Here is a 72089-nt window from a genome sequence, read left to right on the forward strand (position 1 = left end):
AGTTACACTTTTTGCCCTTTGACATATAAAAAAAGTCCAAATCGGAAGCTTCTGTGGCATCCAAATCCAAAAGACTCAAGAGGAGCCTCCTTCCTCTGGTGATCATCCTCCCTACGCAAATCATGCTCCATCATGCCTGTACCTGGACCTACCATCAAGCAATCACGAAAGCCTTACTGGATCAAAGCATAAGATAAAAATTTCAAGAACTACAGCCTTCAAAAGGATAATAATCGCTATGGCAAATAATAATTGCACTACAATATCTGCCTAGTACTTCGCAAGATAATTATCCCGCTAACAATAGGTCAAAGTCATGTATGGAAGATTGAAAACAAGAAAGAAAAGTGCTAATTGGACGCTCGGGTGAAAGCAAAATTTGGAAGATTGGTCTAGGACTAGTCATGCCTTGCTTTCAATAGACGATAAGTAAAGCCTAAAAATTTTGTTCAAATTCGATGGTGAATTGCCTTACTACGAGGCGACAAACATCCAGCTTGTAAACTTTTGCACCTCAAGGCTCGATACAAGCTTGAGGTTGGTTTTGTAATATTATGATGTGTTTAATACAATACACTCACGAATTGTGAGTTTATATATATATATATATATATATATATAAAATATAAACTCTTAATGTTTTACTTTTCTTTGACTGGGTCTTGAAAGAGAAAGTTATCACATTATCCCTTTAAAAAAAAGAGCAACACTCACTATAATTAGTTGGATAATATAAATCATAAATTTTTTTACAGTATGCTCTTTCTTTTTTTTGGTAGCAGTTCGGGCATTCCCGTCCGATCATATACAAGAGCACCTTCGGGCATTACTCGACCACAATCAAACCATGACCCACAATAAGCTCTTTCTTAAGTTATCGCATTATCCTAGTTGGATTACAAATAAAATCATACCATAGTATCCATGCCTCAACATTATATCACATGGAAATGGGATCAAGGGTTGAGGCAAAATTCATGGTGCCGGTAGATTTTTAGTCATCCGAGTAGGCAGCCTGTATTTACAAAATTGCTCCAAATTTACAAACAGGTCTGCATTTCCAACCTAACACACACAAATGCCATATACTTCAATAATCGAATGCGGGCATAGTAGTTAGAGCGTATGGCTTGCTAGGGGAAGGTTGTGGGTTCAACATCACGGGGCACAAGATGAGACTCAAGTTTACGAGCCTATTTGAGTTTACTTCTTGTGCAAAATTTACAAAGATTACCGAATTTGCAAATATGCATTGAACAGCCCACATGCTCCCAACCGTAGATCCCATGTGAAACATGTCGGTGTAAGATAGTGTGGAGTGCACCTTAATGTGTGGTAAGTGCAAAAGAGGAGAGGAGCTTGTTGCAACAACTACCGGTAAAAGCAAGAATGGGACATTTTTGAGAAAGGGACGAGGTTGCATTACTAGAACAAAACAGGCTTGACCATCTTGGTTCACCAATATTTTCAATGGCAAGTCATTATCCCATAATCTTTTGCTGGTCTTTCTTTTTTGAAAATTTATAAAAGTAGGAGGATTGCAATCAATCGAGAGCGACATTTTAAGGTGGGTGCCGGCAATATAATCTAATTTAAAAAAATCTAAGTTCAATATAATCTACTCACCTTTTGCCAAAAGAGAAAAAATAATTTTGCCAAATTTTTAAAAAAATTGCTAAATAAAAAGTAATTAGGAAAGTAGTAATTTCTACGAGCTATAAATGCTATTTTTTTCTAATGTCTATTTTATTGCTCAAAGTGAAGACCTTTGACGTGTAGGAACAGGTTGATATCCTTTTAAGCCTTTTTTTGGTTGGATCCAAGATTCAACAGAACGTGAGCAAGCTTCTAAAGATAAAAATATGGTAGTTCTAGCCTGAAAGAGATGTCTATACTCAATAAAAAATATATCTCTCTCTCTCTCTCTCTCTCTCTCTCTCACACACACACACACACACACACACACTTTTAATTACCTCTCTTAGAGGGCTCACCCATAGGCCCTCTGAAGGTGCCTTTAGGAGGCCCTTCAAAGTTAATGGACAAGCTCCATACTCTGTGAGAATTTTGGGAGACCCCCTTGTAGGAAAAGATATGGTAATTGGTGCTATTACACTAGGGGGTGCCTCAATTACCCCCATGTCAATTTAGCACCATTATAGTCTGTAGTTGCCACGCCTATATGAAAGTTGTCCGGTTGGCCTGTGAAGATGATGCCAATTGAGCGAGAGAAAGCCATTGAGCATACACATAGAGTGCATACGAGAGAATGAGATGGTCACATGTTGTAATTGGACCCGTTAAAGTTAACTAGCTCTTCAAACATAAATGGGCTATGCGGGAGCCCTAACTCCCATGTTCATTATGACGTGTGTGTGTGTGTGTGTGTGTGTGTGTGTGTGTGAGAGAGAGAGAGAGAGAGAGAGAGAGAGAGAGAGTTATTAATTCTACTCACTAGTAGATGTTTAGCTAATAAAATTCATTGTTGACCTAAGGGAGGAGTATCATTCTTTTCACACCTCTTTTCCCCTTTAAATAAAGTAAAAGATCCCATTGACATTTTAAAACCATAAGCCGGAAAGGAAGTCATATGAGGCCCTTACTTGAAAGGGCTCCATTTATAAATTAACAAGGTGATAAGATTAAATAAATGCATACAATCATATGTCATTTTTGTCGTGTTTTAACATAATGAGAAACTAGTATGTGATCGGTGCATTGATGTGGCCAAGGAAACATCACCTCTATTCTCATAGGGTTATTTTTTTCCAAGTGGAACGGTATCAATATTCTCTTTTTGCATGTATAGTCTATTGCATTTCTAAAAGTGATCCATGACACAACTTCTTGATAGATGATGCAAAGCATTCTTTGATACCAAGCTTGGGAGCTTCTCATAGGCATTATTTTTAATAAGATGCTAGACAAACTTAGGAGTGCTCTACTTCTATTGGGATGTGTGTGTGTGTGTGTGTGTGTGTATGAGAGAGAGAGAGAGAGAGAGAGAGGAGCTCCTTTTTTTCTATCTTGGTCTAGCAATGCTATTAAACTTGATTATACATATTAGATAAGTTAACATGGTGTGAAGTGATGAATGCTAAAGTCAATGTAATCATAAAACTTTGTTTGAAACTGGAGTGGGTTCTAGAATGGATTTTAACAATGGGAACATAATCGAATTCAATGTTTCTTCTTCACTTTCTTACTTGCTTCTATCCTTGTGTCTTTCTTGGAGTAGGAAGGACGTCTTTCCATTGGTTTACCTAGGGTTGAAAAAAGTGCTACCAAGTCCAGAAGTACAAATTGGGTAAGTCAGAAAGTTTTCAAAGATAAAGGCCTACAACTTCTACATTGTGCAATGATAAAACTTTTCATGTCTAAGAGTGAAGTAATGAAAAAAATAGGAATCATAGAGAAGAGATTATGGTCAACCATTTACATGCTTGAGCTTATTCCCTTGGGCACAATCCATACCATTTCAACCATTGGGCTTAGCTCCTACTCCCTTAAATGTGAGACCGGACATTGAGGCAATGTAGGAGAGCCTCTTTTACATACACATTATGTCCCTTGAAAGTTTGAGGGTATGGGCATCACACCCTCCTTGAGTGCTCAGCTTTTGATCACATCAAACTTGCTTTTCTTACATTTTAGCCCAAACCATGGACTACATTTCTTTCTCTTTTGGAAACCTCATGGAGTCAATTTGCTAGTTGTCAACATTATATCCATTGTCTACAATCATGCTACATGTTGTATTTGGCCCCATAGGTCAATCGAATCTTTAAGGATGATGAATCTCTCTCTCACTCTCTCTCAACTTTGAGGTCATTATGATTGTTTCCATGATATCAAAATTCCCATCCCGCTCTCCCTCCTTGAGAAAGTGTGCAAGCATGTAAACACTTGCGTTCAAGAATCAAAACTCATCGGCTACATTTTTTAGGTCTCTTGTGTACTTCTTCTTCCTATTCTCTCTCTCTCTCTCTCTCTCTCTCTCCACTAAGAACTCATCGGATAGTATTTGTCACTCAATTATTTATTTTGGTGATGTTAAACATTCTCTCTCATTCTCCCATGTGTGTGTGTCTTATTTAAGCTATGCAGCAGGATGAGTCCTTGCCCCAACAGTGTTTGGAGAAGGTTTGCCTAAGCTTAGCAGTTGAGAGCCTAGATTAGCTAGTTTCAAACCGGATTAGCAAGAAGTAAAGCGGGTGAAAACAATAAAAAATGCTCTAGAATTATAAATTTTATTAGTACTTTTGGTGCGCATCTCAATGGGGAGGAAATGTGCATTGGAGATACATCAACAAAGTAAAGGCCGTTTCGGCTACAAAGGGCAGGTGTGAGAAGGGTTTTGAGGGCTTGGGCTGGAGAGAGAGAGAGAGAGAGAGAGAGAGAGAGAGAGAGAGAGGCATATCACCAAGTCAAGTGAGACACACGCCGGACCATCACTCTTTATTGTGGTACGTTTGTTGGGTTGTGAGCATCCTCTCTCATTGGCACCATGCAAGGGTAGAATGAGAGGGTTGTTTGTGAATAGTTCAAAAGTTTAATGTCAAAAAAGAAGCTATATAATATTCTAACATCATAAAAAAAGATTTCCAAATCATTTCAAATTTTTGAAGTATCCGATAAAATGGAAATGATACATAGATGACATGCATACGTTGATCTCTCTCTCTCTCTCTCTCTCTCTCTCTCTCTCTCTCTCTCTCTCTCTCTCTCTCTCTCTCTCGCGCGCGCTTGCAGACTACTGTATGTACTTACCAATCCACACAAAATGGTAGCTAGCATTCCCTATATGCTAACTAGCAAGTGTACGTTAGGTTGATTTTCTTACCGGTTTTTGGTGTGATTGGATGTCCTTGCGTTGCAAGGTTGTACAACCATTCCGTAGGTATACTTCTCTTGCAGGTGGGAAAGAAAGGATGTAGCAGCAAAGCAGATAAGGTGATAGTTATGCTCTTAGGGTAGCTTGACCATTGTAACAATTTGTTATACTTGTATTGTACCTCTTTATCCTTCATAAAACTTGAAAGCGCTAAATTAATGAGGGCAATATGAATGAGCCCTGTAGCTTGGATTCCATGTGCATCAAAATTCAAATTGAATTTCAGAGGCCTACACTTTGGATTTTGCAATGTTTGCCTCAACCTACAAAACAAAGACAAAAAGAGCATGGTAAGTGCATGAGCTATGTGAGCACATGTACCAAACATAAAGAGAAGATATGAAAATCATTGACCCTTACCAATTGACAGGTTCTGTCAATGTCACTATTAATGGGCTTGTCTTCACTATGAGAAACCCCAAAGCCTCTATGGTGTCTTTCATCATGTCTATTGTGACTTCAAGCTCCATTTTTCCCCATGCATCCACATCATTACTCTGCAATAGAGTCTACAACTCCATCTCAGCTTCTTTCAACCTCTGTCTCATGCTCATGGCAATCGAGGTGTCCTTCGCATTTTTAGCATTCAAAGCCCTTACACTCCTGCTAAAGCCTCTTTCACATTTTTGAGATTTTGTTTATCATATTGCACTTACGTTTTCAAATGAAGAACAACTGCCTTCATGCATTTCCATTCCTCCGACCCACAAAATGAAGCAGTTTCCATCTCTTGTGAACTATTTTGATAAGGCCGATGTGTGGCCTTGGTAGATTTATTGGTACTCATACCTACAAAGGCCATGTTTTCCTCCCAGATATTATCAGAATCATTCTCAATTTTTGGAGCTAGAAGTTGGAGATTGTGTATTCTCCACTTATTAACATGGCCCTCATACTATCCCTTCTTTCGAATATCCTACAAGTACTGCACTACAAACTCGGCCCAAGTGAACCCAATGGCTACCAAGCTTGCAATCACAGTAGGACTGAAATCTTTCATGAAACCCTTTGCAAATGCAGAGGAAATTTCCATGTTGGTTGGACCCTTCTCATATACATTGTAGTGTAGTTTCATCATTCTGTTTCAATTGCTCTTTGACGGCGTCTACTCATATCCTCAGGAAATGTTCGGCTCGATAAGTAAGTAACCAGATAGTTACTCCAATTAGGAATAGGTGACATTTGAAACAATGTTACATGAAGAATGGGTTGTTGTTCCTGACATTGAGGGCAATCTCTTACAAAATATCGAACATCTCTCCTCATGGTCGGCCAAAATACTCCAAGTCTTAAGATTCCTTGCATAGTTTGGTCTTCCGCAAAGTGAAGTCCTACTATGGTAACAGGTGCTTGACTTAAGTATTGATCTCTTTCTTCAAGATTAATGCATAAAAGCAATATTCCGTCCCGATTTCTTTTATATAGCCTCCCAGCTAGTAATTGATACATAGCCGATTGCTCGATTAATTCAACTATGATAGGAAGTGGTGAATCCACTTGAGCTATTGTCATTAACGACATGATTTTTTCTGACGTATACATGTTAGTGCGGATGGTGATACATTTGATGCGTTACTGACTGGATTCCTTTGTTTGTTTGAACACACTGAACCATTCAATGTCAGTGACCTACTCCCACTTTACCATTTTGGGATCTAGACCATCCATGGAAAGACCATAAGCAACATTAAACTCTCTCAAAGTTGTATAGAGTTTATCCTACACGAGGATCATGACCTTCGGAGCTTTCCATCGGCCTGCACACATCAAAGGGAATTTTTCTCAATTATATTGTATCTAACAAAGGATTGAAAATACTCAAAAAAAAAGCTTTGGGCACATTCCTTGAAATGTAATAGTTGGCATAGATGATTTGCTAGCATACGAAGTATGATACTAAACCTATTAACATATTAAGTATGCTCCTAAATCTTGTGTGCTTATTAACATACTAAGTATGCACTAATGGGTTTATTAATTTTAGTATGCTACTAAACCTTATGTGATTATTAATATACTTAGTATGAACTTTCCCCCTTAGTAATGCACATAACAATGGGTATCTACTTTTACCCAAAAAGACACAAAGAAATGGGCTCTTTTTTCCACAAGGAAAATTGCATGAATCTTCTTGTGATACTAAAGCAGAAAAGTAGAAATGAAAACACACAGAATATACACAAGAAGGGGAGGAGGGAGGGAGAGAGAGAGAGAGAGAGAGAGAGAGAGAGAGAGAGATGTTAGGTTATGGTGGATGGGTTAGAGTGTCATTCATGGCATAAGCGTGATTAGAGTAGGGTTAGCTTAGAATTTGATATTGGGCACACAATACAATAGAGTATAGTTGCAAAATGATAGACTTACTTTTATTCATCATAATGTGCCTCTATATAGGTATATACAAAGAGACAATCTTTTGACACATGATGCACATATGTGGTTGTCTATGCACAAATACAAGTGGCTAGTCTTTACACATGGGTTGTAAGAGGTTCTTCACATGGGTTATTGACACATGACTTTTCTAGGTGGAAGGGATTGTTCACACAAGAGATGCAACAAAAACCCGCATCCCAACAATTGTCCCCTATGTGGGTTTTGGTTGCATATCCTTCACACAAGATTATCTTCCCTTCAAAACACACTAGGGTAGGATTGTTGGGATGTGGGTTTTTGTTGCATCTCTTGTAAATCTCTTCCACCTAGGAAAGTCATGTGTCAATAACCCATGTGAAGAACCTCTTACAACCCATGTGTAAAGACTAGCCACTTGTATTTGTACATAAACATCCACATGTGTGTATCATGTGTCAAGAGGCTGTCTCTTCGTATATGCCTATATAGAGACACGTTACGCTCAATAAAAGTAAATCTATCATTTTGCAACTATACTCTATTGTACTGTGTGCCCAATATCAAATCCTAAGCTAACTCTATTCTAATAATTCTTATGCCATGGATGGCATGCTAACCCATCCACCATCCATTAGCGTGCAATGAGCACCCGAGTCAGAGCTTCTTGCCAGCTAGCTTCTTAAGCTCGCCATCGATGCTGGCTTCAGTCAAAGGCTATTAATCTTAAATATCTTTTGCGATTGGTTTTTAAGAAAAGGCTCATCACATCGAGAGCCCGCATCACACTCTCAAAAAGCCTCGCTCACTCATCATTGCCCCACCTACGACTCACCTCCTCACAGCCTATCAATTTGTTGAGGTCTGCACGTGAACATATAGTAGACGGAGCTTATTGCAACATACAATTTTGCAAGCAATGGACTGATGTAGACGCTCTGATACTAGTTGTTAGGTTATGGTGGATGGGTTAGCGTGTCATTCATGGTATAAGCATGATTAGAATAGGGTTAGCTTAGGATTTGATATTGGGCACATAGTACAATAGAGTATAGTTGAAAAATGATAGACTTACTTTTATTCAGCATAATGTGCCTCTATATAGGCATATACAAAGAGAACCTTTTGACACATGATACACATATGTGGCTATTTATGCATAAATACAAGTGACAAGTCTTTACACATAGGTTGTAAGAGGTTCTTCACATGGGTTATTGACACATGACTTTTCTAGGTGGAAGAGATTGTTCACACAAGAGATGCAACAAAAACCCGCATCCAACAAGGGAGAGAGAGAGAGAGAGAGAGAGAGAGAGAGAGAGAGAGAGTACTGAGTCATGTTTCTCTTTGGTTGCATGCCTGAAATGGGACATTAAAGATCCCTGAGATGAAGAAAACTTTGCACTTTTGTAGGAAGAGGAAGAAGCAGTAGGTGATTTGGCCCTGGTGCCTTTTCTGCTTGGAGGATGGTCAGGTAGCTCCTTAGAGCTCCTTTGTTTGTAGTCCAAGCCGGTATCATGCCTACATTCTCTTGCTAGCTGCTGAGGAGAACACAAATGCCTTCCATGCGCCATCTTGCATGTGGGCTCCACACTCCCCTTGCCTTTTTTCTTCATCACCCACCTCTCTGTGGAGACCTATGCAACTCGAATTCCCATGCCAAATAGCTTCAAAAAACAATGAACCTTGTTATTCAATATGACGCTAAATTAGTGATGGTGTCTTTTATTGTACTTTTCACTTTAGGATAATATAAATCTAATTGCTACACTAGTGTTTGAGAAGCCAAAAATTATGCTAACAAGATATGTGGCACATGTGAACTAGCATAAAAAGCGTACCACGTTAATATACTTCTATCCTAATGCATCAAAGAGTACATGAATATGTAGAAACTACGGCGAGAACCTGGGATTATTCTGTTGGAATTAGGGTTGCAGAGAAACACACACAGCTTGGAGAAGACGAAGGAAGCTCAAGGCACACAATAGAGAGTGTGTTACTTAGTGTGCAATGGAAAGATGGATAGCCCTAGAGTGATGGGCGTATATACAATGCACGGGGGAAAAAACCTCCTAAAGAGGGAAAAAATGCCCCGGCGGTCCTAATGTGTTCACACACATCACTACCACATGTATATGGTAACAAATCCCCCTTGGAGTGATGCGGTGAACGAGAGCTGGCACATGAGTAAAGGGAAGTGCCATGCCCTGAGGACAGGATCAGTCCACAAAGGGGAGTAAGCCCAAAGCTTTGCGGAAAGCTTCAAGCTTCTCACGAGACAATGCCTTTGTGAAAAGATCTGCAAGGTTGTCCTGTGTTGGCACATAAGCCAAGCTGATCTCTCCTGTTGAGAGCCTCTCCCTGACATAGTGGTAATGCACCTCAATGTGCTTTGTGCGAGCATGAAAAATTGGGTTCATCGCAACTGCCAATGCGCTCTGACTGTCAGTGTAGATAGTGTTGGCAATGTCCTGTCCAACACCCAAATCAGCCATAAGGCGTCTGAGCCATACACACTCAACTGTAGCTGTGAAGACTGCCCTGTACTCAGCCTCACAACTCCAAGTGGCCATAGTAGGTTGCTTCTTGCTCAACCATGATATACATGAACTGCCAAGCATAAAACAAAAACCACTTGTGGACACTCGCGTGTCAAAACAACCAGCCCAATCTGAGTCCGAAAAAGCATGTAAGTCTGGCGGCAATGATCCCCCCTTGGGATAAAACAAGCCAAGATGTAAAGTGCCACTAAGGTAGCGGAAAATCCTCTTGACAGCCTGCCAATGCTTAGACCCTGGGCTATGCATAAATCTGCTGACCTGTGAGACGGCAAACTGAATATCCGGCCTCGTGTTGCATACATAAATGAGGCAGCCAACAGAAGTTTGGTAAAGAGTGACATCTGCAGGATCGCCAGCATCATGTAGACTCAATTTCAAACCTATTTCCATGGGAGTGGCAATAGGTTTGCAATCCTCAAGTCCAAACTTACATAGCAATGTCTCTATGTAACTTTTCTGACACAAGGCAATACCACCATCACATTGCTTAAACTGTATACCCAAATAATGATGCAACAGCCCCAAATCTTTCATCTTGAAAGTAGCATTCAAATCAGCCTTAAATTCAGCAATATGTCTCTCATTTGGTCCAGTGATCAGCAAATCATCAACATAAAGAACCACAATGAGAAGTACATCACCCTCACGCTTTACATACAATGTGCTTTCTGTTGGACTGTTACGAAAGCCTTGTTTGACCAAATGAGTGTCAGCTTTCTCATACCAAGCACGAGGAGATTGCTTCAACCCATACAAAGCCTTGTTACATTTTCACACTTTGTCCTCTTGTCCTTTTATGACAAAACCGCGAGGCTGCGTTACATAAACTTCCCCAAATATGTCACCATTCAAGAAAGCAGTAACAATGTCGGATTGATGTACATCCCAACCAAAATGAGCTGCCAATGCACATAGAAAACGCACAGTAGCATACGACAAGTAGGAGCAAAAGTCTCTTCATAATCTATGTTTTTTTGTTGTGCATAACCCTTTGCAACAAGTCGAGACTTATGGCGATCGATCTCACCATCCGGTTTGCGTTTCAACTTGTAAACCCACTTCGTACCAATGGCCTTTTTGCCAGGAGGGAAATCACATAAAGTCCATGTGTCATTTTCTATAAGTGCATCATATTCTGATTGCATGGCAGCCATCCAATTTTCTGAATTCTGTGCTTCATCAAAAGACAGAGGCTCCTCAACATCATGTAAACTAGACACAGCCAAAGCATAACAATCCGATGCATAAGATGCATGGCGAGAGCCTGAACGAGTACGACTAGACAAAGGTGCATCCAATTTACTGTCACGCAAAGTGTGCACCAGCCATTTTGGCATACCTCTAGCCTGCTCATTTTCAGCCCTTTCCTCATCAAGTACATCATGTACATCTGCATCAGTAATAGACTGATCTAATACATTTTCAGAAACCCCCATAGGCTGTACATTTGCCTCATTGGAACTTACATTCGTATTTCCACCACTGAAAAGAGGCAACAAAGTGTCATAAATGTCCTGTGAGCTTACATTACTGTCTCTAGTACATGACGGCAAGGGCTGAACAGAATCTTCCACAAACACTACATCCCGTGAAACCAGAATACGTTTTGTTTGCGGATGATACAACCTGTATCCTTTGCTTCAGCACTATAACCAACAAAAATACATTTGACAGCCTTATCATCCAATTTTCTGCGCTGCACTTGTGGCACCAAAGCATATGCCAAACAGCCAAAAACACGCATGTGCTCAATAGAAGGCTTTCTATCATGCCATGCTTCATATGGAGTTATAGACTGCAAAGCTTTCGTAGGACACATGTTAAGTACATAAGTGGCACACATGATGGCCTCAAGCCAAAAAGAATGCGGTAAAGCTTGACTTTTGACCATACATCGTGCCATTTCCGTCAGTGACCTGTTTTTCCTCTCAGCAACACCATTTCCGTCAGTGACCTGTTTTTCCTCTCAGCAACACCATTTCCGTCAGTGACCTGTTTTTCCTCTCAGCACTGTACATTGGTGTTTTATCCCACGACTAGCCAGAAATGCATTAAATTCATGAGACATATACTCCCCCCCTCGATTGGAACGGAGGGTGCCCATAGTACATTTCGAGACATTTCAGCCATAGCCAGAAATTGTTTGAAGCACATAAAAACTTCGGACTTCGCTTTAAGCGGAAATACCCATGCATGCCTGGAGTAATCATCAATAAAAGTCACGAAGTACAAGTAATTGCCCAAGAACGGAGTTTGCATGGGCCCACAAACATCATTATGCACAAGCTGCAACCTGCATGTGGCCCAAGTTGAACCATCCTTTGGAAACTTAGAACGCTGCATCTTACCCAAAATACAACCTTCACAAACATGTTTGACAGGTGCTTCAAGAGGCGGCAAAGAAGCAACCATATCAGATTTCTGCAAACGCAGCAAACTGGCAAAATTCAGATGACGAAAACGTGCATGCCAAAGTTTTGCATCTGAAATAGCCCTTGAATCTGCAACAGCATTTGCAAAATTTTGTCCACACTTGTCATACAAAGTGAGCTTATACAGCCCACGGCACAAAAGGCCAGATGCAACAATTTCATCACCAAAACTGAGATCATGAACTGTACATCTGTCATCCACAAATTTGACTACAAGTCCAAGTCTAGCAAGTGCGGATACAGACAAGAGATTCTTCTTGATCCCAGGTACATAAAGTGCATCAACAAGTGTGAAAGAACTGCCATTAGCAGCAGTAAGCACAATCTTTCCAACTCCCTGAACTGGATAAGAGGCGTTGTTGGCACAAGTTACTGAATTCCCATGAGGGACAGACTCGAGAGAGGTAAACAATTCACGATGTGAGGTAATGTGCTTTGTAGCACCACTGTCGAAATACCACACATGTGAATCTGCAGCAACTGACAAGCATGCATCATGGACAGCAGGATTGTAAGTGCACTCTGCGCTAAAAGCCCATTCTGCATCAACATGAGCAACACAGTCTCCTTTCACAGAAGACTCAACAATGGCTGCATTTGTAGTGGAACCAGCATTTGCAGTGGAACCACCCTCTTTCTTCTTAGCCTCTTTGGCCTTCAACTTAGGACACGACTTGATCAAGTGATCATTGGCTTTACAATAATGGCAACGCATCTTCTTTTTGCCCTTATCACCAAAATTGCCAGACGAAGTACTGCCAGCAGAAGCATTAGGAACATAATTTTTTCCACTTGCAGCAGAACCATAAGAAGTGGCTGCATTACTGTTACCACCCTTTCTTTGAGAAGCAATAAAAGCCTGTTCAACTGCACGCTGCCTAGTCCTATTTTTTCTAGAAAGTGACTCTTCCAACAGCAATGTGCATAATGCATCAAACTTGACAACTTCAGTATTTCCTTGGGTCATCAGTCTCCAAGTACTAGCAAATGTCTGGTAGGAATCTGGTAAGGTGTCAAGAACCGTCTGCACAAGGGAACTGTCTGAAATGACTTCACCTGCAGAAATAAGTTGCTCATTGATATCCTTGATACTAGCAAGGAAAGTGTCCATATCATCTTCCTCATGCATAATCTTCGACTCCAGCTCTTTCCGCAACAAAGCAATTTTAGCCTCATTGCGGCTTGCATAAAGACCTGCTAAAATATCCCAAGCCTGTTTTGCAGATTTTGCTGAACGGATGTGAGGAACAATGGTGCGCTTCACAGACAACGCAATCAATGCATGAGCCTGCGCATCCTTAACATCCCAACGAGCTTGTTCTACCGTAGGCAAAACAACTCTAACAGCTGCAATCCTTGCAGCAAGACCTGCAACATTCTCAACATCGCCTACATCCTCAGAACCAGGACGTACATCAATGCCCTGCACAATGTTCCAGACACCCTTTGACACAAGAACATGTTGCATCATATAAGCCCACATAGGGTAGTTGTCCCCATCCAACCTATCCTCAGCAGCAAACATCTTGAACACATCTGTGTTGTTGTTGTCAGCCATGGTAAATGCTACACCTGATGTGAAAACTACCCGAAAATAGGAGAAACGGAGCGGGAACAAACTGTGCTATATAGCACAAACCGTAGAAGACTGTAAGGCACCTGTTATGCAGAAAACGGCACTGACAAAAATTCTGCACAAAAGGACAAAATAGCCTGTGCAGTAATGCCTGTAGTGGAAACGGAGGCCGAAATAAGCCCAAATCAAAATTCTGAGCAGACCAAGCTCTTCGAGTATTCCCAAAAATTTTGTCGACCTGCGAACGCTCGCCAAAGCTCACTGAAATCGGAGAAAGTGAGCAGGCATGTGCTAGAGTAGCTTGCGACTAAGCCCAGGAGGACGTGACCTGTTCTGATACCAATTGTTGGAATTAGGGTTGCAGAGAAACACACACAACTTGGAGAAGACGAAGGAAGCTCAAGGCACACAATAGAGAGTGTGTTACTTAGTGTGCAATGGAAAAATGGATAGCCCTAGAGTGATGGGCGTATATACAATGCACGCGGGAAAAAACCTCCTAAAGAGGGAAAAAATGTCCCGACGGTCCTAATGTGTTCACACACATCACTACCACATGTATATGGTAACATATTCAACAAAGGTTTTCCTCTAGTTTGAGAAAAATATCAAAAAATCTCACCAAAATTGGTACACATAAAATATATGAAGCCAACTAGGCTATGCACATAAACAGAGATCAAATCTCTCATCCACCATCTGTCATATATCAAGTCAAATCGACTAAAAGCTCTTCAAACATGATGGAGAAAAGCAAGAAAAATTAGTGGGTTGAGCAAAGTGTATAGATTTACCAGAGACAAAATTGTCTCAAATCACAAATCCAGATGAGGCATACATCAACTGCCAATAGCATAGCAACAAAGCTCACTTTATCACAAGTAGCTCTCAGACAACTCTACCTATTCATAACCTTTATATCTATAAATCTATATAATATGTGATCTGTAATTAGATCAATCTGTATTCTCATATACATACAAGAACCAAGAAGCACTAAACCAAGTGTTTCAACTTCTTTAAAACCCCACACAGTCTCAATGCCCACAAAATCGCATCTGGATGTATATCAATCCAAAAATCCACATCCCAAATCAACACTTGTATACATAAAAGCAAGGTAAATTATCTCTCAACTAGCACCACATTGCGACATCCAAAGATGCAAGATACATAATGCTCTGCAATGTAGGAGTCCAATTGTCAAGCGTCTATACGTAGGAATTACTGCAGGTTATTGCAAAAAGTCAAAATTTCAAAATTTTGATAGCACCAGTGCATCCAAAACGTCAAGAAACCTTGGGGTAGACTCTTAGATCATGTAGATACAAGTTCGAGTGTGAGAAGTACGCCAAAAAAAAAAAACGACTTGAAAATGCAAAACAAACTTGCTCAAAAAATATAGAACAAACCTAGTATTGCACTTTCTGTAATTCTAAATAGAATTTTAAAAAATAAGCATCACCATCGGTTTTAAATTTGTCTAAACCTCAACCTAAACTTTTGGATTATATCCATCCGGCTTCATATGCCAGAGATATGCAAAAAATGGTGTTTCGGAGCTCAAAAATAGCAAGAACAAGCTATGGAAAATTTTGTTCTTGCTTTTGTCTGCTCTCCATGACACAATGTCAAAGTTGCCGTTGTCATTCACCTTGTGCTCTAATATCATTTGAAGAGCACATCAATGTGGAAGCTATGTGGTGCAGGTGGAGTACTCACTACTAGAGGTGTGAGACGCCTTATTATTTTATGTAGAAAGAATAAGGTTAGTGGTTAGTAAAGTCAGTGGGCAATCGGACATTGGACGTTGTCAGAACGCACTGTCCTTTGGGGTCGACCAGGAAAGCTCCATGCTTCTGGTTGTGAGAGAGTTGAGAGAGAGAAGCAACAACAAAAAACAGTGAGAATATTGCAAAACAAAATCAACCCAACTCCAAATTTTATTAAATTTCTCAAATCATGTCCAAAGTCCGGTCAAAAGAGACCCTCAATAATCACCAAAAACTGTAAAAACCCTAGATAATGGTAACATCATGAGCATTGTCACCAAAACCTAATGAATATCCACTACCTGGCCCTCTTGTAATGCCAAGGGCAAACCCAAGGGGGGTCACGGACCCAAGCCAAGGGCCGGCTACTAGTTGTGGACAAGGGAATCTAAGTATGGATGGCCAAGGGCATATATTATGGGTGGTAGATCCTTTACCTCAAGCTCACATTGGTATCAGAGAGCTCAGGGAAGGAGAGTTATGGTGGAGGGAGCAAAGGCCTTGCATCTTTTTTTGCATGGACGTTGCACTCTCTCTCTCTCTCTCTCTCTCTCTCTCTCTCTCTCTGGCCGTGGACAAGCCATCTTGCAAAGTCACGGAGCATGGCCACGGGCAACTGCCCCTACAGAGCCGAGAGGATGGAAGGGTAGACCCGCGTGCAGTGACCCTAGCATCGAGGAGGGAGGAGAAGTCAACCGATATCAAATTGGGCAAGGTTGGGATTGTGCTGAACTACTAAGGCAACTTTGTCTCTGCATGACGGCGAGATCCGGTGCCAAATTCTCTCTCTCTCTCTCTCTCTCTCTCTCTCTCTCTCAATGCTCTTCCTGGTAGCTCATTTGAGCTTTGGGTTTTACACAAGGGTGGCGCTTGATTTGATTAAGGCCAGGCCAAGAGGTATTTTCCACCCGCCTGCAGTAGTATGCAACCCCCTATCTACCCTATTGCACTCGCCATGGGCAAGCGGGCATTACTTCTTTGATGGCAAGGATGACAAAAGCGGGCCTAAGGGCAAGATCAAAATTGAATTTCTATAATTTTTCAAAAATTGCAGAGATTTCGAGGGATACAATTGGAGAAGCAAGGAAAACCTGCAGGATTTGACAAGCTTGCAATTTTTTATCCGAAATATTTCAAAGTAGCCAGCAGGAGGCATGGCATACATGGCAATTGTTTCGGACTCTAGGCCATGGTAAGATTGACAGAAGCACTCAAAGCTCGATAGCAAGAATTGAGATTCGGTAAGACGAATGGGCATGGCTAACGAGCCAAATTGGATTAAACAAGAAGTGCAAGGCATTTTGGCAAAAACTCAAAGGACAAGAAGTGCAAGGCATCACATTCAGGCAAGGGTTGTGGCATGTAAGGCAAAGATATTCGGTATGATCAACCAGTTGTTTTTTGTTTACAAAGCTACGACAAGGCATTTAACAAAAGCATGCAAGGCGTGCTAAAATTGAACCAAGCCAATACGACAAGGCAAGTCGAGGCGAGTACTTCAGAAGGTAAGCAGTAGCTTTCTTTTTGTTTGATATTTTTTAAAAAACAAGCTGCATAGCCCTATCATGCAACAAAGGTGAGTGCACTTTAAGCACTCCAAGCACAAGCACGGCTTGTGATGTTTATCATACGCATTGAAAGCATGTATCATTGGCAAGGACCAATGATTAGTTTGCAAACCCAAATCAAGCACGGATTGAGTATAAACTGCCTCTCTAGCATCTCAAGGAGATTGGCATGGGCTATTGCTAGACTTGGTATTACCACAAGAGGCAGCTCCTTCGAAGGCAAGGCGCAGTATGGATTTTTTTAAATTTTTCAACTGTGCAAAGCAAAGTGCTTTGCCAGACTTCATGCGAAGCAAGGATTCTTTTATGTGCCAAGGTATTATCAATTGACTTCAGATCAACAATAATGGCACACTTCTTTGGCACTACGTGGATATAAGCTCACAGTTTATGCAACGATGCATTGTGATGTATCCATGCCATTGTAATCGTTCAATGCACGTATACCAGGGGCTCACATGGTTGAGACTATCATTGAAGCCAAGACCTTATTATTCTATTTTTTTATATGTATTTGGACGAGATCAGTTATTGATGTCTTCAAACATTTTTTTATTTATGTTTATTCATACGCAAAGTGTCATACTTACGCCACCTTGATACAATCACAATCACATACAAGGTAGGCGGGTCAAGATGTGACTTATGGTACCTCTCTCTACGAGAGCATTGTATAAACACAATGTTGTACACTTATTGGATAAGCTATCACACAGTCATTATCTACACATAGGCATACAGAGGGTGCATACAATATAGTATAGTAAAGGATTTTCATCAGCCCAACATTCTCTCTCTCTCCTTCCTAATTCTTTGCGGGAAAGGTGAAATTAGACATGATTTTACTAACATCTTTCTATGTCAACATGATAATAGGAAGGACTAAGATCCATCTATTTTTGAAAGGCTTTAAGAGCCACCTATTTTGGAATAGCTAAGAGCCATCTGTTGTAATCCATCAGTGATTTCTTTCAAGATCGATCAATTCTATCTAGTTGAGTACCCAACAAGAGTCTTGTCATTCTTGATTTTTGGGGTGTTATTTTAGCACTACACACTTTCAGTGTGAAGATCAAGTTGAGTTTTTGAACGTCAAACTGGTAAGGCTTATCTCTACCACGGTGTATAGCTGAAGCCCGCATTTCAGACAACACGGTCGTTCACAAAAAAACCAAAGATTATGGATTTTTGGGTCTAGAAAAGTGGTTTGATCAATATGTATGCCAAATTTGGTGTCCTCACAATAGCAACAAGAGTTCTTGAAGGACATCCTCTTTGGGATGTTGTCTCTTGCAACGGGTTAAGTGCAAGAGATGGCCCAGTATTGTTGATGCAAGGAATCTCTAAGCTGCTTTAATTGGATACAAAGTAAACGAAGTCTCTTTGAGTGCTCTTATAAGAGGATATGCCTGGCAAGGGTAGGCCGAGGAAGCTCTAAATTGTTTTTGTTGGGATGCAAGACGATGACAACTCCGCTATTGCAATGTTCTTTCTCAGTGTGCTCATTGCATGGATTGTTGTTCAAAGGCTTCTGGAAACATGTTGTGTTTGCCAATTCTTTGGCTCATATATATGCCAAATATGATGCCCTTTTATAAAAGCACAAAAAGCATGTGTTCATGATAGATTCTTATGCATCTCGAAGCATCACAAACATTTGAATGCACGAGGATTAAGAATGGTGCTCAGAAGCAACCAGGACATAACTGCTAGAGTGATGGAAGTGGAAGGGCTCAATGATTCGTTGATGAGGATATCAAGTATCTACAAGGAAAACATATCTAGTTGCAAAATATCATATGCACCTACCGCGCTCATGCATGTCCCCTACCACTGCAGATCCTCTCCACTCTTCCATACCAAAGCTTTGGCGACGTAACTTCAACCTTCACCCTGGCCACCCCACCTCTAGTATGTACCTACCACACTCAAAATGGTGTAAAAGAGCCCTCTCGGTTCTTCCATAACAAAGCTTGGTAATGCAAGCTTGAACCTTTACAATGTCCACTCAGTGTCCACTATTATATTTGTTTTGACCAATGCAACCATACAGAAGGTTGAATGCAACCTGTGTGCATTAACAATAGGTGTGGTGAGTAAACATTACCATTTTTTAATTTTCGACACTGAGAACGTAGTTAACAAACACATTGAAAATTGCATTTTGCCGTGAGGATGGCACGTACCCTCATATTATGATTAATTGGGAAGGTCTATGTCCACTCTGCACTAGGAAACTTGCATGTTTTTTTTTTTTGAAACATAAAAATGGAACAAACAATTAATAACACTTTGTGGAACGTTGAGCTTGACAAAGCTCTACCCTCCTGGTTTTTTGCAAGGTCCACCTCTGAAACATGAGGGTCATTATCCCAAACACTCTCGACTTAAAAAATCTCTCTCCCCCATTTCTTACTAATGAGTTTTCCAAAACTAAGTTTCTTAAAATAGAGCCAATTTCTAGTACTTTCGTCAAAATGTAGGCACTGGGCACGGTTACCCCTGTTCTGCTTACCCTCAACCGACATTTTCTAATTACAAAGTGGCACAATTGGAAGCTAAGACACTTCCAGGGAATGCAAAGACCAACATATTAAGTCATAAACACAAGACCACCCTATTTTTGTTTGCAACTACTTATCTATTCTACTGTTTGTGTAATAATGTGTCTTCGCATAGTGCAGCGAGAGTTCGTGGATGAGTCACTATACCAAAACGTTCAGCAAACGCGAACGGCCAGCCAAGTTTGATAGCTCGGTTTGGCCTATGAGAAGTGTACAACAGCATCTATCAACCCACAAAAGCATTGGATAGCATGGGGCTGTATACAATGGAAATGTGCTCAACCATGCGACAATACAATATGGAGTAGTACAAAAAACCTAACCAGTTGTCATCGAGTTGCCAAAAAACTTCATTGATAAAAGCCATTGGGAGTTGGAATATGGTCATGCAAAGGATAGCTATCAATAAGATGTTACTCATGCACCGATGCCAAAATCAACTATGCAAGGCCCTTTGTAACTATGCCGATTTTGGTATAGATGCAACAGAAGCGTCTTACTGATAACTATGCTTAGCATGACCACAACATAAGATAAATAACTGGTCCAAGTGTATCCATGCATGAGGCTCAGTTATTTCAAAAAGTAAATCACCATAAGTTTTGGGCAGATTCTCACAATAATTGCCACATTGTGACTTACCTCAACATCATGAGCTTTTGTGAGAGAGGCACTGCATACCTAGCTAGGTACGATTGGGGGCAAGGGATCGCCGGCCCCGTTGGATTCTCACAATAATTGCCACATTGTGACTTACCTCAACATCATGAGCTTTTGTGAGGGAGGCGCTACATACCTAGCTAGGTATGCAGTGCCTCTCGAGCAAAAGCTTATGATGTTATGCATTGTATGAAAAACACAAAAAAAGACTCTAATTTCTTATATGAGAAAATTTTTGAATCTTCTTGTGAATAATAACTATGCATAGCCTGACCACAACCTTATCAACCATTAATCCCCGACATCGACACCCGAAAAAAAAAAAGGCACTACAAAGCTTAGTCCAACATATGGATCCATCTCAACAATTGATTGAAATCAAAACCAATTTATTTGCTTCTGTACATCAATAAGTCACAAAGATGACAACCTTTACAGCATGAGCACCTGTTATGTGGCTCTACCAAAGGCATCCACATAATGAAATGATGTGCATGATTGTAGCCATAAATCAAAGTCTTCAGGCATGGAAAGGACCCTTCAACCTCATGGGGTGATGATAAGAAACAGTGATCGAAATATACTCGTGCGGCGACATGCGCCTAAATATAGTGAGGAGAGGGTGCGGCGACATGCACCTAAATATAGTGAGGAGAGGACAAGGTTGATGCCGACATCGAGGAGACGACGGACATCTCCAACCAATGCCGCATAGAACAGAACAGAAAATGCCTACAGAACCAAACCAAAATATTTTTGCATGCATGTATGTACCTAGAATAGTCCTTCAATCTATGCTTCCTTCTTGATGATGGTCTCTATTCGCTTGAGAGGGAGAAGCGGCACATACCCCACGAGTGGAACATGGCGCTCTTTCAAACAGCAAAGCACTTTGTTCACCTTGTCTCCTGCGTAGAGAGCCGGAGGTGTAGCAACATGGACGATGGTGAGCGAGTAGGGTAGCTTCAAAAATTGCTTCCACACAAGGTGTATGTACTCCTCTGCGACGGGCTCAACTTTGTTGAAGTAACTCTTGGCTGTGTCGATGACGCCAACTCGATGGACCTCAGCCGAAACATCGACAAGGAAATCGGGCACTTTCTTCGCCACATCCACCGTCTTGTCTAGCAAGCTTTTGAAAACATGCGGAGCATGTTTGCGGACGGTGCATATGCACACATCGAGCTGCAAGGTGGCACGCACATCAGACCAGACTTTTTGAAGAGAGAACGAAGCAGAAAACAAACACATATTTGACATGCAAAGAAGCTATTTCTTGCCTTCTGATCAAAGAAGAGGAGGATGTGGTGTTCATTCCCCTTGATGAGATTGTAAAGGGGCGCTAGCGCGTCTTTGATTTTGCACTCGATGTCGTCGATGCGTTGCCGCCATGTTGGTCCGGACCAGTCTTTGCCGACCTCGTATACTCGAACCACGCAGACTTTGGCAAGGAGTCCAGTGGCTTCAACAAATCCCAAGTACTTGAGCTCTTCATACTTGACATGTTCCTGCACGAACAGGACGATTGTGAGAAGCAAGCAGGAGCTGATAGGGCGTAGTAATTCCACCCACCATGGGGATTTCAGTCGGTCGGACTGTCGCAGCCGATGATTAAGGGTTCAATTAAGACTAATTCATGATTAAGACGCAATTAACAGGCCATGTATGCAGATTAAGTACCTTGTCAGCCATCGCCCTTTGAAAAGACTAGTAGAGGGTAGTAAAACTGAGTGTGCAGGCGGTAATTTATGTCAACAAGAAGGCGGTAAAGAGAGAGAGAAAGGGTACGGGGGCGGAGAGAGAGAGAGAGAGAGAGAGAGAGAGACGGGACGGGACGGGAGCTCTTTTAGAGAGAGAGAGTGTGACCGCGTGGAATCAGTTGTTAGGTGGGGGTTTGGGGGCTAGAGAGAGAATGACGGGCAAGCAGACTCGAAGGATGCTAGAGAGAGAATGTGTGGGCAATGCTCATTGCTCGTAGTCACATGAGGACGATTCTCTCACTGGTCCCACCGCCTGCCACGTGTCTACTTGCATTCTATTTCCTCCTCCCCAAATATTCACAGAAACGGCTCCAGCTAAGAACCCTTTCTCACCAGTAAAAGCTATGTGCTCGGGCATGAGAAGATCAAGCATGTCTCACACTGTTAGTGTTCCCTCTAGCTAAGCATTATGGAGTATTTGCACCTGAAGTAAAGCATCAAATAGTTTGCACAACAGAAATAATTGAAGGGATGTAAGGCCAGGTGGATTGAAATCCTTCAAGAGTATAACTGTAAGTTAAGGTGTCGCTAAGCTCAGTACAATGTTGTAGATGATGCTTTGAGTTGCATTCCTGAGATAAATGCTCTTGCATTTACAGAATCTTTTGGTGACAATAGGCTTCTTCTTGCTCATCCAAACTATAAATGATTTTTTGAGAGCTTGAGCGAGAAACAAAAACCACTTGTTGGCACGAAAGAGTCATAAAAAAACATTTGCAATTTTTTTCAAATAATCATGTAAATCCAGGGTGATAATTCCCACTTGATATAGAGTGCCACTCAAGTAGCAAAAGATTCCCTTGACTGGCCACCAATGCTTACTACTTTGGCTATGCACCTTAATGCATACATAAATAACACAACAAATAGCTTAAATATGCACCTTAATACATAAATATGCACCTTAATGCATACATAAATGACACAACAAATAGCTTGAAAAAAGAGAGGGACATGGATGATCAATATCATTGATGCTAACTTTCAAACCCACATTGATATATATGTCTTTTTAATAAGTGCACCATATTCTAATTGCATGGCAGCCATCCAATTTTCAGAATTTTGTGCTTCATCAAAAGAAAGAGGTTCCTCAACATCACATAAGCTAGAAACAGCCAAAGCATATCAATCTGATGGAAAAGATGCATGGCAAGAACCTGAATGAGTATGACTAGATAAAGGTGCATCCAATTTACTGTCATGCAAAGTGTGCACCAACCATTTTGGCAAACCTCTAACCTACTCATTCTCGGCCCTTTCCACATCAAGTACATCAAGTACATCTACATCAGTATAATAGGCTGATATGTAACATTTTAGAAACCCCCATAGGATGTACATTTGCCTCATTGAAATCTACATTCAAGTTTCCACCACTAAAAAGAGGCAACAAATTGTCTCATAAATGTCATGTGAGCTTACATTATTGTCTCTACTACATGACAGCAAGGGTACAGCATCTCGTGAAACCAAGATACACTTCGTTTGCGGATGGTAAAACCTGTAACCTTTGATTTCAGTCCTGTAACCAACAAAAATGCATTTGACAACCTTGTCATCCAATTTGTTGCGTTGCGTTTGTAGGACACATGTTAAGTACGTAAGTGCATACATGATAGCCTCAAGCCAAAACAAATGTGACAAATCTTGACTTTTGACCATATATCATGCCATTTCCATAAGCGACCTGTTTTTTCTCTCATCAATACGATTTTTCCGAGGTGTATATGGCATTGTACATTGGTGTCTTATCGGACGACTAGCCTGAAATGCATTAAATTCATGAGACGTATACTCCCTCCCTCGATTTGAACGGAGGGTACCCATAGTACACTTAGAGACATTTTCAGCCATAGCCAAAAATTGCTTGAAGCACATAAACACTTTGAACTTAGCTTTAAGCAGATACACCCATGCATTCCTGGAGTAATCATCAATAAAAGTCACGAAGTAAAGGTAATTTCCCAAGGACGGAGTTTGCATGGGCCCACAAACATCACTATGTGCAAGTTGCAACCTGCATGTAGCCCTTATTGAACCATCCTTTTTAAACTTCTAACGCTGCATCTTACCCAAAATACAACCTTCACAAACGTGCTTTACAGGTGCTTCAAGAGGCGGCAAAGAAGCAACCATATCAATTTTTTGCAAACGTAGCAAACTGACAAAATTCAGATGCCCAAAACGTGCATGCCAAAGTTTTTCATCTGAAACAGTCTTTGAATCCACAATTGCATTCGCAAAATTCTGCTCACGCTTGTCATACAAAGTGAGATTATACAACCCACATCACAAAATACAAGATGCAACAATTTCATCACCAAAACTGAGATCATGAATTGTACATATGTCATCCACAAATTTCACAACAAGACCAAATCTAGCAAGTGCAAATATATACAAAAGGGTCTTTTTGATCCCATGTATAGATTGAGAAATATGAAGTGAAAAAGCAACAACGTTTGGCTGATTGGATGTGATTCAAGTACAATCGTTCCACTAGAAATATTCCCTTTCTAAAGCATCTTCAAAAACTGCCATACTTTCCTACTAGTCACTGGCTAGATGCAACAACTTTGGATGCAAAGCGAAATGGAGCATTGATCACTAAAGAAGAAGAGGAGATGTCGGATGCAATTGGCATCTATGTTTTGTACCAACTTTTTATTTTTAACCACATGAAAATATTTTTATAGTGAGTTTGATATTGTTTTATGCGCCACTAGTATCACAAATACGAAGCGAGTCTGGTCACATTGGCGACACTTTAGAGTGTAACGGATAGATGAACGAAGGGTTACCTTCGACACTGGTGTCATGGAAAGCTTTGTTCAAGAAAGTCAGAGTAGTGTCAAGGATGACAATACACAGATTGGCCAGCTTGAATACTTTGGCTTTATCCAAGATATCTTGAAAATTAGCTTTAGAAAGTTTGATATCTTTATTTTTTATGTGAATTAGTTCAAGGTTATTACTAGTGGTCCAATGCAATTGTGCGCAAAGATATGAGTGGACTGGTTCAAATGAACTCTAGGCGAGTGTGGATGGATAATAGAGATACATTTGTACTTTCGTAGCATTGTGAACAGGTTATGTTTATCATAGATCCAATATGGAAGGAAAAAGATGAAGAAGATTTGACTAAACCACGCTCGTGGATCTTTGTCATCCAAGTTTCTCCACAGACTAAACAAGTCTGCGAATGATTGGAGGTTGAGAATGCAGAGACACATGAGGAGTGTGTACAGATTGCAAATGATTGAGATGAGGATATCAAGCTTGAAGTCGGTGCTTTTGGTGAGCAGATGCCTGAACCTGAAGAGGAGCGATCTGATACTGAGATAGATGCAGAGGTGGATGGATCCGTGGAGTTTGATGACGAAGATACAAAAGTTCAAATAGAGATAAATGTGTTTGGTGCATCAGCTCTCATAGAAGATGAGAGATTGACTAGTGATTTTTGTTAAGAACTCTCTTGCAATGTCTACTTTTTTATTAATGGATTTAATTACTATCCAACAATGAATAAAAAATGATTTTTGTTGCTTAAGCTGATTATTTATGATTAAGTGAAATAACGTATTGTATATATGTTTTTAAATTAGTTTTTGCAGCCATGGTAGATGATGACAAGGAGACATACTCTCCAAGCTTTAGTTTTCCAGTTACTCCAGTCGACATGTCACTTGAGCAGATGCGTACTTTTTCCTCATACGCATAACAGTTTTAGAGAGCTAGTCCTTCCAGATTAGATACAGCTACTTCAACTCCTTAAACGAGTGTTCTAGTCACTCTAGCTGGTGGTGCCACACCTTTGACGAGCATCTCAGTTACACCAATGGGTCGAGCTATACCAGAGATTGCGCTCTCTTGTTCTTCTTCGAGACGACACAGGTCTCGTTGTTTAGGTGGTGTCGGTGGTTGTTGTTGGTAGTGGCACTACTGATGTATCCACACCAGTGGGAGAGCATCCATCTCTCTCTTTAGTAGATAGTAAACCGCCTAGCACACCATGTACACCTTGGGGGTCACATGAGTTTGATCCTAGCAAGGTTTACAAAACCAAGGATTGGGCATTGGTTATGGATAGGGTTGGAAAGGCCATGCAACAGAGGGTTTGCCAGCTTTGTATGATACAATTGTGATGGAGGATTGGGATGTTAAGGATTAGGAGAGAAAGAATTACATCATTGATGACATTCACAGAGAGTACAAGGCCAACAGATGGATACAATCCAGTCTCTAATGACTGGATCTTGGGTGTGGCTATTGTGAGGATATCACATCGTCGATTAGATGTACGAGACAGATACAAGAATAATGAGTCAAACTTGGCATTTTTGGACGTAGAGGAGTGGATAAGGATCGCGTGAGAGGTGTAGGATCAACTAGACAGGATTTAGCAATAGCGAGATGTAGCCATAGCATGTTTGGAGTCTGTAAGATCTTCTGATCTTGGGAGTGGAGGCTACGAGACTCTTCGACATGAGTTTGTAAGTGTCATACATTACTTAAATAGTGTATGTATATATGTTTTTCTAATGTTTATCTTATGGTGGTTAAGTGTTTATATTAAAAGAGCTTGCCATGAAGCGTCCTCCGATACATAGAGAAGAGAAATATGGATTCAAGCATGGATTATCAACTCTACTTTGCCAGCTTAAGGATGAGGGAGAGGCCGTCACTGGGAGGCATTGCCTTGATGAGTATGGTTTATGTATATGTTTTCATCGACTATAGTTGATGTATAGCTAGTTATGTTTATGCTTTTGGTTCATGTATACGTTGATGTTGGCTATAGTTCTAGATATATTCATGCATGTTTAGTTTTGATTTTGGTTATGATTATGAATATTGTTATGGTTATGGTTTTAATCGTGTTATGGTTTTGATTAAGGTTTTGAAATTGATTATGGTTATGGTTTTGAAATCATGGTATAGTTATGGTTTGAGAATTTGGTTATGGTTATGGTTTTGGAATCGGCTTAAGGTTATAATTATGATTTGAGAATTTGGTTATGGTTATGGTTTTGGAATTGCTTAAGGTTATGGTTATGGTTTAAGAATTTGGTTATGGTTATGGTTTTGGAATCTACTTAAGGTTATGGTTATGGTTTGAGAATTTGGTTGTGGTTATGGTTTTTGAATCCGCTTAAGGTGATGGTTATGGTTTTGGAATCAGCTTAAGGTTATGGTTATGGTTTTGAAATCCGCTTATGGTTATGGTTATGGTTATGGTTATGGTTATGGTTATGGTTTGTGAGTCTTGTTAAGGTTATGCCTTGTGATTTTTATGATGGTTATGGTTTGTGAGTTTTGTTATGGTTTGCACGTCTTGTTATGGTTATGATTTGTGAATCTCGACATGGTTATAGTTCCAAAAACCTATTATGGTAATGGTTGCATTGTCATTATGTACTGTCATAAAATCTAATATCTAACCAACCCAAATGATTTTCTTATATTAAACTGATCATTTACTGTGGGAGAATAGACAGGAACAAGGGCTAGAATATAGACATGTGCTTACGGGTCTATCTCAGCGTCAGGCCAATGGTAAAGGGGTCCAAATGAGAGATGATATGTCAAAGAGCAAGGCTAGCCAATGGAGCTTAAAGACCTTAGGGTTAGCTTTATTGAAGACCTCCAAAGGCTAGTGTTAAAAGTCCTTTGACCTTAGGTAAGCTAGGGCCGAGCTTGAGGTGGGAAACCTGCCCAAGCTTGAGGTGCTTGTTGTGCTTGACAACTGAGGTGCTTGTCGTGCTTGCTGACTAGGGAGCTTGAGGTGCTTGTGGGAACACTACCCAAGCCTAAGGTGCTTTATTGTGCTTGCTAACTAAGGTGTTTGTGTTCCAAAAGTCAACATACTCCCTATTCATGAGGGGCGAGCCCTAAATCTAGGGGGATGAGAGAGAACACACACGCGCGCGCGCACACACACACACACACACAATGTAAGCCCAAGCCTCAAGAGGAAGCAAGGAAACATGTCAAGCCCCTACCCATGTTGTCTTCATGGTGTGCTTAAAGCCTATTGATTGGCCTTCGAAGGGGTCCCATGATAAATTAGTTATTTAATTAAATGATTTTGCATTTATCAAGTCCTCTCTCTCTGTCAAAGGGGAAAGGGGGACACTTGTCCCAAGGCTACCCTTGTTGCTTGATATGCCTCTTGCATGTGATTGGCTAGGCCTGGAGGGGTCCAATGAGCTTCAAGCATGAGCTACTACAAGGGGGGGTTGACCAAAGCAAGAAGGGTGCTAGCTTGGGGGGTATACTCTCCCACACACACTCTCATTGGGTGAAGTGCAAAGTGCAAGAGCTCCATCTCCTTCTCCAAGCTAGTAGAGAAGTTGAGAGCCTACACCAACACTCTTGGCTATGGAATGCAAATCCAACCAAGAGCCATGCTTCAACGCTTAAGTTTTCCATCTTCTTCATCTTCATTACTATGCTATTATGTATGCTAGCAAGAAGAGTGATGAGAAGTGAGTAACTAGTTCTTTCTCCTATGGAATGTTTCTTCTTCCTCTTCCCTACCCCCATTCCCCGCTAGCTCTCTCCACCTTTGAAGGTTTTTGAGGCCTTGGGACTGAGACTTGTGATAGTTAATTCTTTTTGCAAAAGTTTATGTTATGCTCATGATGCCTGAAGCTTTCCATCTTCATTGCATCACTTAGGTCACAAGGAACAAAAAGATTGTATTGTACCAAGTCTCTCTTGATGGGAGAATCTATAATACAAATGTCTATCGGAGGGGGGACTGCCTCCACATAAATCTGGTCCTCAAATATTTTCATGTTCTCTAAACTCTCTCTCTTGCAAAAGTATTGTTCATGCCAAGTTAATTAAGTACTATGTTTATGTTGCTACCATCAATTAAGTTCATGCTCTATGTTCTCAAAGTAATCTCCCAAAAATGCTCTCTTTAATTCTCACTCCGTTATTCTCAAAGTTCATAGGCCATTTCCATTACATTGGTATTAGAGCATTTGGATTCTCTTTTCTTGCTTAAGAAGAGAGGTCCTTAAGTAGCCTATTAATGGTTGATTTTGTTAATTATATTAGGGTAAGTGGGACTGGGATCTATTATTGGTTTTGTTGAGCCCATTATGTGGAATATGGTGCACACCTCGGGAGCTTTGGTCTTAATAATAGGGTCGTTTTAGACTTGCCTACGTCTTTAACATTATTGAGCCATAAGAAGTCCGAAAGGAGCTATCCCTTGGAAACTCTACAATATTAGACCCACTCCACTACTTTCTATAATTAACCAATTCGAGCCATGGGTGTAGATACTTAAGTGTTGATTTTCAAAGGCTAAGAGGAGTAGCAACTAAGGTTTTGAATTGCCAAAGAATACGCAAAGTAAACACATAAGTTTTATTAATATGGCTGACAATAACCAAGAAAGTAGAATGAACATTGATAACTTTGATTTTGCATATGAAGGTGCTAATGATGATGCCCCCATGTTTGTCAATTATCTTGTTACTAGGTTGCAACAAGCTATAGGCAACCCTGCTTTGCAAGCCGAAGTTACTCAACAACTTCACGCTTATTGGATTTTCCTTCCTCTCCAAGAGGAGAAAGAGCTTAGGAGGCCTCTTGAAGAGACCCCCCAAAAGAAGACTTTCTTTCATACAAGAGAAGGAATCCAAAGAACAAGAAGAAGTAATGTATCCCTAATTTCCTCTAAAGATGTGGCTCCACGAAGATGGCGGTCTAGACGATCGCCAACTCCTCCCAAAAGGAAACGGTCAACCCATGGTCGTTCTCCTTGTCACTCCAAAAAGGAAGAGAGGAAAGGAAGGAAGAAAAGGGCAAGAAAGAGGTCACCCTCTTTTTCTTCTTCTTCCTCCTCTTCCTCCTCTTCCGACAAAAGCTATGGCTATTCTCCTAGAGAATACAAGAGAGGAGGACATCGCAAATCATACCCTGCATGACGAAGGTCTCAAAAGCTCAAGAAGTTCAAAGAGGGAGGAAAGAGTATCTCTTTTCTCACCTATGATGGCACCTTTGGTGCCACTGACAAAGTATTGACCTTCATCAAGCAATTTGATGCAGCTTTTGAGACGAGGGCTTCACGGAGTCCTCCAAGCTATGCCATGTAGCTATGCACTTCCAGAAATTGGCTCGTCAATGGTGGGCTAGCCTTTGTGGAAATGGCAAATCCCCAAGACATGGAAACTTTACGAGTTTCCATCATGAAGCAATTCTTTGCAAGCGATGGAAAGGACAAAGTGCTTACCAAATGGCATAGTTTGAAGCTTCTCTCCCATGAGTCTATTCACAAATATGTGGACAAGTTTTGGGATCTACATCTCAAGGCACTGTCTTCCAAAAGATAGATCTTGCCAAGCAAAAGCAACAATTTTGTGTGGGATTACTTGAAGAGATAGTCGAGTACGTCAATTCCCAACGGCCTGGTTCTATCACCGAAGTAATCCACCACACCATGGTTGCTTCGCGCATCAATTTCCAACAAGGAACGAGACGGAATGTCAAGCCCGTGGAAAACAAAGACAAGAGTGACGCAAAGGGAAAAACCAATGCCCAAAGTTTTACCAAGGCAATTCCAACAACAACAACAATCAGTCCAAGGAGAAGGGAGTTTACAAAGGTTAAAACAAACTCTCTCCCGAAGAGCTTGAAGATTTTCACAAGGACCATAAATGTTTTAAGTGTGGGGAGCAAGGACATTGCTATCGTTCTTGCCCCAAGAGAAATACCTCCAATGAGACTCCTAGAGCTTCCACCATCGAAGCTCTAAAAGAGGATGCTCATTGCAAAGGATCACCTCTCTCATATGCTTGGAGAAAGGTAAAGGAGCATGATTCCTTCATCTTGTTTGACCATGGCTCTACTCACAAATTCATATCAACGTACTTGGCCACCAAGTTTGGCATTCAAGCTTTTGAGATGGGAGATATTGTAACGCCTTGTTAACCACTGGCGTCCACTTCTAGTAGTCATGGGTTGGGCTTGTCGGTCCAATAGGAAAAGGGTAAGAGTGATTGTCAATGAGAGGTGCACTCCAACACGAACATTCAAGGGTTAGTTGGCTAAGTATGGGCGCCCAAGTGTGAATGGGGCGATCTCTCACCTAAACCTAAAAATCATTCGTTCTCTCATTTGTGCAATTGAAGAGTGCTCTTGCTCCATCTCCATCTTCTTCTTCTTCATCTCCTCGTGTGTGTGTGTGATGTGTGTATGCATGAGAGATAGAGAAAGAGAGAGAGAGAGAGAGAGAGAGAGAGAGAGAGAGAGAGAGAGAGAGAGAGAGAGTGCGATCGAGCATTGCGACAACGGCACGGCGGCGGCGAAGCGGTTGAGTGTGGTGCAGTGGCGGCTCCTTCTTCTTCGCGGCGAGGAATCCTCCACAACAGCAAGCGTAGAGCGGTGAGTGACACACCATCGCCATCTTTGAGCTTACTAGTTTAAGCTAGTTGCATGCTTGGAGCCATTTGTGGCTCGCACACAGTGTATTGGAAAGTTCCCTTGCATTGATACGTGCGATAGACGCGCACATTTTTGGCGCCGCTATCGCCTTGCACTAAGCTCAAGAGACACTATGTGCTTCTTCTGTGAGTCTTTGAGTTAAGAAGGAAGAGAAAGAAGAAGAAGTTATTTTCTGCAAGTTTTTACTTCCTGCATAATCTCTGTTTTCTGTCAATGCCTGCTTGCACAGTTAGTAGTTAGTGTGTTAGTAGTGAATGAGTGTTTTTTGTCAATGGCTGCTTGCACAATTTTTTACACAGTTAATAGATAGCTTGTTTTCTGCCAATGTCTGTTTACACAGTTTTTTATTTGTTTGCATAGTTAGTGTGTTAGCTAGTGAATGAGTAAACAATTACCAGAGTAGGTAGATTCATTGTTCACTGTCAGTTAGTAATTAGCAGAGTAGTTAAGCTTAGTTAGCAGAGTAGTTAGCTGTAGAAGAGATAAGGTTAGGTTAGTGAGGAGAAGACGCAAAAAGTCGCGTGTGTGTGGCCCAAAAAGGCCACCGAAACCGAGCGTGCGGTGATCCAAAAATAAATAAAAAATGGATCGGGATCATGTCCCCAAGCCCCCAAGCCCAGGCCCCAGTCCTCAGTCTTATGATATATACTAAACTCACTCTTATATATATACCCTACCTCCACAAGATGGAATGAGGGCATGTGGGATAAGTTCCTCAAGTCCTCCACCATCCCCTTCACACTCACCTTTTGGACTTACTAATTCTAGCCCTCTCCTCACCTCGGAAAAGACTAGTTTTAGGATTTTGAGGGCTGTACATAACCGAACCAAGCGCTGTAAAGCACGGCACGTTCCTCTAGCCAAGACACTTGTTTTGAGCTATCGCACGCCATATTTTGTGGCTTGGTTAAAAAAGGAGCCAAAAATACAAAAAAAAATTGGGTTGTAAACACCTAAAAAAATTAGGTGAGCGGCCTCCAGAGGCACTCACCAACACCTCTAGAGTGTCGAGGTCACATGCACATGCGCTCTGGGTGTGTGCTAGAGGACGAGCACATTGAGAGTGTTTTCGTTTACGCGGGCACTTATTATTCCTCTACCTTAGGCTATAGGCCCTCGGTAGAACCCAAGGTAGTACCACTCAGGACCCACATATAGCGTCTAGTGACTCTTCCTCTGACTACGACGTCATGGAGGGTTACCCAATGCCTAATCCTGATAGCTCAAGCCAAGACATGTATGCCATGGGCCCACAGTCCACGTGCTTACCCGCTTGAAGGAAACCTTTAGTAGAGCCACTCGCTCCGAACATGGAACTAACGACGTAAATGAGGGGGGTGGGGAAGTAAATTCGTCATTCATGACCAACGTAGACCCTATGCCCTTAGAGAATGTGCACGTAAATACTCCATTCACTGCACCCCTCGACTCTTCACAACTATTCCCCTCTAAGGTTATATTACCTGATGGTAGAAGCCTTGCCGAAGTGCAAGAGGTTGAGAGATATATCATTGCGGCTAGGGAAAAGGAAATCAAGAGCTTACGCAAGGCGGAGCAACAAAGAGAGTTAAAAGAAAAATCTCCTATGTCAATATCTTTGCTAGGAGAGCAATTGAGTGCTCTTGAATTAGCGACCACTAAGGGTCAACCCATAGAGAGCCACATTGCATCTAGTTCAAAGGACGCCCCTAGCACCTCAAGCTTAGATGGAGCGTTCCTAAATGAGAACTGGGAGTACAAACTACAAACGAAAACTCTAACTGACCTATACACAGGTCACACCTATCACGTGGATTGGTTAGATGTCCTACAATCCACACGGGTGCTACTAGTGTGGAGGATCAACAACAAAGATTTTGTGAGGTCATCCATAGGGTATTGAGCTAGAGAGACAGAACAAGGGGATCCACATGCCTTCAACGGGTCTCATGAGATTCTTGGATACAGGGAAGGCTAAACAACCGACCTTATCGCAAATGGAGACTCCCTCGGTAAGCCCGATGGATCCTCCATATGTTGTTTCGCCAGGGTCTCAGTGCAATCTGAGCCCACAAGTGATAGCTTTACTTTTCCAAGTCTAGCTCATCTTTCTCTTGATGACACCATGGCTACCATGCCTACTCCAATGATGGGCATGCCAAGAAACACGCCATGGACCGCATTTGTTAGTAAAGCACCGCTATATGGTAGCTCAATGCCAACAACAGCCCCTACAATGTGTATCAATCGTATGCACCTATGGGTCCTCGCACTCATGTAGCCCCTACCCCTCCCATTGTTTCAACAACCTATGCTCCAAAACCACAACACCTAAGTATTTCCATGGGACCATATCGGCTAGCATTAGCATGTCACATCCGACGTCTGCTATGCCTAGGGACACACATATGAACTTTGGGCCGCCATATGGCACCACACTGTATCAAACGTGGAACCCAATGGCTTCCTATGCGACAAAACCAATGCCAATACCTACTCCACATGTAGTCTCTGGAGCACCTTCACCCACGGTGCCTGCTCACTTAGGTGACTTGGCAACATTTGCTCAAGCTATCGGTCGATCTATTGCTGAGAATATGCGTAACACACCTGATAGAGAGCCTAGAAGTAAGGGAGTATAAATAGCCAATCTCACACAAAAATTTAGTGGAGATGGTGTCGTGCAGCTTCGCTCCCATGCTAAGAAAGATGCCACAAAAATGCACATCAAGTTTGTTTGAAGCTTACATGATTAATGAACAGTGTTTAGGGCCTGGTAACATGCCAAGTTTAATGTTGAATGTATGTCAAATGCGGCTTGCTGGAGAAAAATGAGCTGCTAGGCAATGCTTGGCCGATGTGTATACACAAGTGTAATGCTTGTTGTCAATTGGAGCACATTAATACAAGCTTACATAGAGCATGGATATTCCTTCGAGGCAGTCGGTATGTATGCAAAAAGGGGTGTACCGAAGTTGTACTGGTTGGCAATTCCTTGAACAATATGTATGCCAAATGTGGTGCCCTTCACTCCGGCCTCCCATGGCCAAGGGCCCATAGGCTATGGCCGCCCACTAAGACCGGCCGCCCACCAAGTTAATGGCCACCCTATTTGTAATGGGTGTGTGAAGCCAATAAAGGAAAAGCCATGGCGTGAAGGCAAGGAGGGTGCAGGCAGCGTGGAGGAAGGAGGAAAGAGATGCACATGTGTTAACCCTCACGGCTCACGGACACCCATCACCTACGATGGACGCGTATTATGTATTTGGTAGAGTCAGGTACCGGGCTTGTCGGACCAATAGGGAAAGGTAGAGTGATCGCCGATGAGAGGCGCACTTTAACTTGGACATTCAAGGGATTAGTTGGCTAAGCATGGGCGCCCAAGTGTGAATGGGGTGAGCTCCTATAAAAGCCAACTAAACCTAATTTTTACTCATTCTCTCATTTGTGCAATTGAAGAGTGCTCTTGCTCCATCTCCATCTTCTTCTTCTTCACCTCCTTGTGTGTGTGTGTGTGTGAGAGAGAGAGAGAGGGAGAGTGTGTGTGCGATCGAGCATTACGAAGGCACGACGGCGGCGAGGCGGTTGAGCGCGGCACGACTGCAGCTTCTTCTTCATCGCGGCGAGGAATCCACCACGAAGGCGAGCGTAGAGCGGTGAGTGACACACCCTTTGTTCTCTTGAGCTTGCTAGTTTAGGCTTGTTGTGTGCTTGGAGCCGTTTGTGGCTCGCACACGGTGTATCGGCAAGTCCCTTGCTTCGACAGTGCGGCAAGGAGCGCACATTTTTGGCGCCGTTACGCTTTACGCTTTCTTGTGGTGCAATTTCTATCATAGGAAAGGCAGGGAAGGAGTGTGTGGAGATTTCTGTTTTTTGCGTTTTCTGCATTTGCTGTCAAGTTTCAATTTCTGCTATTGTCTGCGTTTTTTCAATTTCTGCAATTTCTGCATTTTCAAGTTCGGCATTTTCAATTTCTGCAATTTTCTGCATTTCTGCGTTTTTTTAACTTTCTGCAATTTCTGCATTTTCTGCATTTCTGCGTTTTTTTTGCAATTTCTGCAATTTCTGCAATTTTTTGCATTTCTGCGTTTTTCAATTTTCTGCAATTTCTGCATTTCTGCGTTTTTCAATTTTCTGCATTTCTGCATTTTCAATTTCTGCGTTTTCAATTTCTGTATTTTCTGCATTAAAAAAAAGAGTTTTTTTTAAGGAAAAAAACAGATTTAAAAATAAATTAATTAATTAATTAATTAATTTAAAAAAAAGTCGGGAAATAAAAACGCGAGTGAGCGGGCGGCGAAATTTTTCGAAAATAAAAAACGTGACTCTTAAAACGGACGGGTTGGTTTGTATAAAAGATAGATCGGGATCATTTCCCCAAGCCCAAGCCCAAGCCCAAGCCCAGGCCCAGGCCTCAGACCTCAATCTTATGATATATACTAAACTCACTCTTATATATATACCCTACTCCCTCAAGAGAGAATGAGAGCATGTGGGACAAGTCCTCCACTCTCCTCCTTTCTCTTCCCACTTGCACCCTTAGACTTTCTAGTTTGGGCCTAGTTCCCTACTGGAAATTGACAGTTTTAGGGATTCCGAGGGCATAGAGTGACCAAACGGAGGGCTGTAAAGCACGACACGACCCTCTGACCGATACGCTCGTTTCGAGCTATCACACGGCCCATTCCACGACATGCTCTAAAAAATCTAGCAAAAAAACAAACAAAAAACACGCTAAAAACTAGTCACAAGGCCTCCTAGAGCAGCTTTTTGACACCTTAGGGTATCAAAAGCACATGCACTTACGCTCTGGGCGGGTGCTAGAACACGAGCATATTGAGGGTGCCTGTGTTCATACGGACACCCATTACCCATCCACGATAAGCTCTAGACCCTCAGCGGGGACACAAGGTAGCACCACCCAAGACCCTAAAATAGCCGCTAGTGATTCCTCCTCCGACTCAGAAATCATGGAAGCATACCCTACCCAAAACACTGAGAGAGAAGGCCATGCACCTCCCGAAGCTCCACAGCCTAGTACTAGTATGTTTAGCCGTTTCATGGAAACATTAGGTAGAGCTACTCGCTCGGAACCTGATGCAAATGAAGCACACGAAGGGGGTGGGGAAGCGGACTCTCCTTTCACATCGCACGTGGACCCCACACCCCCAAAGAGTGTCCATGTGGATATCCTACCAACTTCTTACCAAGAAGGCCCTGTTGAGCTGCCTCCTTCAGAAGTTCCCTCTAGAGTACCGTTGGTGACAAGTAAAACCACGGGGAGCAACATTGCTTCTACCTCACAAGAAACCATTAACACGTCGACTCTAGAAGGATTGTTCATTAATGATCATTGGACATACGACCTCCACACTGAGGTGTTGACGGATCTACACTCTGGCCAAGCCTACCATGTAGGATGGATAGAGATTGTACAATCCACCTCTAGTGCCACGAGCATCGAAGATCAACAGAAAATGATCTGTAATGTTATCCATGGCATTATTCAATCAGAAAGGCAAAACCGAGGGGTAAATATACTCTCAACTGGCCCCATGAGATTTCTGGATACGAGCAAGGCTCAACAGCCTACTCTATCACAAATGGAGACTCCTCTAATGAGTCCCATGGACCCATCTTACGTCATTTCACCTGGGGTCTCTATGCAATCTGAGCCTCCGAGCGAAAACTTTAGCTTCCCTAACTTGGCTCAACCCTCTATTAAGGAAAGCACAGTGCTCACTCCAAGGATAAGCCTGACAGAGAATGTACCGATGACATCTACGATTAGCGCAGTGCCACTACCTAGTGTCGTAGTACCTAATATGGGGCCTCGACCATATGTGCCTCTAGCCCCTTATGCACACATGGCCCCCACACCTCCAATTGTACCACTTGCTTATGCTCCTCGAGTGCCGCTCCCTAGCTCTTATCCGAGTGGACCTATGCCCGGTTATGTTCCATATCCTGCATCATCTACACATATGCCAAGACCGGTACCCGTTCCTCTCCCACATATGATTCCAAGAGTACCTCCACCGGCCCTACCTCCTCACATAGGTGACTTGGCAGCGTTTGCTCAAACCATAGGTCGATCTATCGCGGAAAATATGCGTCATGCATCTGATAGAGAGCCTAGAAGTAAGGCAGTACAAATTGCCAAACTCACGCAAAAATTCAATGGGGATGAAGATGCTAGGAAACACATTGAAGTGTTTGAACAAGTATGTGATTCCTTAGGGGAACGCAACGAACTACATAAGTGCAATGCCTTAAGCTTGACATTAAGTGGGAAGGCTGGAGATTGGTATAGGACCCTAAGGGTGGACGAGAAAACAATCTACCCTACCCTTCGAAGGTTGTTTCTAAAGGAGTACATACGAGAAGGTGTGCTTTGGGGTGTAGCATCTCAGCTACAGAAGGCCGAACGTAAGGAAGGAGAGTCAGTAAGGGACTTCATTAGTCGTCTAAAGCACTTAAACTCTCGCTGCCCTGTAAATGAGCGCTTCAACAATAACCAACTGCTTGATCGATTCATTCGAGGGTTGAGGAATGAAGGAATCTATAATGGACTAGTGATTAGAGGTATCACAACCTGGGAAGATGTCACTGCCAATGCAATCCAATTAGAGGACAACTTGATGATAGCAGGCATGAGGGTGTCTACTGACACGAGATCCACTAGCTCACAAGCCATTGAGTATGAACCCATGACTGCAAAGCCCATTGCCAATGAGCCAAAGGTATTTGAGACATTCTTGACAGACCTCACCAAGGCAATCCAAGAGTCTCTTAAGGATAATCGACCCCCTCAAAATAGTCACATGTATCCAAGAAGGGAGCAACAATGGTGTTCCATTTGCTTAGGTCCACATAGCACTAGTGAGTGCCCTACGTTTAGAGTAAAATTTAATGGAACTTGCAACGCATGTGGTAGGTATGGTCACCAAGCTAAGGATTGTTTAATGATCAAACGTATGATGGCAAATAGACCACCTGTAGCCTGGACGGATGCGCCTCGAGCTCCTGTATTGATGCCTACTCCACCTGTTGAGCAACTACCGCAACACATGGTCCCTAGATCTCAAAATGTTGTACAAGCTACACCGCTACCACCTCCTGTGCTAGGACCGCAGCCCCCGCATCCAAGAGTTGCCCCTATGAACCAAGTAGGTTGCGAGCCATCAAATGCTTATGCAGATGGCTGTGAGGAGGAAATAGACACTAGTATTGCCTACGGACTTGATACATTGGAAGAATGTCCTATATACTACATGGAAGATTGTTGGGGACAAGTCAAGCCGGTTTATCAAGCTGCTGCTGTCGCATCCAGAGGTCAAAATATCAACACCCAGGCTAGGAGGCTACCTCTTCAATGCTACGAGTGTGGTGGACCGCATCGAGCAGCGGAGTGCCCTATTAGGCTGCAAAAGAATGCTGCACAGATGCAAATAAATCAAGGGAGCACGTCTGCAATGCCAATACTCACATGTAATCGTTGTGGCATAGATCACTTGATTGCCCAATGCCCCTATAACCCAAATGCGCCTAAAATCACACCCCTGAATTTGGTCGAAATTGCTAGTGTGACATCACCAATACCACCCGTCGCACCCGCTTATGCGATTACACGGTCCATGCTTCAAGGGCCAGGACATATCCTCGAAGAGAGAGATACCGCGTCAATTATCCAAGCAAAGAAAAAGAAGACACGAAGGAAGAAGTCGCAGAATACGGAAAATTCAAAGCCAAGTTCCAAAACAAACATAGGAATAGGAGATGACCCCGTGTATATGAATGACCTCGAGGATGATTCAGATTCAGTCGAGACAATGGAGACTAGAACCAATACCACAAAGGGAAAGACCGACAAAGAAAACCGTAACATGGAACCAAATGAAAACCAAATAAGAGAAAACCATAAGGAGCCTCTAAAAACACCACAAGTGTTTCCAAATCCAATCCAAGACCCCCAAGATAAACCGCAGGGGCAAAAAGGGAAGAATCGTAAAAAGAAGATTGGGACGTACCCAAACCCTGTAGACGAGATTAAGCAGGTGAAACATCTAAGAGGTTTAGTGGAGGAGACTCAAAGGAAACTAGAACCAGAACCCATGCATATCAAAATTCATGACACAGTGTTTCCCACGCAAGTTCATCCACCCCACATGAACCATAGACCGTTAGCCATATCTAGTATCATCCAAGAAGGGAGTGAGGACGGGACATCAGAAAGTGAGCATACACCTTTCTTGTTGGAAAGGATGTTTAACGAAGGAATACCTGATCCCATTGAGGAATATGAGATTCCATCCTCACCAGTTCCTAGTCAAGGACCTACACCCTGCAAAACGCCAATGAATGTTGCCAAACTAGTGGACTTCATGTCTTCTGAGGTCCGAACCACGATCATAGCAAAGCTGTATGGAGATCCTGAGTTATTCCTTGCACTTCGAGCATTCCTTAACGGAGAGCTACGAACGGGATTACCGCAGTTTGCGCAACCAAATAGGCCTGACTCGATTATGATTGATGAGGAAAATCATGTGCAATCACTTGACTTAGATGGACACGAGTCTGTGATCGAGGTACCCATTAACGAATTAGGGCAGTATTTTGAAGGCGACGAGTCTAATGCGACCCTACCCATCACTACCAAGGGATTAACTATAAAGGGAATTCTTGATGGTGGTGCGGGAGTTAGCATCGTTACAAAAGATTGTTGGGAATCCATGGGAAAACCCCGCCTCAGTGTTACTAACATTGTGGTAAAGATGGCAAATGGTACCATAGCCAAACCTATGGGGATGCTCAAGGATCTTAAGATCAAAGTTCTAGGACACAAGGTACGACATACGTTCATTGTAATGGATTTCTCTAAACACCTTATGTCATATGAAATGATTTTAGGACGACCATTCATGAGGGAAGCACAAATGGTTCATGATTGGTCTAAAAATCATGTCTATTTGCAATTCCAAGACTCTGTCCTTAGAGTGGATTTGGTGACTGGTAAGGTACACCCCTTAGGGAGTAAAACCATTATTGATCATCGCTCTGACACCACAGTTCACTCGGCCACACTACAATATTGTTACACTTGTAAGAAGGATACAGACATTGGCCAAGATTCTCCTTATATGGATATCCTACCTGGGATGACTGCGTCGGACAATGTGGATTGGGTCCACCTAGCATCAACCATAGACACTTGGGGAAATAGGGGGATGACCTGGGTAACACCTGAGGGGGATGAAATTCCTGTACCCTTAAATATGCTACAAGCAATGCATATCGCTTCCGACAAGACTCATCCTAATGTCACGAAGAAAACATACAAGTGGGTCCCTAAAGCTTCTTTAGTGACCATATCTAGTGCTAAAAAACAGAAGCCTTGTAAGAAACGTACCACTCGCTCCAAGAAAAGTAAGAAAATGTTGCGATGGATCCCTAAACGACTATTGGAAGCCCAAGGCTACTATCAAGGAAATGATCAAATCTGGGTGCCAAAACGTAGATTGTGCTCTTACCTATCACCTGACCCAAGTGAGCCCAATCCCGTAGCTCCAAAACGAATCAATGATCGTGAAAAGAAAAAAATCACAGAATGCTACACACCCGCTCCCGAGCTAGTTTGGGTACCAAAGAAAGAACGATTTGTTCCACCTAGCTCAGGAAGGGGGGAGTCCCATAGAGATTCTAGCTCATCATGTAATACATCCATAGAGGTAAAAGCTTCTACACAGCCTCCATCTATAGTAGTGGACCTCCATGAAGCTACAAAAGAATCCACACCTCCCAGTGTTCAAGAATCACCTAATGAACCACTTCAAGTTCGATCCTGGGAGAGTACCTTACCACCGTTGCAACTTGACGAGGCACCTAGGGTAATAGAAAACTACTGGCAAAAATCCTCACCTATTACCAACTGGAACAATTGGTTTCAAAGGGTGACAAGCTCATTTCAAATGGTATGATCTACCCAAGGAAGGGGGGAGTGTTTGCTGACAGTCATCATTCATTTGTTTCCCTCTCAACCTTTTTCCCTGACCTCTCAATTCCAATCTTAGGGAATGTACATATAAAGCTTTATACTCACAAAAAAAAAAAAAGAGCAAGAGCAATTAGCAAACGAGTATGCACATTAAAGTCAAAACATTGACTCAGACCTACACATGTCACATTTGGTACAGTGAAACAGAAACCTATGCCATAAAACACCTTTGATCCTCATCACTTGAGTGATGGAGGGTAGGTAAAATTAGTACGATAGAGTGTTTCTGTTTTAGAGTTGCGTGATTAGCGAAGTTCTCTTTTCCCACTAATGTGCCTCCTGGAGGTATTCCTTTTGTTTCCTAGTGTGTACAGGAGCGTGTTGCTATTGATAGGATTTGGACCTTCATGGAATCTTTATCTCGACTCACTCTTCAAATCAAGCGCGACCATCGACACAAACAGGTGTTTCTTGTCCATTAGCATTGCCCTTATCTTTTTTGCATCCATGTTTGTCTGCTTTGATTGTGATTGGTAGCATAATACTCAGTGCATTTGCTTAGTATCAAACATTTAATTCAATGTAATGTTTTGTCATAATCACTTGTTTAGGGGTAAAAATCAAGCAGTCCGACTAAGCTAGTTTGACCAAGCTAGGTATTAGAGATCTTCTCTTAATACCATGGGGAATGCCTTCCTAATAAGCAATGGTTACTTAGGTTCTTAATCCGATTTAGGCAGCATTGTATGAAATGTACTAGGGCTTTCTACTGGGCTTAACCCTATTGACCTTTAGCTTAAGTATTATAAAGGGAGTTTACTAATGTGATGAGCCTGGGGAGTGTATCAGTGTTATATGACCCCCCAAAGTTACAAAATTAAAATGCTGAAAATGAACAAACAAAAAATCAAAGTGCCACAATGTAAAATTTTAAGCTGGAAGAGAAATCCTGGCTTGAATTGGTACTTCACTCACATGTATCGCCTATGGTACTAGAGCCCTAGAGGTTCCCAGTGTGGGCGCTTTTCCTTGAAAAGCAAAAAACCCAAGGCATACAAAATAAGCACACACATCATAATTGAATCACTGTGAAAAGACTTTGGGGGGTCAAAGAAAAAGTAATCAGTCAGGCGATGATTTCATGAGAAATTCCTTTTATGGTAGCTTAACTACAAGGTTTTCTAGATATAGCCTCTAGTCAGCCCTCGAACATGAATACTTGGCTCTCGCGATTAAACAACTTAATTGACCACTGAAAATTCAGAAGCTTACCCATGGTATTAATATTCGATCTCTAGTGCTTTTCGATCGTCAAATTAGTGACCCTAGACTTGTTTAATTTTTTACCTTTACATCTGTTTATGCATTTGATTACATTGCAATTTAATGTTCATTGCTATCAAATTGTTTGAAATTCTTTGACCAATCAATGTGTCTACCTAAAACTGCATATGCTTTTTAAGAGAATGCAATTACTGTGCCAATGTTGTTTGATTTTGCAGTGACTGAAGAAGGCTAAGGACATTCATCTCAAATGCTCTTCCACCTCGACGAACCAGCTTCAACTCAATAGCTTCCGAGGACAGAATCTACATCAGGAAGGGGGGCATGTTAACCCTCACGGCTCACGGACACCCATCACCTACGATGGACGCGTATTATGTATTTGGTAGAGTCAGGTACCGGGCTTGTCGGACCAATAGGGAAAGGTAGAGTGATCGCCGATGAGAGGCGCACTTTAACTTGGACATTCAAGGGATTAGTTGGCTAAGCATGGGCGCCCAAGTGTGAATGGGGTGAGCTCCTATAAAAGCCAACTAAACCTAATTTTTACTCATTCTCTCATTTGTGCAATTGAAGAGTGCTCTTGCTCCATCTCCATCTTCTTCTTCTTCACCTCCTTGTGTGTGTGTGTGTGAGAGAGAGAGAGAGAGAGGGAGAGTGTGTGTGCGATCGAGCATTACGAAGGCACGACGGCGGCGAGGCGGTTGAGCGCGGCACGACTGCAGCTTCTTCTTCATCGCGGCGAGGAATCCACCACGAAGGCGAGCGTAGAGCGGTGAGTGACACACCCTTTGTTCTCTTGAGCTTGCTAGTTTAGGCTTGTTGTGTGCTTGGAGCTGTTTGTGGCTCGCACACAGTGTATTGGCAAGTCCCTTGCTTCGATAGTGCGGCAAGGAGCGCACAACAGGCTGCGCTGATGCTCCATTGAGCGCGAGCAAGAGACAAAAAGGGGAGAGCTCGCCAGGGCGCATACTTTTGGTGCTGGTCCGGTCGAATTCCGTGCAGGTCCGAAATCTGCTGCCACGTCACCAAGGGGCGCTACCCATTAGCGATGTCGCTAATGGGTTGGCCGTAATTAGAAAAAGTGAGTTACTCATGCAAAAGGACAGGCTTCCAAAGCCGGCTTGTATAAAAAGGATAAGGAGGTTTCTCATTGGTTCTTCCTCTCACTGGAAAAAGTTGGAAGCCTTGAGCTCTCTAATCTTAAGCTACACCACACAGCTTCTTCTCTCCCGGGCTAAGCCATAAACTTCCTAAGTCGTTAATCCAAACCTTCCTTCACCCATCATAATCCTAATCCTAAGCTTCTTTGATAATCCTAATCTTCCTTCATAACCCCAAGCTTCCATAGTCCGCTCTAATCTTATCTAATCCTAAGCTAAGCCTCTTAAGCACATTCGAATCCTTTCTTCTTCTTCTCACTCGTCTAAACCATAATCCTAAGCCAATAATCTTAAGCCATAATCCTAAACCATCTCTAATTGAAACTCCTAAGGCCATTTGAAGCCGAAGCTCCCATAGCCATAGTCGAAGAGAAAATAAACTCTCTCTCGACCTTGAAACAGCAGAAGGAAAACGAAGAAGATCAAGGCAAATTCGGCATACCGATTAAGGCAAGGATCTTATTTGGTACTATTATCATCGGACCAGACATTACCATCATTACTGAAGTTTGATTTCTTAATTAGCAGTTGGATTCAGGCATATTAAATCTTGTAAGGAGCATAAACTCCTCCATTAACATTTGATTAAGCAGGGATACTATTAATTATTTAATTTGAGTTAACAAGCTTCACAATCTGGATCAAGCTGTCTATTTTAAGCTCTATCTCCATTAATTGTGTCTGTTGCAACTCTCTTCCTCACACCTCTCACAGCCAGAGGCCCCGTGCCTTCCTGGCTCACCTTTCGAACACAAATCCCCCGACAACGTGGATGTGAGAAAGCATATCGAAGTGTTTGAAAAAATATGAAATTCTTTAAGCCTAACCTTAAGTGGGAAGGCTGGGGATTGGTATAGAACCCTAAGCGTAGAAGAAAAAACGATTTACCCTACTCTTGGGAGACTGTTCTTAAAAGAATACATACAAGAGGGAGTGCTTTGGGATGTATCCTCTCAGCTCCAGAATGCCCAACGAGAGGAAGGAGAGTCGGTGAGAGACTTTATTAGTCGCTTGAAGCATTTGAATTCTCGTTGTAATCCAAATGAGCGCTTCAATAATAATCAATTGCTTGATAGATTCATTATGGGATTATGACATGAGGATATCTACAATGGCCTAGTCATTAGAGGTATCACCACTTGGGAAGCGGTTACCACCAATGCGATCCAATTGGAGGGTAATTTAATGATTCAAGGAGAAAGAGTGTCTGTGGAGCCTAAATCTATTAGCTCGCAAGCATCGCGGCATCAGCCAATGACCCTAAAGCCTATTATCTGAGATGACTTTAGCAGATCTCACCAAGACCATTCAAGAGAGTCTTGGAGACAATCATGCTCCGCAAAACAATCATATGTATCCAAGAAGGGAGCAACAATGGTGCTCAGTATGCTATGGACCGCATAGTACCAGTGAATGCCCTACTTTTAAGGTAAAAATTAATGGGAACTGCAATGCCTGTGGGAGGTATGGTCATCAAGCTAAGGATTGCATAGTATTTAAGCATGCAATGGCCTATAGACCAACCTTAGCATGGACAGACACACCTCGAGTGTCTGCATTGATGCCGGCCCCACCTCTTGAACAAACATCACAACACATGGTCCCTAGGGCCCAAAATGTTGTCAAACAACACCCTTACCACCTCCAGTGCTAGGACCGCAACCACCACATCCGAGAATCACATCTGTGAATCAAGTGGGTTGTGAGTCATCTAATGCTTGTTTGGAAGGCTGTGAGGAAGATATAGACCCTAATATTTCCTATGGGATGGATGCGCTTAAAGAAAGTCCAGAATACTACATGGAGGACTATTGGGGACAAGCCAAACATGTCTATCAAGTAGGTGCTCTTGCTATAAGAGGCCAATATATCAATTACACTGCTAAGAGACCACCTCTTCAATGCTCTGAGTGTGGAGGTCCACATCGTGTGGCCGAGTGTCCTATTAGGCTACAAAACAACGCCACACTAATGCAAACCAATCAAGCGAGCACGTCTACAATGCCGATACTCATGTGTAATCGATGTGGCATAGATCATTTGATTTCCCAATGTTCAAATAATCCAAATGCACCGAATATCACGCCATTAAACTTGATTGAGGTTACCGAGGAGCCATCACAAAGTACACATGTGGTACCGGTAAACATACTCACACGATCGATGCTCCAAAAACAAAATTATATTCTTGAGGAAAGAGACAGAGCATCAATTGCCCAATCTCAGAAAAAGAAGAAAACATGAAGGAAGAGAACGCAAAAAACAGTGAAGTCAAACCCCAGTTCAAAAAAGCAGCGAAGTCAGACCCCAGTTCAAAGACCAACATAGGGACTGGTGAGGTCCCCGTATAACGAAGCTGAAGAGGATTCTGATTCAGGAGAAACCATGGAGACCAAAACGACCACTAAGATAGAAACCAACAAGGAAGATCTTCATGAGCCACAATGGCCAGGATCCAAGAAGAATATAGGAACTTATCCAAACCCTACATAGGAGATTAAGCGAGTCAATCAATTAAGGAGTTTGGTAGAAGATACCCAAAGGGATCTAGAACCAGCACCTAAGCAGATCCAGATTACATACACAATGTTCCCTATGCAACAACAAGCTCACCAAGTCCATAGACCCTTAGCCATACCTAGTGTCATCCAAGAAGAAAGTGACTTAAAGTCATGGGAAAGTGGGCGTACTCACTTCTTGATGGAAATAATTTTTACAGAGGGACTACCTGATCCTATAGAAGAAATGGAGATCCCATCTTCCCCACGTCAAGGGACTGAAGCCCAAAAGGTGCCGTTAAACATTGCCAAATTGATGGATTTCATGTCTTCAGAAGTTAGAACCACCATCATGTCCAAACTATATAAAGACCCTCAGCTAGTCTCAACTCTTCGAGCCTTCCTCAATGGAGAACTGAAGTTTGGGCTACCACAATTTTCACAGATGGATGGAGTTGGGGAGATGTCAATAGAGGAGGAACACTTAGATCCACAACCCAACCTAGATGAGAACCTTGTTATAGAAATACCTATTAACAAGTTGGGACAATACTTTGAGGGTGATGAATCCAATGAGACCATACCAATCACTACTAAGGGATTAACTGTGAAGGGAATCCTTGATGGTGGTGTTGGGGTTAGCATTGTGACTAAAAATTGATGGGAAACTATGGGAAGACCTCACGTTGCGACCACAACCATAGTAGTGAAGATGGCCAATGGGTCTATTGTTAAACCTAATAAGATGCTAGAAGATCTCAAGATCAAGGTCTTTGGACATAAAATAAGAATTACCTTCATTATTATAGATTTCTCCAAGCACACTATGGCATCGGAGATGATCTTAGGACGTCCTTTTATGAGGGAAACAAAAATGGTGCATGATTGGTCTAAAAACCATGTCTACCTGCAGTTCCAAGATTCTGGCATTCGAGTGGATCTTGTAACTGGTCGAGCACATCCCTTAGGAAACATGTTCATAATTGATCATAGATCTGACACCACAGTTCACTCAGCCCCATTGCAGTATTGTCACACGTGTAAAGCGAACACTAAAGTTGGGGAAGATTCTCCTTATATGGATGTACTACCTGGGATGACTGAGTCGGACAATGTGGATTGGGTCCACCTAGCAGCAACCATAGACCCTTGGGGAAATAGGGGGAAGACCTGGGTAACACATGAGGGGGATGAAACACCACCACTCATGCCCTTAAGTATGCTAGAAGCAATGCATATAGCTTCTGATGACCTACAGGATGAAGGTTTGACTGGCATTAGCACTAGTAGCGCCTCACAAGACTATAGCCCACACGATTTGGGGTCAGAATCATCAATTGAAATTGACTCTGAGGACGAAGAATCTGAGTTAAATCTTCGTGCAAATGTGGGGACAAACCATTCAGGGCCCAGTGGTACCCTAGATCACAATCTATCCAAGGGAGCAGAAGACACAAGAAGCGATTCATCTAGTGACTCTTCACTAGAGATCGGTTGTAATCGAAAATTAGACAAGAAGAGTAAGAGCTATAAGAGGCGACGATATCGAGAAAATGTGCATGCTAGAATAAATGAAAAGAAATGTACCGCAGAATGGCTTAATTATATAGGGGCATTTGATGCTCATCGGAAGTTGGTAGATAACTGGGGTGAATACCTTCAAAGCGTTATGTGGTGTAGTCCACAACCCATTGACATCGCACAACTAGAGTCTACAGGGAAGCCAAAGTTGAGCCGTACCGTAAAGGAGACGACAAAATGGAGAGTTAGCTCAACAACAAAAGAAATCAGAAGTGAAATCACAGTCCACAGAACAACAGGACCCCACAAACTTACACCCTGCACCTGAACATTTCAAATACTATACCACAGAGGAACGTAAGGTTTTGTATACAAAGGCTCAAAGAAAACCTATCGATGGGAGCAATGGAGTTTATGAAGGTCCAGCGATAGTTAAGCAAATAGACCTAGCAGACCCAGGAGAAGAGTCCAAACCTGTTTTCGTTGCCCAAGATCTGACAGAGACTGAGGAGTGTGTACTTAAAGAAATTCTCAAGAAATTCAGGGATATATTTGCCTGTATATATCATGATATGAAAGGTGTTCCACCTTCCGTGGTGCAACACACAATCCCCATGAATAGCATGGCTAACCAATTAAGCAACGACCCTACCCAATGAATCCTAAATATGCAAAATTGTTCAAGAAGAGATTGAAAAGCTTGTGAAATGCGGATACATATACCCTATTGAGCACTCAGAATGGGTGTCTCCAATAGTGATCGTGCTAAAAAAGAATGGGAAACTCAGAGTGTGCGTGGATCTCAAGAAGGTCAATGCCGCCACTAGGAAGGACCATTACCCCTTGCCATATTCAGAACATGTGCTTGAAAGAGTTGCAAGGAAGGAAGCTTATAGCTTTTTAGATGGGTAATCTGGCTACAATCAAACCACAATTACGCTGGAGGACCAAGCTAAAATAGCCTTTATAGCTGAATTTGGAGTGTTCGCATTTCGTGTTATGGCTTTTGGCTTAATAAATGCCCCTGCTACCTTTCAAAGATTAATAAACACTGCTTTTAGAGAATATTTGAGGGAGTTTTGTGAAGCTTTCTTAGATGAACTTTGTGTTTATTCCTCTTGGAAAGAACATCTATCATGCTTACGAAAACTGTTTGAGAAGTGCAGATTGTATCGCATCTCCTTAAACCCTTTCAAATGCCAATTTTGGGTTAAACATGGAGTCATTTTAGGGCACATAGTGTCCAAAAATGAGATTTCCACAGATGAGAGCAAAATTAAAGCCATGTTGAATTGCCACCACCTACAAACTGTAAAGGAGTTCAAAGGTTCATGGGCCATGTTGGTTATTACCGACGGTTTATTTTAAACTTTGCCAAGATAGCTCATCCGTTGTACAAGCTTCTTATTGAGTTCCAATGGACCGCAGAGTGTGACCATGCTTATGAGTCATTGAAAAAGACCTTGACTAGCGCTCCTATTGTACGAGTGCCCGATTGGAATGTAATTTTACAAGTGCATATTGATGCATCGAACTTTGCTATTGGGTGTGTTCTAGCTCAACCACAAGAACATAAACTGGACTACCCCATTAGCTTTGCAAGTCTTCAATTGAATGATGCCAAGAGGAACTACACCACTACAGAGCGAGAAGGTTTAGGTATGATTTATGTAGTGAAGAAATTTTGCTACTACCTTCTGGCCAACAAGTTTTTTTTCTATGTTGATCATCAAGGCTTGTTGTATCTAGTAAATAAACCTTGTTCCACGGGAGAATTACACGATGGTTGTTAATTCTCCTTGAGTTTGATTTTACCGTTTTGGTAAGACCTGGTAAAAGACATATCATGGCGGATCATTTGTCTCGCATACCCAATGGTAAAGCCCCTATTGGAGTCGATGATGATTTGCCCGATATTTCTCTATTCTTAGTCGAAACCATACCTAAATGGAGTGAGAAGATTGTGAATTTTCTAGTTAATGGTTTTCCACCCAAAGAGCTTCGTAAGGACATAGCTCAAAAACTGTTAAAAGAATGTGAACCTTACTCTCTCATTGCAGGAACTCTCTACAGGCTAGGGAAGGATGATATTCTTAGACGTTATGCCCGTGAGGATGAGTATTTATACATACTACAAGAAGCCCACATGGGTATAATTGGAGGACATTTCTCAGGGGAACTAACAGCTAGAAAGGTGTTGCAATCAGGCTATTGGTGGCCTACCTTATTCAAGGATGCATCACTTTTTGCAAAAGGATGTGATGAATGCCAACGTCACAAGATCACACAACAAAAGGATAAGATGCTCTTACATCCAGTTAAAGTGACTCAATCATTTGAAAAATGGGGTTTGGACTTTGTAGGCCCAATTAGTCCGGTAGCTTGTAGCACTCAATCTCGATATATTATCGTTGCCATTGACTATGTGACAAAGTGGGTGGAAGCCAGGGCGACAAGTAAAGCCGATGCGAGGTCAACTGCCAAGTTTCTCTTTGAGAACATTATTACAAGATTTGGTTGTCCCTTTGAGATTGTGAGTGACAATGGTACGCATTTTATAAATGGAGTAATAAAAGAACTCACTACCAACTTTATGATAGCTCACCATAAGTCCACACCTTATAATTCACAAGCAAATGGCCAAGCTGAGAGCACCAACAAGACCTTAATCTCTATCTTGACCAAAACGGTGGAAGCTCATCGCACAGATTGGGATTTAAAGCTTACATCAGCTCTATGGGCTTATCGTACTGCATACAAAGTTGCCAAGAAACGGTTATGCCATGTGAGTTTGTCGTTCCTAGTCTTCGAGTAGCTTCTCAAGAAGGTTGGGATGGTAACCCCTTAGTTATGCGATTATATATCCTTGAAAGGCTAGATGAAGATAGGCAATTAGCTGTGCAAAAAATGCACTTGTGGAGAGAGATAGGAGGAAGAAATGGTTTGACCGTCATCTAAAGAACAAAGATATCAGTGTTGGTGATAAAGTTTTCATGTATGGAGTGCGTAACGAAAAGAAAAAGTTGAAATATGCGGGAAAAGGACCATATAGAGTATGTGAGATCACCCCACAAGGAACCATTCGTGTGGAGACTCTTGATAGAGTTGAAACCATTGGAATCCTCAATGGGAGCAAATGTAAAAGATATTATGATCCATTAAGCCAAGAGGAGCTACGCGCCATCATACAAAAAAGGCAGCCAAGGCACAAACAGAATTGAAGAAGATACAAGCTCAAGCTGAGGCTAAGGAGCAACAACAACGCATAAGACGAAAATGAGAGGTTAACCTTGGAGTTACACATGCATTCCACGTTGAAACCGACAAGAATTGGTTGGACTCTGACACACCTCTACGATACCCTATTGAGCTAAACAACGCATATGGAAAAGTGCTATATAATGCCTTATTGGACACGGGTGCTAAATATAATCTGCTATCATATGGGTTGTGGTGCCAGTTAGGGAAGCCACCTCTATCTGAGAGTATTATCCAAGTCAAGGGTGTCAACAAGCATAAAACTGAAGTTTTTGGAATCTGGCACACATCTGTCAATTATGAAAATGGGGTTGTAGCTCAAGACTTTTTGGTCATGCCTGTTGGAACTATGGAGGGTAATATAAACTTAGGACGCACGTGGATGATAGCCACCAAATGCACTATTGATTGGGGGACAGGGGGTGTCACAACACAGAAACCAACTCTTAGCTCTGTCACTCAATCCATAGTCCCTGAGATATTGCTTCTGAAGGAAATAAAACCCAAAACATTTCATGTCCAAGAGTTAAACCATATGTCCCTATAGCCCAACTCTCTAGTGCTTCAACTGATGTAGATGAAATAAAGCTTGAGACACACAATACCCATACCACTATAACAAAGAAAATATACAAGTGGGTCCCTAAAGCTTCTTTAGCACCCATAGCTAGTGCTAACAGACGGGAGCCTGGTAAGAGACGTCCTACTCGCCCCAAGAAATGTAAAGAAAAGTTGCGTTGGATTCCTAAAAAACTATTGGAAGCCCAAGGCTACTATGAAGGAAATGATCAAATCTGGGTGCCAAAACGTAAATTGTGCTCTTACTTGTCACATGACCCATGTGAGCCCAATCCTATGGCTCCAAAACAAATTGAAGATTGCGGAAAGAAAAAAATCACATAATGCTACACACCCGCTCCAGAGCTAGTGTGGGTACCGAAGAAAGAACGATTTGTTCCACCTAGCTCAAGAACAGGGAAGTCAAATGAAGCTTCTTGCTCTTCATGTAGTTCCTATACGGAAATAGAACCTTTGACACAACCTCCACCCACCATTGTACATATCCATACAAACAAGGAAGAGTTTGCACCTCACGTTGTAAGTTCACCACCTACAACAACGTTGTAAATAAAATGATGGGAGAGTACCTTACCACCCTTGCAACTAGATGAAATGCATAGAGCGGTCGAAAACTATTGGTTAAAGCCTTCACCTATAACAGCTTGGAACAATTGGTTTCAAAAGGTGACGACATCTTTCCAAAAAGTATGATCTACCCAAGGAAGGGGGGAGTGTTTGCTGACATCCATCATTCACTTGCTTCCCTCTCAACCTTCCTCCCTGACCTCTCAATCTCCAATCCTAGGGAATGTATATATAAGCCTTATACTCACAAAAACAAGATAAAAAAGTAAAAGAGCAAGATCCACCAAACAATAATGTGGAAACTTACAAGTTCTATACATAACACAAAATCATAAAAACACATTCTGCACAAGAACACGACCCTTGTAATATTTGCACTCTAACCATCATATATCTATGTGTACAGATATGGCTAGTACGCTAGAGTCATCCACTCTTGCCTTCGGTGAGAGGTACCCTCGTTACTTTTCACAAGTGTTTCACATGGTCTTTTCGGTGCTTGTCTGTGAATGGGATTTGGTAGGTACGCTAGCATGTGAGAGGAATTTTGAGGAGTTAGAATGGCTGATACGTCTCTTGACCACGACTGATCCATACTAGTAGAGAGCGTTTCTCCCATTGCACAAGCCTACCCTTTTGACCAAGATGACTATAGGCGTCTAGTGACCTTCTTAGTAAACATTGGTGCCTCTGATGAAGAAGAAGATTTACATGACTACATGGATGGCACATATGGTCTCACGGATGATGACTTTATTTTTGTCGACGACGAGGATAGGGGTTTAGCCTTAGGGTTTCCCCCCAATCTCTACAATATCATATTCCCTTGATTCTCTAGGGTGAGTGCAAATTATTAGGTTAGGGTTCCTTATGTTTTTTAATTGTGTTCAATAAGTGCTGGTACCTTTTTCCACTAATGTGCCTCTAGAATGTCAAGACACCGGCAAGGTCGGACTAGACAAGGGCAGGGCCGGGCTAGGCGGTGTGGAACGAGGAGTTCAACTAGGGCAAAGGGCCAGGGGCTTGCCTATTAGAAGGGTGGTTGGGTTGTGGACTCTCGGACCCTAGTTTCCCCTGATCTTACACTGGTATTAGAGCAAGGTCTATTCTATGCACAGTGGGTCGTGGACCTCCACTTTTAGCATGTTCATGCAAAGCAAGGGCGAGTTCTGCTGCGAGAGGGAGGCGGGCATGGCCGCTTAGTCGGGGTCGAAGATGAAGCACTGGAAAATCCCGTGTGCAGGGGGGCTTAGGAAGGAGAAGTCGTCGGGTTGAGGTGCAGGAAATTTCTCGTGGGCAGGCTCAACAGGAGCGCAACAGCGCTGTGGGCGTTTCTCGACTCTGGAGCGGAGAGTGCGATCGAGCATTGCGATGACGGCATGGCGGGGCGAAGCGGTTGAATGCGGTGCAGCGGCAGCTCCTTCTTCTTCGCGGCGAGGAATCCTCCACGACAGCAAGCGTAGAGCTGTGAGTGACACACCATCGCCATCTTTGAGCTTACTAGTTTAGGCTAGTTGCGTGCTTGGAGCCATTTGTGGCTCGCACGTAGTATATCGGCAAGTTCCCTTGCATTGACACGTGCGACAGACGCGCACACGCCTAACACACCTTTAAAGGGATATCAAGCCTCCGTTACTCCCTTGATTGGGAAGTTTTGGCTTCATGTCCAAAGCTATGTCGACAAAGAAGGCTTTTTCTTGTCTCCTCTCCAACATGAGGATGCTATCCTAGGGCACCATGGTTCAACCGCATGGCTGCCAACATGAAGTTCCCTGAACGGAGAATCTACTTCACCTACAAGGAAAAGAGCATGTATATAGATGCTACTGAAGTTTGGTCGTACTATACCATTTGTAAATCCTTGTGCTTTTGATAAATCAATGAAGAGCTCAGTTTTTGCCTACATGATTTTTGTCAAAGAGTCCCTAAAAGGTCCTAATGTTTCATCAAATTTAAATGGTAGGAATCAAGAAGAGTTAGACTAGTCTAATTTTCTAAAAGGATTCCAAGATGTGTTCATCAATGATATCCCTATGGACTTACCTTCAAAACGAGGGGATGATGACCATCAAATTGAGCTCCTACCAGGAAGCTCACCGCCTAACACGCCTCATTATTGAGTTTCCCAAGCTCAACAAGAGGAGGTAATGAGGCAAGTACAAGAATTGGTAGACAAAGAGATGGTGAGGCCTAGCTCCTCTCCCTTTTGTTCTCCAGTCCTTTTAGTGCAAAAGAAAAATGGTACATATCGTATGTGTGTGGACTATCGAGCACTAAACCATATCACTATCAAAACAGATTTCACGTGCCTTGGGTAGAAGATCTGTTTGATAAGCTACAAGGCTCTACCTACTTCAATAGGATTGACCTTAAAAGTGGCTATCATCAAATAAAGATAGTGGATGAAGATATCCTAAAGCCGGTGTTTCCTACAACGTTTGGTCTTTATGAATATCTAAAAAAAAGAACTTATTTGTTACAAAAAGATGAAGAATCCCTCAATGTGAGGCAAAGGGAAAGAAGAAATACAAAGTTACAATGGAGAAATATCCTGTGAATGAAAAATATAGTCTTGTGTCCTTTGATTTAGATGTACGCCCTAGGAGACGTCGAAGAAAACCCTCACCATTACCTCCTTTTGGGAGGCGATCTTCAAGTTCTTGTTTTTCTCATCACTATGAGGAGAGTGAGAAGAAGCTTAAAAAGAAGCAGAGAGGAAGAAACCATCCATCTCTTTGTCATCATCAAGTTCATATGGATCGAGAAGTTCCTTCTACTCAAATAGCAATTGTCTCAGAGCATGCAAGCGGAGAGGCTATCGATGCTCTCATGCTACCTTGAAGAGTGCATCTTTTCTAAGAAAGTTCAAGGAAGGAGGTAAAATTGTAACCTTCCTCTCATTCAATGGAACTTTTGGCAATGCGGACAAAATTCTAGTCTTTACCTAGCAATTTGATGTGGCCTTTGAGGACGAATTTTTTTTAGAGTCATCCAAACTCAAGTTCTAGGCTTTATCTAGCAATTTGATGTTGCCTTTGGGAACGAATTATTTTAAGAGTAATCCAATGTCCAACATGTTGCTATGCATTTCCAAAAATTAGTTTGTCAATGGTGGGCAAGCTAATGCTCCAAGGGAGAAGCTCCAAAGACTTGGAAAACATATCGAGTTGCTATCATGAAGCAATTCTTATCTAGTTGGGCTTCCAGCCATGTGGTGATGGCACGGTGAAGCCTAATGCTTGACAATGGAGAGAACATGTAAAAATAGGTGGAGAAGTATTGGGATCTATATCTCAAAGCTACGATGCACAAGTGCATCAACTTTTCAGAGCAAAAGCAGTAATTCTGTGTTGGGCTCCCTAAAGATTGTAGAGACTATTTTAGTGCACAATGACCTTGGACCATTTTGTAGGTTATCCACCACTCAATGGTAGCCTCGAACATCAAATTCCAAAATTTGGACAAGGGTTCCAAGCCAAAGAATAGGAGAGGCAAGCCATAGGAGAAAGAATGTAATCCAAATCAAAATGATCCTACCAAACCTAGGAATCCTAAAGACAAATCTGCTTACCAAGGTAAGAACTGATTTATTTCTTGAATATATAGAGAGTTATTGTAAGGATAATAGATGATTTAATTGTGGTGAACAAGGTCATTCTTACCACATGTGCCCTCAAAAGCATGCAAAGAAGGAACCCCCTAGAACTACAATGGTATCTATTCAAGAAGAGGGAGGTATTCCATGTGGAAATCCCTTATGCCATCGTCAAAGAGGAGTGAAACTCGTTTGGAGTCGATATCAACAACCTTGCACTCTTTTGCACAATCCCTTGTGTTGGGACTAGTTTTGTGCTCCAGCTCTATTTGTTGGGGGATGGTGTGGAAGTTCCTTTGTTGTTACTTATGTGAGGGGGCCCTTGGCCTTCGCTTTTTGTTTGCATGTTAAGGTGACATTGTAGATCTAGTAGGTGGGTATGATTTTGAAACCAATATTTTTAAGCGGAATCTTGCAAGCTTAAGGGAAGGAAAATGATTTTGGACTGAGGAAAAGCAGAATGGTGTTCTTGGGGGTGGGAAAAGGCAATGCCAAGTGCGAGAGAGAGAGAGAGAGAGAGAGAGAGAGAGAGAGAGAGAGAGAGAGAGAGTTGCATTGAAGTAGGAAGAAATTATGATGCTTCTGCGTGTCCCTTGTCCATCCACACCCCTATTCCTTCTGCTCGTCATTCTATATATGTGGCCTCTTGCATCTGCATCCCTATGAGACTTCCTCCATCTGCTTGTTTCGCATGGCTTGCTCCACCTGTGTGGCCTGTTTTTCACACAACTCTCTCTCTCTCTCTCTCTCTCTCTCTCTCTCTCTCTCTCTCTCCGCCTTGTGTGTAAGCGCACAATGTCTCGCTCCGAGAGCATGTGGTGATCATCCTTGTGAGTGGTATGAAGACCTTTGTGAGGCACAGATGAAACATCGAAGGTGATGGTGATAAGGAGAGCAGAGGGCTAGGAGCATGTGTGCAATGGGAGGGTAGTAGAAGCATATGATGAAGAGCTTTGTAAGGAACCACTGAACAAACAAGTAGTGGTGAAAGGGGACGCTGGAACAAGGGACATATGGGAGCCTAAAATTTTGCCGAGCTAAGGGGAGGGAATCTTGAGGTTGAATTAATAAAAACCTTTAAAAATTTCCCCACTAACTTAGAGTAAGGTTTTTTCATGTTATGCTTAAAATTTGCCTTATTTTTATATGGTGCATGAGTTTAAAATCTCACTTTAATGTATCATATCAACAGATCTAAGTGTTTTAGTGGGGAGCACTTCTTTTCAAAAAAATTTAAAAAATTAAAAGGCCAAGTATTAATCGCTTTCCCTTAAATATGGCCTTTTGCATGTCTAATTTTTATAGCCATGAATATTTGATGAATATACCAACTACACTCGAAAAAAAAATCCATATAACTATAATATGGAAAATTTGAAAATATGAGAGTTAGTGCTATCAAAATTAAAAAATGTAATCCATTCATCAAAGCTTAACATGGAATTAAAATTGGCCCGGTGCATCACTACTCGCTACCATATACAAATGTACTCCATATACAAAACAAAAGACAATGCTTAGTTAATGCCTCTCTTGTAAGAGACAGGAACACTAAAAGTTTCCTATCATGAACTTGCCATGGGCATTGTGGGTGTGAAAATGAAAAAGTCTTTCAAAAGTCATTGGTTTATTATGTAGCCCAATAGAACAGAGATATGATGGCCACATGATGATCAAGTATGTCATCACGATTTTGGATGCATTTTTTTGAAGCGAATTTAAGAAGATGCTCATGGAGGGAAAGTAAGATAAAAGTGCAAGGAGGATGTTGCTGGAAAATTGAGGGACACGACGACTCGTGGCAGGAGAGGATATTATTGGAGGTATGTAATACATTGCTTCATTAAAATCGGTTTAGTCAATTGTTTTACTCCAAGATAAGAACAAGTCAATTGTTTGTTTGCAACTTGCTTGTGGTCTTCATTGTCTAGTTTTCTTTCCAAGCTTGCTTTTTGTTGGACATCACTCTATCTATGTATATGTTCAATGCAAAGCTAGTCTCATCTCTTTATTGACTATGAATTTCAATGGCTTATACTTTGTTCCCCTTAGTTCAAAGCGCTTGTCAATTCATGATGAGCAGTTATGATTTACTCACTTAAATGTCATTGAAATGTGTCACCTTCAGGATTAAGTAACACTGGGTCTTAAATGAAGACCCCGTCATGAGATCCACGACGAGCAGCTACGCGCACAAAAGCAGAGGGAAGCTCAATCGTCTGATTTTAAACGGACATGTTCGAGTTTACTTTTTCTGTCTTAGTTTACTTTTTTTGTCTTGCGTTTTTTGTTGGACATCTATCTCCCTCGAGAGTCGCACGTGCCACACCCGTCGTCGATCCCATGACGGGGTCTTCATTAAAGACCCCGTGTTCTTTAGTCGTGAGGATGTGCCATTATAATTTGCGATTGGATTCGACGTCTATTTTCTCTTCTCGAGTCTGCTGTCATTAGAGGGTCTTGCTTCCAAATTTTTCTTTTGTATAAAGGGGAATAAACTAACATGTCTCCAGTGGAAGGGGTTACATTAAGGTGGCCCTTCCATTGGAGATAATGTTTTAACCTACTCCAAGGTTTGTAAGGTTCACCAGAAGATTTGTCTTCTTGTATTTTTAAAATTAAATAGTGATTATTATTATATTTTATAGTGGGAAAGGCAAAATGGAAATAAGTGTAAAGAATGCGGTGAAGTGTAAAGAATAGGGTGTAGTGATTATTATTATATTTTATAGTGGGAAAGGCAAATCTTTTGAAAGAATAGGGTGAAGTGTAAAGAATAGGGTGAATTGCTTTAACCTCAAAAAAGTTTCAGGTGCTTCACCTAAAAAACAAGGTGAAAGTTCACAATGGCCTAATCAAGGCTTTTGAGAGAAATTTCATAATAAGAGGCTTCGGTGTGAGAGAAAATAAAAAAGTGAGTAATATTTTAAGGCATTTGTTATTGTAATAATATATTATGTTTTTTTAAAATGTGTAACAATGAACTATTTAAATTAAATTATATTTCAAAAGCATAAAAATAATGATTAAAAAAACACTTAAAAGCATTACAACAAATTTAAACAAATGAGTATAAAGAATTTTTAATCATTTAAAATGACATGCTTCTTAAAACTTTGATAAATGAAAGTGTAAATATATAGATATTATGTTTGTGTGTGTGTGTGTGTGTGTGAGAGAGAGAGAGAGAGAGAGAGAGAGAGATGTTTAATAAAGGAATGAGTACAAAGGTTAATGACTAGCATTGGTTTTCTCAAGTCCAGGATTTACTACAACAATGTTTCACTACTTTGAACCATCATCCAGGTTTTCTCAAGTCCAGGATAGATTTACTACAACAATGTTTCACTACTTTGAACCATCATTATCTTATCTCCAAAGCTAAAACAAGCCGAGAAGGCACAAAGGCTTGCTAAGTTTAGATACGTGCCTATAATCACATGAAAATTTTCTTGTGCTTTACTATAAAATTGTATGGTCTATTATACATATATAATCACAAGCGGTTTATATATTACAAAAGGGTCACATTGCATATCAACATTTTGAAATAAAATAAAATGAGAAAAAATAAAATAAAACCAATAAAATATAAATTTAAAACACAAAACATTTTAGTGTTTTTTTCATAAGAAAATATAAATTTAATAAACATAGAAAACAATAAAACAAGAAAGTGAAATTAATTTCTATGATGTTTTTAAATGAAACGATCTTTTATCAATACCTTATATCATGGGGTCAAACTCCTATGAATATACTTTTTAATCCAAAAAAGAGAATGCAACTTTAAAAAATAACATTTAAAAGATTATGATGTCTTTCTATTCACAAGACTTTCAAAGCCCTTTGGGACACTTGTTCAGCAATGAAAATTGAACTACCTTCACCCATAGTGCACTAAGGTCTTTAGTAGGCAAAAAATACCAAAATACTAAGGATTTTGCCACAGGCAAGCCAAAAAGGTGAAATATAATGAAAAAGATTGTGTGTGACCCAATACTCAAGGCCTCTCTTTAAAGAGAGTCATACACAAACGTCAACACTCTCTTAGAAACACCTACAAGAAATAATAAAAAGGAAATAGTATATGACCCACACGTCATTGCCGTGAAGAAAAGCATGGCAGTTGGATCTCTCTCTCTCTCTCTCTCTCTCTCTCTCTCTCGTGTGAGAACAATGGAACTGTAGTCCTTGAAATTACTCTAAGAAGAAAACCCATGTACACTTGTTACCTTGAGCACCTACTACTACCAAGTGCTCCCATGGTAACATGCGATGCTTGTCCCCTATTTACCACCTCTTTACAATCGAGTTAATACTGTTGAACATCACGGCACCACCGCTTGGCCTATCCTACCTATGTGTGATCACCACCAACTACTTGGTCTAGGTCTTGGACCTGGACCTAGTGACCCACCCCCCTCTCTCTTTCTTTCTTTCTTTCTCTCTCTCTCTCTCTCTCTCTCTCTCTCTCTCTCTCTCTCTCTGACACGTACAGTGACCGTCACACACACACATAGAGTGTGTGTGAATGTGCGTATACACACACATGTAAGTTGTTAGGCACACAAGTTTGGCTCTACAATCTGTCCTTTGGGCAATCTCCCGAGTCTCTCTCTCTCTCTCTCCTCTACACACACACACACACACATGTGTTGTCAAACGCACAAGTATGTCATCACGATTTTGGATGCATTTTTTTGAAGCCAATTGAACAAGATGCTCATGGAGGAAAAGAAGTTCTACTTATCGTGTTCACCAAAAAATTTGTCTCCTTATATTTTAGCCAAGTTTGCAACTTAGTTGCAAAATTAAATAGAGATTATTATTATATTTTATCGTGGGAAGACAAAATGGAAATAAGTCCTTCATAGGAAAAGGTACTAGTTTTGAGTGCCTATATCTTTTGAACCAATAGGGTGAAGTCTAAGACTCTATACATAAATTGTTTGAACCTCAAAAAAGTTTTAGGTGCTTCACCTCAAAAACAAGGTGAAAGTTCACAATGGCCTAATTAAGGCTATTGAGAGAAATTAAAGGCATTTGTTATCGTAATAATATATTATATTTTTTTTAAATGTGTGACAATGAACTATTTAATTTAAACTATATTTCAAAAGCATAAAAAATAATGATTAAAAAAACACTTGAAAGCATCGCAACAAATTGAGAAAAAATGAGTATAAAAAATTTTAAATCATTTAAAATGACCTGCTTCTTATAACTTTGATAAATGAAAGTGTAAATATATAGATATTATGTCTGTGTGTGTGTGTGAGAGAGAGAGAGAGAGAGAGAGAGAGAGAGAGAGAGGTTAATAAAGGAATGAGTGCAAAAGTTAAGGACTAGCATTGATTTTCTCAAGTCCAAGATTTAATATTAAAGAACCCAACAACAACAATGCTTCACTACTCCGAACCATCATTATCTTATCTCCAAAGCTAAAACAAGCTGAGAACGCACAAAGGCCTCCTAAGTTAAGGGGAGATGAAAGAGAGTAAGTTTAAATACATGCCCATAATCACATGAATTTTTTTTTGTGTTTTAATGTAAAACTGTATGATCTATTATACATATATAATCACAATAATTAAAAGGTATTCCTAGTGGCTTCAAAACAAAAATATTCACTACAAAAAACAAAGACACTAAAAAACGCTTATGGAGTGCAATGACCCTAAGAAATTGCTAAAGGGAAAAATAAGAAAAGGAAAACACAAAATGTATATAATGTGCACTGGACCATCTCTTTTATATGAAGATGAAATGTCTTTTGACTCTTTATTTCCCAATACTTTTCATTTACATTTGGCTTTTCATTTTCTATACTCACCTTCACTTATGCATTTGAAATGTTTTGAGAGAATTTTTATTTTTATGAGATTGGGGAGACCTAATCACAAGTGATTTTTGTATTACAAAGAGCCCCACTTAAATAATGTGAAAGGTGCACATTGCATATCAACATTTTGAAATAAAATAAAATGAAAAAAAATAAAATAAAACTAATAAAATTTATTTAAAACAAAACATATTTTAGAGTTTTTCATAAGAAAATATAAATTTAATAAATATAAAAATTAATAAAACGAGATAGTGAAATAAATTTTTATGCTATTTTTAAATTAAAAAATCTTTTATCAATACCTCGTATCATGGGGTCAAACTCCTACGAATACACTTTTTAATCCAAAAGGTGAATGCAACTTTGAGAAATAGCATTTAAAAGACTATGATGTCTTTCTATTCACAAGACTTTCAAGGCCCCTTGGGATACTTCTAAAGCAATGAAAACTGAACGACTTTCACCCATAGTACACTACTAGTATGTGACCCGTACGCTGCTACGATCAAGAAAAGCATGGTTAGTGGATCTCTCTCTCTCTCTCTCTCTCTCTCTCTCTCACACACACACACACACACACACACACACACACACACACACACACACACACACATGGAGTCATATAGGTAGATGTGTATGTATCTGTGTGTCCACGTATGAGGAGAATGAAATTGTAGTCTTTGGAATCATTCTAAAAAGATAACAATTCCTCTCTCTCTCTCTCTCTCTCTCTCTCTCTCTCTCTCTCACACACACACACACACACACACACACACACACCAATGTCCCTTTTTGGATTGTTCCTATGTTGTTTAAAATTATGTTATCTCTCTCTCTCACTCACACACGCGCACACATACCCACACGCACACATCCTTGGAATAGATGTAAAAAATAGCTTTTCCAAATATGTAAAGCTAAAGTAGTCTGTAGTAGTGGCTCCTAGAAGATAAAACAACACTGCTAGCCATGAAAGAAGCCCAAATGCATCCAATGCTAAGATGCTATGCATCCTTGCATCCCCAATTAAGGTCTTTTTGTATTCACCATTGCAAGGAAAGGAGCCATTTTAACTTTTTTCTTCAATTACTACATCACCATCATAACCTACATGTAAATATCCCTCAATATGTCAGCCCCCACAATGCTCTAATGTACAGAGAAGTGCCATTGTTGCTGATGGAGAGGGGTAAGAGAGAGCATGGAGAAGAATGCGTCCCCTAAGTTTGGACAATGGAATGGGCTCCTACACCTCCCTCTCTCCCTGTGTGTGTGCGCGCGCGCGTGTGTGTGTGTGACACACACACACACATAGAGTCTGTCCAAGTTGTGGTTACAACTGCTCCCACCTAAGCCATTAGCTCTTTACTCTCTTGCTACCAAAACAACCTCTTAATTTTTTACCACAATGTTGTTTCGAAAACAACCAAAGACCCTAGAAACGATTGCCCATATGTCTCATTCTAACACCTGAAGACAAGATTTCAGGCCAAAAAAGGTGTCAAAATTGTTCGAAAGAGTCTAGCGTTGATTCAAGGCCCTTTTGAGAAATTTCCAAATAGAATGTCACAATTTTGGCCACATGGTTGAGTCTAAAATGGCATAAAACCTAGAAACAACTATCCATATGCAATGGCTTTTGTGGCATCTGGAATGGCCTGAAACCCTAGAAACAATTGTCCATACACAATGGCTCTTGTGGCGTCCGGAATGGCATAAAACCCTAGAAACAACTATCCATACATAATGTGCAAAGTTGTGACACTCTATCTAGAAACTGTCTGAAAGGGCCTTGCATCGGTGCAGGACTCCTTCGAGTAGTTTTGAACCTTTTTTGGTCCAAAACCTTGTATCCAGGTTGTCAGAATGAGACATATGAGCAAGCATTTCTAGGGCTTTTGGGCATTCCAAACGCTATGGTGTGGTCAAAATTGCCAAATGCTAACAACTATAAAAATATAGATTAGTCCAAAGCTCTTTTCTTCATAATAAAAAATATGGATATTTACTTTCAAGGTTTTTGGGACATATCAATGCCATAGTCTTTTTTAGGATCTATGGGCTTTTCAAGCACAATGACAAATCAAAATTATCAATATTTATCTCTCTCACATAATATTGTAATAATAAAAACTCTATCATTTGACACAAAATAATTTGCAAGGTTTTAGGTCACATCCGCGATTCTTTCATTAAAGTGTTAGAGCATGATGTATCCACAAAATATAGAAGTGAGGTCAAAGTCATATTTTTCTATTGTTAGTTTATATTTCACCAAAAATTGAAGTAAAATATTTTTAAAATATACTTATTGCAAATTGGATTCTTTATTGCAATCTTTAATGTCTTTAGAGAGATGGCTTATAAGTCATTATGCAAGGGAATCTCTTCACTGTTAGCATGCACATTAGTCAGTACAAGTAGTCTCTACTCTCTTTAGAACAAGCTTGATGATTGGGCTTCATGTCATGATCTCACAATATCTCTTCAATGGTAGTATGAGCATAAATTAAAATTGTGTTCTATACACCATCTTCCTTTTGTAAACAAGTGGATAAGTCACATTTTTAATCAATATTTTCCTTGATTAGATGTCTAGCTTTCTCGGCATTTTGTTTGCTCAGAAAAGTTCGCTCGATGTTTGGTAGAACTCCCATTGTCCCCTCCTTCATCTTCCAATTTCTCAATAGAAACTAAGGGCATGGATTCACTAAGATGGCCTGCATCATCCAGTTTGACACTAAGAGAGCTTGGGGACTGTGTGAGAGCCTCCCCAGCCATAGTGAGTTTCTATGTAGTAATCTTCTCCTGTGAGCCTTTGGGGGTCGGGCAAATCAAAGCTTGCCAAACAAATCGAGAAGCCTAAGGCACGAAAATGGGCTCAAAGATTCACAAGGAGCGAGTGCGGTAGCTTGGGAAAGTTGCATACCTACATTCAAGTTATGTGTGTTCTCCAAAGTAGACCCGCATTGCTCTACCCACCAAGAAAGAGGTGAAGCTGCATGAAATCTAGATGTAAAGAACCCCATGCAGTTGCATGCCACACAGCCAAGTTAAAGTTGAAGCAAGTCCAGGTTTGTACTATGCCTTGGTGTCAAAAGCTACTTTCCAACCAATTGCAACATGTTGGCTCATGGCAATGAACTTAAAATGAATATGATGACATGGAGAGGATAGGGTTTTCTATTTTCAGAGAAGCCAGTTGTGCTAGATGTTGAAATTGATGACAAAGCCCTAATTGAGGGTACTAATGAAGCAACAAGCATTGCTCATCATCATGCTCACTCGTTGCATCAAGGCCACAATACTTTTCATAGGTGCATATCTATTGCCTTGCATATGCAAATGGCTAGCTCGCCTACTAATCAAGAGTGGTAGCAATCCCAACTAGAGTTTTCCTTGATATGGATATCTGTAGGGAGTTTTTCCTAAGCACAACAATCTCTTTGAGTGCATGGATTCCACTCTTGACAAAGACACAAAGACAAGGGTGTTTAAGAGGTGGGTTGACAACCATTCATGGGGAGTTTGAGAGAGAGAGAGAGAACACACATTGTAGTTCGTCTCTAGAGTCTGAAGGTGAGCTGCTAAAAAACTCCATGGAACCTGATTTTGTAGCAAGCCTCATGAATGTGATGTGTTGTTGTGTGGGTTGAGAGAGAGAGAGAGAGAGAGAGAGAGAGAGAGAGTTCTAATCATGACAAATATCATTATGCTTAATACTCCATAGAGAAACATGCCATTACAAATTCCATTATTGGTCGAACAAGCTTGTCTTTGGAAGTAATTGACCACTATCTCCTTTAGCCAATCATGGGTTTTTGATAATAAAAAGTGATAGAAGCCCCAAGTTCATGATACTTAGGATATCTTCAATATAGCCTTTGTCCTTTGGGTAGGCTAAAAAAGAAAATCCTTATTTTAGTGAGTTACAAATAGCTTGTTAGCCCTATAGCTTTCAAAATGGCCCCACTCCTAGCGCTTCTGACTCTCCCACTTAGGCAACACTACCCCACCTTGTCATCTTCAAAGGTTCTTTACCTACTCTCTCTCTCTCTCTCTCTCTCTCTCTCTCTCTCTCTCTCTCTCTCTCTCACCAAGCTCAATGATATTCTTCAACCTGTCTACATCAAGCCCGAAACTATTTCTTGGATCAATGACACACATAGGCATATGCCAGCTAAGCATTACATACTCACTTTCAAGGAGAAAGATGAGAGTATGAAGCTGCTACGCCAATATCGACTTCTCAAGGGAAAAAAATCTATGGATTGCTAAAGAACTAACCACCAATCAACTCAAGAGTAAAGCAAGTGAACTCAAGAAGATGCATGAAGCTCGTAAGCAAGGCAAATGGACAGTCTACTGAGGTGGCAAAGCAATTGTCCAGGAGTTTTGAAATCCGAAACCAGATCAACCCACAGCTGACCCCCCTTAGGTTTTTTTCTATCTTTTTCTTTGCTCCCCCTCCTAGACCCTCAGTCCTTAACTGATATGTATCCGCCCTCATCGAGATGGAACTGCTGTGATGTTATGTTTTGGTACTCCCATGGGTCATATATGACCTCCATGGATAATAACTCTCTCTCTCTCTCTCTCTCTCTCTCTCTCTCTCTCTCTCTCTCCCCACAAGACTATCCCCCACATTTCCCCATATAACCTTAATGCGATCACGACATCATGGTTCTCCCAAGGAGTTGATAATCATAGAAGGACACAGAAAAAACATGGAAAATTATTTTTCCTTTTTTTAAACAAAAAAAGAGAATGCAACTCTTTAGCCTTTGCCCTTTGGGCAGGCCAAAAAGACTTTTTGCTCTATGTAGGGTAAATTTATCAATGTAAGTGCACCTAACAAGAAAAGGTAATTTGGAAGGATTTTGCTATTTGGATTTTTGAAGATGTATTTGAATTTGTATTTTCAAGGGGCTTTTTTCAAGACAATATTGATAGTTTCTCAAAATTTGAGCAAGTTTGTGTTTCAAAATTTTGAAAACTATTTCTAAAGAGGCACTCTATATTATTTCTTGAAGTCCCTGAAAAATTGTTGAGTGTGCAGAGCACCTCTACACATCGATCTCCAAGTTAAGCCATGTTCTCCAAGAGGTATCTTTAGGATTTTTTTCGACCAAGAGTGACCCCCATTTTTTTCAAAACAAAGAAAATCAATCTATCTATCCATCATTATGTTTTCACAATGGCTTAAGAAGCAATATTTTGTAAAAAATTATCTTGAAGAAATTACAGCTTTTGTCTATATTTTTGAAACCGTTATTTTCAAAGCCCAATCAATGAAGGCATATAGTAAAACACTCAAAATTTTAGTAACAATTTTGAATTATCCAACAAGTTATCAATTTAAAATCTCATTCTCTAAGTATTATCCATAGGATCATTTTTCCAATTTTTATCCAAAAATTATCTACCAAGTGATCCAATTCTATCCATTTCATCCAATGTTTTTGAATATCTATTCATTCAATTTTTGAATTAGAGCCATACACCAAGCCTAGACACTATTAGCTATCACATCACTTGAACATGGCCAAGAGTCCTTGCATTGAGAACCGAAATTGGCAAATGTAGGAATCAGTAAACCGCTACATCAAGTATCGGTTTCAATGAATCCTAGGTCAGGGAATCTTATGCCTAATCAAAACGTGAGCCTTATCTATAAATATAACACACCTGATAGTGCCATCATGAATTCATCCTACTAAGGGAGGATTTAGTGAACAAGGAGTGAAGCATGCCATCAGAGCCCTACAAAAAGCCAAATCATTGCTAATTTATGCCAGAGCCAACAGCTAGTATACAACCCCAATTTGGATGTGTACATTCATTAGATAGGGGATGTAACTAAGCATAACAACGTAGCAGAGCAAACACAAGAACTAGCCCTAGCACCTTAGAAATTTTCCAAAGGAATCATAGTACGAGCTGAAGCATCAACCTCAAAGAAAAAAGGAGGTAGGAAGTCCTCAAGCATCAACCAAACTCCAAGAAGTCCTCAAACATCATCCCAAAGTAAAAAAACAAAAGGGGGGGGGGGGGGGGGGGGGGGGGGGGGGGGGGGCAAAGGCACTAATAACTTGTGCGTAGTGGAAATTGATGGCATAGTGAGCATTTCAATAAGAAAAAGTTCCTAATAAGCATCGAGACAGTACTTAATTGAGAAAAGCAACACATCAATTTACACCTATCTAATTTGGCATTGACAATACTTGAAAAGAGAGAGAAATAGAACAATTGACAACAGTTGAGGACCGGATTTACATGGAGCCGGTCCCCCCTCCAAAAGGCTTTGTATTATAGGTTTCCCCCATCAAGGGACATTTTACAATACAATACTTTGTGTTCCTTCAATAACTTGCTGGTGCAATGAAGATGGAAGCTTCAAGCACCAAGATTACACTTGAAAAACACAACATCAATTCCCTCACGGTCTCAGCCCAAGACCTCACACACCTTCAAAGATGGTGAGAGCTAGCGGGGTATGAGAGTAGATCTAGAGGAAGAAGAAGTATTCTTACAAGAAAGAAGTATTTCTCCTCACATTATCACTCTTAATATCTTAGCATAGCTTAGTAATTAGCATGGTAGAGGAGATGAGCATGCATTGGATCTTCGCTCTTGGTTGGATTTGCATCACGACTTGTTGGTGTAGGCCTCCATTCTCACAAGCTTGGAGTAGATGATGAGCTTTCCATTAAAGCTTGAGAAGGAGATAGTCTTCTTTACTTCACACATGAGTTTGTGTGAGTGTGTGTGCCATAATGCCTTTGAAAAATCGGCCCCTTGCTATTTCCTCTTGCTGGCCCCTCATTGGCTCATGTCAAGCTTAGCCAATAGGAAATTAGAGGTCAAATGGAGAGCCTTGTGAAAAGTGTCCCTCTTTCCCCTTTAGTGAGAGATTTAGGTAATTAAATAATTTGACTAAACTCTCATTTGACCTCTTAGTCTTCTGGCCAATAGGAATCAGCCAAGCCATTGGGTTGTTGAATGCTCATTGGACCCCTTGGTAGACTGTCCAATAGTCTATTAGGGAGCTTAATTTTCATTGGTTCTTTTACCAAGTGTTTTTTTAGATTAATTAGACTAAATTTACTCTGGCCTAATTCTCATTGGTCCACCTCTATGGCCATCCAATAGGATCTAAGCGGAGGTTGGGGGCAACTAGCCTAGGAGCTTGCATGTGTCCAGTATTCCCTTTGTGTAAAGGGGAAGCCTTGGAGTGTGTGTGTGTGTGTGTGTGTGTGTGTGTGTGTGTGTGTGTGTGTGTGTGTGAGAGAGAGAGAGAGAGAGAGAGAGAGAGAGAGAGAGAGAGTCTCTCTCATCCCCTACTCTCATGGATCGCCCACTCCTTGATAGGGATGTGGGAAGACTTTTTAGTCTTCCCATGACCATCCAATTTCCCCTAAATTGGCCTTTGGGCAATACAATAATTTATAGGAACTTTAGCCTATGGAAGTCTTAATGGGGTTGAACCTTAGGTCTTTTAGGCCCCATTGAAGTACATTGCTCTTTTACAGATTGTCCCCCTTTGGATCCCAATTTTCCCTCCTTTGGATCCCCGCAGAGATCGGTCTGGCAGCCTTACCAATATTCTAGCTTTTACTCCCCTTGTAATTTCCCATATTAAATGATCAGTTTAACATGAGAAAATCATTTGGGAGAATTAGATACTAGTTTTTATGATAGCATCACAGCAGCTTTCACTCACTTATATGCTACAATCAATGTAGGTTGGGTGTTGTTATTGAAGTTACAATAAATACATACCATCATGGTACCTTTATTTCATTTTAAATCATGTGTTTTCAGTTCACAATCTAGAATAAGTATTATGAACCAGCATGATCGACCTGTACTTACCTTGACAGCTATTTAAAAGAGCATGCCATTGTTAAAGGGAAAGATTGATTAATCAACCTTATTAATAAGTGTAGTACAATAGTGTATTGACCAAGAAAAGAAATTCTATCTACGCACACAGACCCATATGGTATTCAAAATCCAAGGCTAAGTGTTATGAACCAGCACGACCAAGTTGTACTTACCTTGATAGCTATTTGAAAGAGTAGACCATCCAACCTTATCAATAAATGTAGTACAATGCATTAACCAATCAAAAAAGTTTTATTTATGCACAGTGACTTATTATACTCATCTGTAAAGAAGACATAGTTAGAAGGTAACCAGAGAAGGGGGTTTCCTCAACGATTTCACATTTCTAGTACTCCTCAATTTCATATTACCACAAAGTATCGGAAGGCTAAGTGATGGCAACAGAGAACCCTCACCTTTTAAATAATCTGTAGCACCTTGTGAAAGGACTATAGATAGAGGCCAAAATCCAAGCATCCTTGGTTTGTAACACCCAGAGGGGAGTCCAGTTGGCATATCAAATGGGCGTGATGGTAGGAGCATCCCTCAAAAGTTGTATTGAGATCAGCCATGCCAGCTAGAGAATCTCCATAGTATCCAAGTATGCAAGAGTCAAGAGGACACAAACTGCAATAGGCTACTCAATAAGCAAGGCTTCAAGCTGGCGCGGAGAGAGAGAGAGAGAGAGAGAGAGAGAGAGAGAGAGAGAGAGAGAGAGAGAGAGAGAGAGAGAGAGAGAGAGAGAGAGAGAGATAATAGGTACATTAAAAAGTATTTCAATTGATGCTTCATCTGCAGAGGGTCTCGTCAAAAAACCAACACAGGGGGGAAGGAGAGAAAAAAATGCAAAGGATAGCAAATACGCTTCCTTACGTGAGGTAGCTAGTGAGGGGGTTCCTCCCACCACACAATTAAGAGCAATAGTAATTATCCAAGCTCCCTCTCAAACCAACCAACCAAGTGGAAGGGTCCACATGCATTGATAAATCACTTGATACAGTAACTATCCACTCCATCGTATCATGGCATAGAGATAAGAAAGGCACATTCACAAATTGAGGGCAGTATATGGAAAATGGTTAAGGAAAAGACCCAGAAGATAATAAAACTATCACCTTCATTATGCCCAGCATAAGGCGACAGACTTATAGACCCAAATTTAGCCACACTAAGTGATTCATTCAAAATGAAGATTCCATTGAGCGTATTATTCCATTAGTATTAGTAAAGATGATGTCGTAAATCAACCAAGTTCCATGTAGGTGATGAATTATGGTAATCATCCTCAACAAAAAATCAGTTCTAATAAGTGTAGCATAAGCAAGGGCAACAGCCAAAGCAAGGCAAAGCTTCAAAAGGTTATTTTACAAAACAGTATACCCATCAGCTCCATCCTACACAATAGAGCCAGATTCTTCCCTTGAGACCAAAGCAAGGTAAATACTCCAGGTACTTACCACAAGACAATATAACCATTAGCTCTATCAAGGACACTGAAAGGCAATTGCAGGTAGAGGCAGCTTCATACCAAAGTGTAATAATGGGCTAAGGAAACTTAGCAGATTGTAGCCACATGTAGCACTCAAAGCCAAGTAAGTTGATCAAGTGACTAGGTTAGGAGGTGACAAGCCAAAAGATTTAGAATAAAAGACACCACAAGTACTAAAATGATCATAGCATTAGAAGTCCCCCATCCACCTGAGGTAAAAAGTGCAAGGTAATCACCCACAAGACACTATAATCATCAACTTACATAAGCATAGCATAAGCCAAATTCACCCCATAGTCTATCCACAAAGTATCAAGCAAAGGGTATATGTGTAAGCCCCAAATGGAGGAAATAGGTCGAGTTACACCATTGAGAAAAGTGAAAGGTACAACCATTTAATAATCATCCTACATGACAATATAACCATTAGCTCCAACAAGCCTAGCATAAGCCAGACTCTCCTATTGAGGAGAGTACAAGTAACTAAGCATGGTGTTTACCCACAAAAACAAAAGGAGAGCGCAAAAAATTCATCTTCTCAAGCATCAGGTGCAAACATGTCCAAGCAGGGCATTCGGTCAGGCCGAGTAAAAAAAGGTTCCTTAGCTAGCAAATGAGTACTAGTTTAATAGTGGGGTAAATCAATATTATGTGTGTGTGTGTGTGTGTGTGTGTGTGTGTGTGTGTGTGAAGGATGAAGCAATCAAATCCAAGTATAGTGATTGAGTGTGTGTGTGTGTGTGTGTGCGAGTGAGAGAGAGAGAGAGAGAGAGAGAGACAGAGACAGAGAGAGAGAGATTTCCAACAGTTGCTCAAG

General features: G+C 41.2%; 1 protein-coding gene across 2 annotated transcripts; it reads right to left on the reverse strand.

Moving 5' to 3' along the window:
* Window positions 1-20757: 20757 nt before the first annotated feature.
* LOC147449408 (small rubber particle protein-like) lies at window positions 20758-22217 on the reverse strand. Of its 2 annotated transcripts, none has more exons than XM_086521851.1 (3): window positions 22066-22217; window positions 21666-21893; window positions 20758-21570 (listed from the first exon to the last, which is right to left on the reverse strand). In XM_086521851.1, exons 1-3 carry the CDS (start codon window positions 22075-22077, stop codon window positions 21178-21180), a joined length of 633 nt encoding a protein of 210 aa, XP_086377977.1. In that variant the 5' UTR covers window positions 22078-22217; the 3' UTR covers window positions 20758-21177. The 2 variants fall into 2 exon arrangements, with proteins under 2 accessions (XP_086377977.1, XP_086377978.1); XM_086521852.1 differs by having other exon boundaries at window positions 21958-22103.
* Between the last annotated feature and the right edge of the window lie 49872 nt (window positions 22218-72089).

Source organism: Adiantum capillus-veneris, chromosome 10, assembly GCF_014529385.1.
Source record: "Adiantum capillus-veneris isolate H3 chromosome 10, ASM1452938v2, whole genome shotgun sequence".
NCBI classification, from domain to species: Eukaryota; Viridiplantae; Streptophyta; class Polypodiopsida; order Polypodiales; family Pteridaceae; genus Adiantum; species Adiantum capillus-veneris.

Bases quoted from the DNA above. Each gene is read 5' to 3' on its own strand.
- LOC147449408 (XM_086521851.1), bottom strand. The intron at 21,571-21,665 runs GCAAGAAATAGC...GCCACCTTGCAG, and splicing joins TCCTCTTCTTTGATCAGAAG to CTCGATGTGTGCATATGCAC.